This window comes from Hyperoodon ampullatus, assembly GCF_949752795.1.
Source record: "Hyperoodon ampullatus genome assembly, chromosome: 17".
Classification (NCBI taxonomy): domain Eukaryota; kingdom Metazoa; phylum Chordata; class Mammalia; order Artiodactyla; family Ziphiidae; genus Hyperoodon; species Hyperoodon ampullatus.
Window position 1 is genome coordinate 66,434,169 of NC_136930.1, and position 72,089 is coordinate 66,506,257.

Below are 72,089 nucleotides of genomic sequence, written 5' to 3' on the forward strand. Positions count from 1 at the left end.
TCTGGAATTACAATAATAATAATAATGTGCTCATTAAGAGAAAAATACAAAAGCAAAAACTGAGAGGCTGGAGATGGCAGGATCTCAAGGCTGGGAGGTCAATCCTGGAAGCATCCTACTGCCAGAAGTGCTTTAGGTAAGACAATGACATTTTCTTTTATTTATTTCATTGCTGATTGGTTCTTTTGTTACCTATGTCAAAAATATACTAACCAGGGCTTCCCTGGTGGCGCAGTGGTTGAGAGTCCGCCTGCTGATGCAGGGGACACAGGTTGGTGTCCCAGTCTGGGAAGATCCCACATGCCGCAGAGCGGCTGGGCCAGTGAGCCATGGCTGCTGATCCTGAGTGTCCGGAGCCTGTGCTCCGCAACGGGAGAGGCCAGGCCAGTAAGAGGCCCGCGTACCGCAAAAAAAAAAAAAAAAAAATATATATATATATATATATATATACACACACACTAACCAGTATTTTGCTTAGGACTAAATCAGTGAAGACATAAGGATTGCGGGCCATGTAGTAGGTGATCAAGAATCTTATCATCGTCATAACCACTATCATCATCATCGTTGGATCATGGATCTACTGACCTCAGACCAGTACTTCCTACTTCATTGCCTCCCTGATCTCAACAGAAAAATAAAATCTCCTTTCAGACTATGACATGATGTGTTCCGAGGAGTGGGATGATCGCCGGAGAAGGACAACAAGAGTCTTGCCCCTTTTGGAAATTGAGGCTGTGACAGAGATTTGATTATTGGTGGCACTGGGTTGTGTCTTTTAGATAATGAGATATTTGTAGGGTAAAGTGAAACCTTTGGATAACAGGTGCCCTATACAAATATGGGTGTTACTAAGTGGATAATATTTAACAAACACTCCCTCCTTATCACAAGTAATTCAAAGCAATAGCATAGGATATTACAGTCCCTGGCAAGCAGCAGGTGGGGAAAGTGTGGAATCCTTACATTATTTCTAGTAATTGATAAATAGGGAGAGATGCAGAGCCTCTCACCGTCCTGCTTCCTGCCTGCATTCAGGTTGTTCAGAAAGATGAATGTTGCTTTAAGAAAGATCATGTCAGTGTAAAGACTGTCTTCATCCTCCTAGAACCCAGTAAAGGGAATCAAATCAGGTACGTGTGATGAAGACCTAGATGAAATGAGAGGCTATTTACTTGCCATTGAATGACAACTAGAATGATAATAATAATAGCATCATGAAGAAGACGGAGTAAAAGAAGAACAGGAACTTTTCTTCCCCTGGTTTCCTCTTTATCTGTACCTTTCATATGTAATCTCTCTGTCTCTTTTAAATATATACTTTATTTATTTATTTATTTAGGCTGTGCTGCATGGCTTGTGGGATCTTAGTTCCCCGACCAGGGATCGAACCTGTGCCCCCTGCAGTGGAAGTGTGGAGCCCTAACCACTGGACCACCAGGGAATTCCCTATAATCTCTCTTTAAGTTTGATGTCCCAACAAGCCAGTGAAGTAGCCTCATTATCCACATTTAACAGATGAGGAAACTGATGCTCAGAGAAGTTGACTTATGTATCTGGGATCACAACCAAAAAGTACAGAGGAAGGACTTAAAATCAGGTCCCTGAGTCCAAACACCATGTTGCTTTTACTTAACCACATTGCCTTTCATTTCTTTCTCTCAAGGATGAGACTCTTGGGTGGTCAGAACTTAAGACTCGCAAATGACTTTCCTCCTACCCTTGGACACATAAGAAGGTGCCTCCATGAAGAGCTATGTTGTGTAGGGTCCCAGGAGACCTGGCTCAGAGTTCTGACTAAATACTGTAAATGCTTTGTGATCTATGGAAAGCGTCTCTCTCTTAGCTTCTCTTTCTTTATTTTTCAAAGCAAAGAGCCCTTACTAGATTGTCTCAGATTTATATTATAGTGTAATGATTTTTTTCTCTTCTGTTTTGTTTTATACCAATTGACCTCTATTTAAAAAAAAAAAAGAGACTAACATGGAAAAACACTCCTGCTCACCTGTGCTATTTATACTCACCCTATATAGGTGTTTTCTTAATGTGCATAAATAAACAAAGGTACTTATGAATGTCAATTTTGATACATGTGCTGCAAGTTCTAATTGTACAGAACTGAACATTTTAGTCATAAGGACTTCTCTGAGTCACAAAGTTAGCATCACATAAAAGCTGGCCCAACAAACGCTCACACAAATCAAACTCATTCCAGAACCAAGTTGTTGGCTGATTGGATGCACATCCCACTCATTGTGTTCCAAACCCTCCTGGCTGTATTGCTCTTCTGGACAATGAAAATGTGAGGATCATTCCTCTTGCCTCAGACTAGAAATCCAACTAGACTTCTGACATCATTCCTTAAGACGAACTGGATTTCCTCCTGGCTTTGTGGCCCCAGAGTCCCTTCTTCCAAAAACATTTAACCCCAAACACTCAAGATCAATGTAGAACTTCTTCCTCCTCCTTAAATGGAACTTTTTTTTTTTTGAATCTGGACAGCATCCATTCATGTTACAAACCACACCTACTACTTTGTAGGCACATGGGTTTCTCATTTATTCTTCAGATCAATCATGTCATGCAAGGAAGGATAGTCCCATTTCATAGAAAGGGAAATCGAGTGATTTGATCGCATGTCAAAGCTGATGGTACTCCTGAGAGGTTAACCTAATGTCCCAGCCTCCATGTCTTTCTGCTCTAATCCATCTCTATAAATTGTCTCAATGCACTGTTACCTTTGATGGCAATGTGATTTCTATGAAGGTTTGGATAAACTCACTTCTTTTCATGATCCATTAATTTTCTCTGCCTCAGTTTTCCCATCTATTAAAAAGACAAAAATTAATAAGGTTGAGTTACCTTTGTTTGGTCTGTTGAAGTACTTTGAATTCTTCTGAATCGGGATGAATGCAAATTGCTTTGTTATTTCACTGATTAATGGTATCTGCTTGGAAATGTAACTATTAGTACACAATAAATGATAAGGCTCATAATTACAGATGACAGTAATTGCTTTTTTTTGTTTTGTTTTGCCCTTACCACCTTCATCCCAGTTTACCTTCCTGAGTTATAGCTACCTCTGTAGGGGTTAGCAAAACATATTTTAAAAATCTAAACAATGGGTTCCTTTCCCAAGGGTTTGGATATTGATGAATCATCTTACTCTGCTTGCAGCATTCAAGCTGTGTGTTTGACACATGGGCGGAAACGTGGGCTCTTTGAAATTTGAGCTGAGTAGAGATCATGTCACCTGCCTGGCGTGTGATCTGTTCCACTCGCCACCTGACCCCCTGTGCCCAACGTCACCTGGAGTCTGAAATCTGGAAGCGGAAAGTCCTTGACTGGAGTCAGCGGAGAGAAAATCATCACCTGCTTGGGCACAAACATGCCTGGTGACTGCGTCACTGTTTGTTGAGTGGGATCAGCTAATAGTTGCACAGCGGGCCTTCAAAGCCCTATGGTGGGGCTGATGAAGTTTCTATAAATGCACCCCCTGTGGGAAGCCCTTGGACTTTGAATCTCAAGTACACTGGGAGCATTTTGAGCTTGCCGACAGGCTCTCTGATGCACTCTATTTGGTTAAACTGCACTGGAAAAGAACTGACTTCATTGCCACCGCCCATTACCTGGATCCAGCCACACTCCTGCCTGAGGGCTTTTGCATGTGCTGTTCTCTCTGCCTGGGCACCCTGCCCTCCTGGATACCAGCATGACTTGCTCCTGTGTTTCACTTAGTAATCTCCTTACAAATCACCTCCATAGAGACTTTCCAGTTGCTCTCTTTCTCCTTACCCTGCTTTGTACTTCTTCAGAACACCTGATTCTGTTTTACATATTTATTTGATTAGTAGTCTGTGGTGTGGTTTGTTTCGCTGCAGAAGCCACATGTCTTTGTCCACTGCTCTGTCCCCAGTGTCTATAGTACTACCTGATCCAGAGTAGACACTCAAGAAATATTTCTTGAATAAATGAATACATGAAGGAGTGAAGGAACTATTTTCCCTCATTTTGCAAGTGGAAAAACTGAAAAATAGAGAGAGGGAATAAACTAGTCGAGTTCGACAGCCACTTAGTGGCAGAGTTCGTATTAACACTTCGATAGCCTAACTCACAATCCTGTTTTTTTTCTTCTTCCATTTAACACTGTTCTCCAAATATTTGGCAACTAAGACATCCTTGACTCACCATTTGTTTACCAGTCTTTAACCATTTTATGTCTATGGAGATAACTAGAACTTTATGAGGAATAAGTGCTTATTAACTCGGTTCTTACTGAATTTATGTCTTATAACTTTTCAAAGGCAAAGCTGACTGAAAGTTGCTTAAGCTACCTGCTAAATTTTAAAAACTTTTTTTTAATATAAATGATTATGAGCACTTATCATGTAAATGTGGATACACATAAAGCATAAGTAAAATAAGTATTGTGATCCCATATGGAAGTCATCTTTTAGGTATCATGTGTATTTAATAACTGAAATCATGCTGTATGCAAAGTTTTCTAACCTGTGTTTTTACATGTCATATCTCAGACATGTTCTGATGTCACAAAATCTAATATTGGCTTAGGGACTGCATATATTCCTATATCTGGGTGCACCATAATTTTACTTAACCTTTGTCCTATTATGGATTGTTAAAGCTACTTCCATTTTTAACTTATTGGATTTGTAGGTTTTAGTCCTTTTTCTCGGCTGTTGTATGAACATCTCCATACTTGTCAAAACTCTGCAGAGAATAAGCTGCCCAAGGTCTTATTAAAAATGCCACAGATGATCTAAAACATCCTGGGTTGCAAGCTCAAAACTCCTCTTCGAATCAATAAACACTGAAGATTTCACTCACATGCGCTTCCGGGCTTTGAGGCTTGATGTGGACTGTGGGAGCATGGGGGTAGTGGGGCTGGACACACTGGCCAGTTTGAGAGCAAATAGAGGCGTGGGGAGTGTGTTTATGTTTCCGCCCTTTGTGTGCAACTCTGGCCTTTGTAGCAAAGGAGACAAAAAGCCAGATTCTGCACCTTAATGACCTGGAACAAGTTGTACTGGGTCCGAGTCAGCATGACTCAGCCCCAGAGTGAAACTCAGTAGTTCTGCAAGGCCTTGGTTTTGTCTTACCTCCCATGACAGTGGGGAAGGGAAAGGCCCCTAAGGGTCTCTCTATCTGAGAAAGCAGAGTGTGGCCAAAGCTGGTGGGTTATTTCAGCCATAATTCTGGTTGATGATGGCCTAGCTGCGTACCGCCCCCCATGCTTGGAAAGCTCCAGTCAATGCCACCTCTCCCTGTAGCCTTCCCTCAGTAATAACTGCCACCATTGACTGAGCATCTCCTATGTGCCAGCGTGTTATGCCAGGTGCTTTCAATAAGCTGTCTTTTTTAATCCTCAAAGAAATCCTGAAGGCAAGTATTATTGACTGTGCTTTCCAGATAAAGATACAGGTTCAGAGAGGTGAAGGGAGCTGCCCAAAATCACACAGAGCTGGGATTTACAGCTGGACTGTTTGACTTGAAGGCTCTTGCATTGTGCACACCTCTGGTTCTGCAGAGTAGAAATCTTTCTTTATACTCAATTCCCATGATTCTTAGGACAGGTGTCATGAGATATACTGCATTAGATGTATCCATTCAACAATAATCCCATTTAATGGCCACTTAGTGTGCATTTACTTTGTACCAGGATCTCTACTAGTTTCCACTGAGAGAGTTGAATAAAAGACTTTCTCTGTCCTAAAATGGAGGAAGATAAACACAAAGGACAAGATTTTGGGCTATTTAAGCCTCCATCCTTAGGACCTAGAATACTATATTCACCACAGGAACTAGCTCATCATGGAAACTCAATAAATATTTGTGGAAGAAAAGAAGGAATGAAGGATGGGTGATACATCATAAAGCACTTAACACCTGGTCTGAAGATTTTACTTTGTATTTGCTGTGCAGCCTTTGGGAGCTATGAGCCTGCCTCCTTATTTGTAAAAGTGGGGGTAATTACCCTTGCCTGATTCCACTCAGTATTACTGTGTATCCAGGGGATCAGAGGATCAACTGGGTGCTGGAGATACTAAAAACTGTAACCATCATCTCCAAAAGTATCAGGAACTATGATCCTGCAATCCCACTCCTGGTTATATATCCAGAGGAAACCCTAATTTGAAAGGATACATGCACTGCAATGTTCACTGCAGCCCTATTTACAATAGCCAAGACATGGGAGCAACCTACATGTCCATCAACAGATGAATGGATACAGATGTGGTATGTATATACAATGGAATATTACTCAGCCATAAAAAAGAATGAAATAATGCTATTTGCAGCAACATGGATGGACCTAGAAATTATTATACTAAGTGAAGTAAGTCAGACAGAGAAAGACAAATACCATATGATATCACTTATATGTGGAATCAAAAAAATGATACAACTGAACTTATATACAAAACAGAATAGACCCACAGCCATAGAAAACAAACTTATGGTTACCAAAGGGGAAATGGGGGGGAGAGAAAATTTGGAGCCTGAGATTAACATACACACACGACTATATATAAAATGGATAACCAACAAGAATCTGCTGTATAGCACAGGGAACTATACTCAATATTTTGTAATAACCTATAAGGGAAAAGAATCTGAAAAAAATAGATATATATGTATGTATAACTGAATCACCTTGCTGTACACCTGAAACTATCACAACACAGTAAATCAACTGTACTTCAATAAAAATAAATTTAAATAAACAACAAAGTATCAGGAACTATAATAATTGTTGGCCAATTAACCTACCAACATTTATTCTGTGCCATATGCCAGGTGTTGGACTAAGGGCTTTACAATCGCTGTACAGGTGTCCTTTCAATAACAACACTGGATTGATGTAAACAGTTTAGGTGGCATGTCTGAGATGGTACAGCGAGCCATGGCAGAAGTAGGAGTCAGACCCCCAGCTGCCTGATGCTAATGTCCCAGCTCTCATGGCTGCTCAATCATTGGTCACAGTGGCTTCGCGAGAAAGTTGTCCCACCAGAAACATTTCTCTAGGAAGAGAAAATAAGCACTGGTTCTGACAACTACCCACTGAGTTAGAATCAGCCACAGGAAGTGAATTCACTCACCAGAAGTCAACCCCAGGATGCACAGCTTTGCAGACCCAGGAGTCTTTGTTACACTCAGATCTTCATCTTCCAAATCCTCTCAGTTCAGAGTCCAAAGCCATCTTGCTTCAGCTCTGTCTGTTCTATCTATGCCTCTTCATATTTGCTGGGGAGTAGGCGAGGAGGGAAAGATTATGCATATCGTGTATGAAATTCAACTGAGGTGCCCAGGGCATTTGGGGAGAGTGGTGGAATCCTGAGGTTTTTGTATAGAAGAGACTTCCTGTCTCAGCTCTTTGCAGGAGCCCGTCCTCTCTTCTTTAACCTTTGCAGTTCCCTATTGTGTCTCTGCTCCTGTGTCTCTCTGCTTTGGCTCACTCTTCACATTGCTTCTCGAGTGGCCTTTGTTGGGCCAGTTGAGCCTCTTTACCTTTCTTGTGGCCTTTATAATACAAGGGAGGGTCTCAGAGCTCCCAGATTTCATCTCATGCTCTTAAACTCACCCTCACCCAGCTCATTCCTGCATGCCCAAGCCTCATGATGGTCCTTGAATTTTCCATGGCCTTTTGCAGGTCCCTCTGTGCATCCTGTTATCTGGGTCTGGACTCCACTTTTTTCCCCTATTTTTCTTGGCGATCTGCTATTTCTTCAGGGTCAAGCTCAGGCAACAGGCTTTTGTGTAGGGCATTCTAGGTGGTATTACCTTGTTTCCTCTTCTGTGCTCTTGTGGTACAAGGTACATAAGTCAATTCTGACATGTCTCCCATTTTGATATTGCTATTTCTATATGTCCCTGTTTTCCTGCTGGGCCATGAGCTCTGTAAGTGCAGGGATGATGTCACACTCATTTTTATATGCTTGTTACCTAGCACATAGCTTGGTACATAGCAGGTGCTCAATACACACCTACCAAGTTTAATTGAATGGAGAGCCTCAGGCATGAAGAGTAACTGACAATAATTGTATAAAACTTGGGAAAGAATTTGAATAGTCACCAGCACTTATTAAATAGTAAAGAATAACATTTTTTAAAATTATAGTCTTCATGTTGGCTTTTAAAATATAAAGTTTGGGGTATTGAAATACTCAAAACAAAACAAACAACCAAAAAAATGCACATGAAAATTTTTATTTTTAGGCTCCCTCTAGGACTTTCCGAGAAGTCAGGTTCTATTTATGTATTTAATTAACCTCTGTCCCCAGCTGTTTCTTATGATGACTTTCTGTTTGAAGAGTTTATAACAGTGAATAGTCCTGAAACTGTGACTGATGTTGGCTTAGTTAGATTGATTTCCCGGATCTCCAGGATTACCATTAAGGTTGTATTTCTTCATTAGGTTTCCTGCCATCACCTCCTCAGTTCCTCTGCTTCCAGGTCCAGCCACCTTCTTGGCTCCTTGTCACACCACCAAAAAGATAAGGAAAGGAAAGGGAAGAGGTAGTGGAAAAGAAGAAAAAAGAGAAGGAAGAAGAGTTGTGATACTTCTGAATCACCTTTACAATTCACAACAACCTGTTTTTTATTGTCGATATCAGTTGTTTGCTTGACCTAGCACTAGGTGACATAAATGAGGTAGGGGTACCTAGGTCATGCAAACGCTCATGCATGTGGAGATTTTGGAGGGATGAGATGAATAATGTATGCAACATTCTTCAGTTATGAAAGATCCATACTTAAGAATATACCCATTTTTTCCCTCTAAGGTCCATTTACCTGGTTATGGTAATGGACCTACACTGTTGGCAAACTTGGAGGATAATTTCCATCTTGGGCCACACAGCCCGTATAGAATTTTTAGGTTTTATTGGCTCTTTTATATTATTCCCTGCAGACTCACAGACTTAGAGAACGAACTTATGGTTACCGGGGGGACGGGTGGGGGGAAGGGATAGTTAGGGAGTTTGGGACCGACATCTACACACTGCTATATTTAAAAAGGATAACCAACAAGGACCTACTGTACAGCACAGGAACTCTGCCCAATGTTATGTGGCAGCCTGGATGGGAGGGGAGCCTGGGAGGAGAATGGATACATGTATATGTATGGCTGAGTCACTTTGCTGTGCACCTGAAACTATCACAACATTGTGAATTGGCTATACTCCAATATAAAATAAAGAGTTTAAAATTTTTTTCATTTTCAAGCTTTACTCAAGAGCTTAAAAAAATCTTCATTAGCAATCTATTAAACTTTTCATCTGTAATCATTTTTCCTGTTTTGCTTTTCCTCTTGCACTCCCCACATACATATTAAGTCTGATATGATGACCTGACCATTACTCCTTCTGGGAGCTGATGTATGATCACGAAGACTCTTCAGCCTGATGTCTTATCTCCTCAACTGCCTTCCTTTTCTCATAGGTTTGCTGTTCGTATCCCCCAAAGAAACAGAGGGACATTTTCTACACTTTGCTGTCATTTTTCTTCTTGCATCTTATCACGAGCTTATCATGGCCAACATGGCATCTTGGAAAAGTGGTCCTCTGTAGAAAGGGTGACACTTCATGATTGAATGGAATCTACCTTGAGAGATGGTGCTAATCAGACTAATCCTTTTGCAGTCTTTTTTTTTTTAATTTCATGCCATTCTCTTTCCATGTCCCTACTCACTCCACCCCTTGCCTCTTCTTGGTCATTTCAAAACAATCTTCTAAAAATCAACTCTGAGCCTCATTAAAGGAAGGGTCCCCTCTTATTCATCTCTGAACCTACAGATCAGAGATTGCTTCCCATTAACTGAACTTGCTTTGGTTTAGTCTATCTTCTCCTTTGTCACCTGGACCATAAATGTGCCACAGTTGGGCTAAAGTGAGTTCTTCAATAGTGTTCTGATGGGGCTGCCAGGGATCAGGTTTTGGAATCAGATCAGGGCATAAACAGTAGGTTCCTCCTTCTGAGGCAAGTTATTTGTAAATAGTGAAGTCAGAAAAATCAGTGCTTGAAGGATACGTAGAGATGCTTTTATCCAAGATCTATTGCTATAAAATGTACAGTTAGGTGTAGACAAGTATGGTAAATGTGATCAGGTAGGCATGAGACCCCAGAATCCGGCAGGATCAGATCTAAGGTGAGTACAAGCATAAGAAAAGTGGGACAGGAGGAAAAACAGACAGAAATCTCCTTATTCCATAATAATTGAGACACTTTCACAAGTGGCCCCAAAGCATATATCTCTCATCATCCATCCATCCATCCATCCATCCATCCATCTATTCCATTCATCCTTCCTTATTGAGACACTTTCACAAGTGGCCCCAAAGCGTATAGCTCTCATCATCCATCCATCCATCCATCCATCCATCTATTCCATTCATCCTTCCTTATTGAGACACTTTCACAAGTGGCCCCAAAGCGTATATCTCTCATCATCCATCCATCCATCCATCCATCCATCCATCTATTCCATTCATCCTTCCTTATTGAGACACTTTCACAAGCGGCCCCAAAGCATATATCTCTCATCATCCATCCATCCATCCATCCATCCATCCATCCATCCATCCATCCATCCATCTACTCCATCCATCCATCCATCCATCCATCTATTCCATTCATCCTTCCTTACACCTACCCATTCAATTAGTATTGATTGAGAGCCCATTATAAGCCATCAATGAAGCCATGTGCCATAGCTATCAAAATGTAGAATATAGACGTTGTTTTTGCCCTCGGTGAGTTTATAATTTGCTCAGAAGTGAAAGGATATAGACAAGTTCAGCAATACTCAATTCCAAAAAAGTCCATTAATTACGCCCCCCCCAAAAGACAAGTAGGTACATTTGGATATTCAATGAAGGCAGATATTTGGTAAAAACAACAAAAGAAACAAAAGAGGGGGGTTAGTGAACAATAAAAATTTCTGACTGATTCATTGGGATGGATTAAGGTATGGTGAAGTTCCCCGGATTTCTTTCTTTGTAAATCTGCCCCCTTGCTCTGATTTTTAGCAAAGAAAAACAAAAATTCCAGGATGAAGTTTAACAGCCAAATGGGTGGAATCAAGCGCTACTAGGAGTCTGACTTTTCCCAAAACCTAGAATTTTAAGCAGCTGAACAAGAAACCCCACCACGTTACAATATTTTCCCTTTCTCTGAAGGACATTCATGACTGTTGCTTGGTTCTGAAATCTTTGGATTAAACATTTCTGGATCTCACCATGGTTGTTGAATATAGGCAAACACATAGCTTAAGATTTTAAATTCCATTTCAAAGATTCCCCTGGCAGGCTTTTGACAACCCATAAAATTCAGTGTTGCAAATGTGTTACCTCTCTTTTAGACCCAAAACACTTGTATGGTACATTTTATCTAATGAGACATATTAAGGAGAAATATATGCCTTCTATAGGAGGGTGAAGGTAAAAAATGAAAGAAAAAAGAGGGAGTCTTAGAAGGAAGTTAGAAAACCTTAATCATTTTACAGCTGAAAGCTTGTACCGTATTGCCAACCTCTCCCTATCGCCCTATAATAGTGTATATATATATATATATAATATATATATATATATATATATATATATATATATATATATATATAATCCATTTGCTTTATCCATTCATCCATTGGCCCTTAGGTTGTTTTCATATCTTGGCTATTGGGAATAATGCTGCAATGAGCTTGGGAAGGCAGATACCTCTGTGTGAGCCTATTTTTGTTTCTTTAATAAACCTTCAAGGTGATTCTGATGGTTCAGACTAGCATCGTCAATAGAAATATAATGTGAGACATGTACATTTTTAATAGCTATATTTTAAAAAATAAAAACAGGTGAAATTAATTTTAATAGTATACTTCAACCCATATATCCAAAACATTATCATTTCAACATATAATTAATACAATTACTAATGAATATTTTACATTATGTATTCAATCTTTGAAATCTGGCATGCATTTAATGCTTACAGCACAGCTCAATTCAGATGCTCAATTTTAAAGTGAAATACAGTCCTACCAAAACAATAAAGTTTTGTATAGTGGCAAAAATATTTTACACTACTTCAGTTTTTAAATTTAAATGAGTTAAAAATAAACAAATTTTAGTTTTTCACTTACACTAACTGCATTGCAAGTGTTCAATGGTCACAGGTGGCACGTGGCTACCATACTGCCCGGCAGGTGCAGACACTCGTTGCCCACAAGTTCCAAACTCATTAGTTTTCAGGACTTCCCTGGCAGTCCAGTGGTTAGGACTCAGCCTTTTCATTGCTGTGGGCCTGGGTTCGACCCCTGGTGGGGGAACTAAGATCCTGCAAGTCTCAAGGTGCGGCCAAAAAAAAACCAAACTCATTCGTTTTTTACTTTTGATTGTTTCTCAGGCAACTAAGTCAGAAATTATCATAAGGTGCTGCCCTTTCAACCCCAGGCATTTACCTGGCAAACTATCATAATTCTGCACAACCCAGATCAGTGATGTTTTATTTCCTTGACCACCATCCCAGAATCTGCACCCTTCTCTCCATAATAGGTATGAATACTTTGCTTGGGGCTACCTCTCCACCTGATTTACACTGATATGATTATAACAGATGCTAATATATGTCAACTAGTTATGAGCCCCTTTGAAGCTGCCAGGATGGAACCTCATTCATCTTTGCACCTTAGTGCTCAATAATTTTGTATCAAATTGAATGAAATCAGTCATTTTTCAGTATTCTGAAAGATATCTTTGAATAATGGTTTTAGATAGAATGTCCTTGTGTTGCCTTCACGCTTGTATCCTGACCCCATTAGAGATTTCATTCATTCATTTCTTTCATCCAAAAATTATATGCTGGGTGTGTGTCAAGCACTAAGCTCACATGCCATGGCAGTAAGGGCAGGCTAGGTTATAACACATGTAACCTAAAAACAAAGTGGATTAAAATGATGGGACTTATTTATTGCATACTGTATAGATCCACTGGGGCTTAGCTGGGACCCTGATCTATGTTATGTGCCCACCTGGACCCAGGCTAATGAAGCCACCATTGGGAGAACTGCCAATCACTGGCAAAAGGAAAGGAAACAGTAAGATATGCATTGTCCATGTGACATGAAATGGTGCCTGTCAGTTCCATTTTCCTGTCATTAACTAAAGCAAGTCACATAGCCTCGTCTAACTTATAGAGGGTAGGAAGTGCAACCCTATCTTGTGCCTGGAAGGTGGAGAGTCCTAATATCAGTGAGTAGCTTTAATACCTACCATGATGAGCAGACACAGAGAGTTCCCACCTTCATAGATTACATTGTCTAATGGGAGAGCCATTAATCAAAGCACTGTCCTTAAGTATTGAGTGATGATCATGAGAAGTATTGCAAAGCAGAGGTATGTGTTGCCTGTGAGAACATAGAAGAAACAGATTTGGGAACTGAGAGATTATAGGAATTGACTAGGTGAAGATGGAAAGAGTGTAGGCAACAGAACAGCATGTGCAACAGAACAAGCAACAGAACAGCAACAGAAACAGCATGTGCAAAGGCCCTGAGGTTGGAGGGAATCTGGTATATTTCAGTATGGGAAAGCACACTGTGGCTGAAGGGCTAAAAGAAGAGACAGATAATGCTGCAAGTGTAAGTTATGAATTTCTTATAAATTCAGTGGGAAACCCTTAAAGTGTTTTAGGCTTGAAATGGCAGCCTTGTTTTTCAAAGTTGAAGAGAGTTATTTCAGTAGAGTGGAGGGGCTGGAAGATATTGGTTGAGCACTTAATCAAGGGGATAGCTGTTAGCTGGAGAGAAAAGGTAAAGCTAGGAAGAGAATAGCAGTGGCCTTTTGTGGAAAGACTTTCTTTAGATGTGATCTGTGACTAGAAGAAAATGTAAATTTTAGATGGCAAAGAGACAAGAGGGTGTTTCTATAGGGGTCTTAGTTCATTCACCCATTGTGATCAAGGAATTAACACAACCAAGATGTTTTATGTATATCTTTTATATCCCACATAATCCTTACATGACCAGGAGGCTCAGGGAAATTATTTATACAAGCTCCATGGTAGCCCATGGTAGAGCTGAGATTCCAGTGTGAGACCCTTCAGTGCCTCTTGAATCTTGGATAAAAAAAAGGATGTGGGGTTGTTGGAGTAGATGGTCTTTAAGGTGTATTTCAGTCTTTCTAAAAGATACATACTCCCCAGAGATAGGTCTGGCGGCAGAAATTGCATCAGTTCTTTTCTTTATTTCTGTAATTCACTAAATCTCTGTCACGCTTCTTTCATTATGCTGACTTTTTACCAAGGAAATTTCAAGACTTTTTTTTCCTCAATGGACCTATTAAAGTCCACAGGGTGTGTGCGTTATCAAAGTCAAGAACCTTACCTACTTTTTGCGTTTTTATGCTTCTATTCATCTTCTTTTGTCTTTGACCTCTTACTTTAATTAATTTCCAAAGTGCATTACCAGAAATTACCTACCCACCGTATCATTTGCTTACTACCATTCAGATGTTAGAAGGTGATTCATTAGCTGGTCCCACCCAATCAGCAAAAGGCTAGAATACAGCTGCTTCTCCAGTAAATGAACGGGTGTAGGAAGATTTGCGGTTAGCTTTGTCTGTCTCCTTTGCTAATCAATGTCAGAGCAGTTTCACGTGTCTAACCAAAAAGATGACAGAATGATATTTTGGAGAAATTTTCTTCTTTTCTTGGAGCTTGCTAATGGAGTTTAATTCACTGGTTATTTTTTAGAGAATGATTAAGAGCAATGATTAATTTCCTTTGACACAGAAAAGGTCCTTAATAAACTTTGTTGAATTGAAAAAATAATAATAATAAAATACATTTTAATTATAGCTTTTAAAATAACTTGTTCTGTAAGAGATATGGGCTAAAAGATCTTTCCAGTAGTTTTCTTAGTAACATTAATAGACATTTCCAGCTTTCTTTAGTAGCCATTCCCTGTGATAAAACTAGTACATATACTTGTTTGTACAGAGTAATAGTTAAATCACAGGCTTCAGAGTTGCACTGCCTTGGTTTAATTCCTCACTGCAGTACTTAATGATTATTTTAAAATTAACCAAATTACTTAAGCCCTCTGAGCCTCAGTTTTCTCATCTGTAAAATGCAGATTATGATAATTCGTATCTTATTGAGTTCTGTAATACTTAAATGAAATAAGTACATAAAGTTTCCCTAATAATGCTAGCTATTGTTGCTATTTATATCACATGAGCACATACATGCACACACACACACACATACACACACAGATAGGTAAGGACAAAGGAATATGTATCTGGAGTCTACTTTCCAAGTCAATGTATTATCCAGGATACATGTAGGAAAATGGAAGTCAGCCTAGAAAAAGCTTCTTGTTTCAGTAATTGATGATTTAATGAAGACATAATGAAGACCTACTGTGTGACAGTCTGTGATCTTACTATTGAATAAATCATAACTCATACCCTCAAGGAGTTTAAATTCTAGCAGAAAAGACAAGCCACGACACTCTGCAATAAGAAGTAGGAGGAGGAGAAATAAAGGAAGAGCGGGATTGGGGGGATGGCTCCCCTGGTGGCTCAGTGGTTGACTTTGCAAGGGACACGGGTTCATGCCCCGGTCTGGGAAGATCCCACATGCTGCGGAGAGGCTGGGCTCATGAGCCATGGCTCCTGAGCCTGCGCATCCGGAGCCTGTGCTCCACAATGGGAGAGGCCACAACAGTGAGAGGCCCACGTACCGCAAAAAAAAAAAAAAAAAAAAAAAAAAAAAAAAGAAGCAAGAGCAGGGGGATGGGAAAAAATAAGGGGGAAGGAGAAAAGGGATAAAAAGATGGGGAAGGTGGTTGAGGAAAGGAAGGAAGAGGAAAAGAATCAGCCTCTGGAGTGTGCTTTGTATTAGGAGAAAACACATTTTCTGCTTATATAAAAAGTCGTGATTCTAGACTAAAATTTTGACCTGAGTTGAACTGAATAAACTATGATTTTAAAACTTCTGCCTGTTCATTATGTCAATAATAACAAAAACACAAATGACAACCTACATTTATTGAGTTTTGCTAAGTACCAGGCACTGTGCTAAGATCTTTATATGTAGTAACTCATTTAGATTTCATGACACCAAGAGAAAGGTCCCATTTTGATCCTTTTACAGATGAGAATACTGAGACTTTAATATATTAAGCATCTCTGTGAAGGAAAGCAGTTTGGTGAGGACAGCAAATATGTAAGGTTGTATGATGTTTGGGAATTGAGAATCCAAAGGAATAGATGTTCAGGGTGAGCTGAGACAAGTAGATGTAATACCCTCCCCCGACCTTCTCAGTATCGTTGAAAATATTGGGAAGGCCTGGAATTTCTCTAGAAATTGGAACAGTTATTCATGGCATTTTAGTTCTATGTTAATGGAGTCATTCAGGTTGTGCAAACCATTATAACACAGAGCAACATATGTAATGACAGTGGCAGGCCCAGGGACCTGGACAGACACAAATGAGGGGGGCTCAGCCCAGCCTGAACAGTTCAAGAAGACCTCCTTGGAGAAAATGACCTTGGATGAGATTTAAAGGATGTGTGGGAAAGAGAATTAGTGATGGCAGTGAGGAGATTACAGGTGGAGCAAACAGCATAAGCAAAGGCATGATGAGAAGTAGCTTGCTGTGCTAGAAACCATAATTAGGCAGGTTAAAATGAATACTATTCAATTAATTGTTTAAAGCTGTACTATACATCCATGGGAGAACCCAGAAAGCCTCATTCACATTCTAATTACTTGTTCTTTTCTAGAAAATTCAGGCAACTGAATTATCTGCTTTCCTATGTCTCAGCAAATGGTAGGTGAAGAAGAGAAAGTGATGTTAGAGACAGGTACTCTCAAAAGCAGTGGAAAGAAGGTAACAATTATAAAGTCAGACATAAACATTTTAAATAATAGCACACTGTAGCCATGTATTGATAGTACATGGACTGACTCACAAAGTTTGACAGAACCACAATTTCAGCTAACTATATCATCATAGTATGCTCTAGCCCAGGGTCAGGGACTGAATGCTTAGGCAGAGATTAGATCAGGAAGGAAAGGCCCCCCATGATGGGATGAATGTCCTTCAGGAAGAGAAAGAGAGGTGAATCGTCCTGTGAAGATTCAGCAGGAAAGCAGCCATCTGCAAACCAGGAAGAGGGCTCTCCCCAGCCCTGATCTTAGACTTCCCAACTGCCAGAACCATGAGAAACTGATGTCTGTTGTTTGAGCAACTCATTTAGTGATATTTTGTTATAGCAGCTGCAGCTGACTAAGACACTTAATCCCCCATCCAGTACATGAATGGTTTCTGGACTATTCCTGGAGAACAGTGGAACATTCACATCTTGATGTGTGTCCACGATGGGTAATATCACTTCAGCATGTTTGGAAACTGAGGTAGAAGAGGTTAAGATAACTCTTAGGTTTCTGATTTGGGGGTGGCTGGAGGGCGCTGCTATAAATGGAACATTGCATTAGATTAGGGAGAGCTTCTGGTTTAAGTTTGGATACCTACAATATAACCAGAGTGAGATATCCAGCAGACATTGGAACACCTGAAGCTCAGGGAGAGGTCTGGGAGAGCAATTTAGGCTTGGGAAATCAGTGGTTGAGTGTAAGTCATTGGGACAATGAGAGTGGAGAATTTTGCATATGAGGCTATGGTTATCCAATGACAAGGGGCAAGACTCCCAAAGAATGCCAACATCAGAAGGTTGAGAAAACCCACAAGGACAATAAAATGGCCTCTCAGCGGTTAGCCCTTTCCTCTGATACCCTGCAGCTTTTGTAGGTGCCTCTCCAATGCTGGTGTCCTGAAATAGATAGAAATTTTAGGTCTAGAACAGAGCTGAACTTTCACTGGTCTTATTTAATATCTTTAGTTCTACAAATGTAGTGTCTGTATTAATATATTGTCAGCCATATTCCACTGTTGGCTCTTTTTGAATTTTTAGTCAAACTAAAGCCTCTGTTATGTTCTCATTAACTGTTACAAAGCCAAGTTTCTATAACTTGGGCAGTTGATTTCTGACCTTAAATATGTCTCGTCTACATTAATTTTTTCAATCCTTTTTTCATTGGTTACCTAAGTAATCAAGAGAGTAATGAGATTATGTTTCATTACTTCAATGAAAGAAGCCAGGTAAATGATTAATAAAAATTATTAGCAAAAATATTTCAATTAAAAACTGTGGTTTACTGGGTCAGGCTTCAATACCCTGGGTGGTCATAAAATATTTATCATTCTTTTTTAAATTAATTCTATAAATATGCCCTAAAAGCCTGCTAGTTACCAGGCACTGAACTAGGGGCTGGGTGTTCAGGAATGTAAACAGTCCAGTTTCTTCCCTCATGGATTTGATTCTCAAGTGAGGGAAAGAAACATTAAGCAAATAAATAGAAATATAAAATCATTATATACCATGAAGGTAAAATACAGGTTCCCATGGGATAGGATAACAGAGGGGTCTATGTTAAATGTTGAGTCAGAGCAGTCTTTTCTGAAGAAGTGGCCTCAAGCTAAATTTGGAAGTGTGAGCCAGCCTCAGCTAAGTGAAGATGAAGTGGATGGGGCGACGCTTCAAGACAGATCGGGGCAAATAAAAGATCCTGAGGACCCAAAAGAAGGTTGACGTGATTAGATGTCAGCACAGAGGTGACCTCTGAGGGGACTAGTAAGCGAGGAAGAAGCCAAGTCATCCGAGCCTGGTGCACTATGCTAAAGATTTGAGTGTGTGTGTGTGTGTGTGTGTGTATGCCTGCGTGTGTGTGTTTGCCAAATAAAACGGGAAGCTATTGAAAGATTTTCAGCAAGAAAGCACATTTTTGTTTGAGAAAGATAATTCTGGGAAATTAGTTAGAAGGTCAGTTCTAAAGTTCAGGCGAGTGATGTTGGCGGCTTGCGCTAGGATGGGGAGATTCATGACAGGCTTTGGAATGATGTGTGGAGGGAAGTATAACTAATGATGGCCAGGTCTTTGGCCAGTTCAGCTGGATGAATGGAGGTTAACATTTACCAACATAAGAGGAACAAGGGTAGTAAGAGATTTACAAGGGCAGGTCAAGATTTCCAACATGGACATGTTTAGTCTGAAGGCCTGTTGGTTGTTATAACAATTGTGAATACAAGAAATCACACTTCTGGCTAAAGATATAAATCTTAGAGGCCTTGACATAGAGATGAAATTTAAAGCCAATAGATAAAGTTGTGTAGGAGAGATTATAGATCAAGCACTGGCTTGAGATCAATTCCTTAAAAACTCTAACATTTAGAAATTGTGTAAAAGGACTTAGTTGGCCAAAGCAATTGAGAAGGAAGAGGGGAAAAAGAGAAGGAATTCCTGTACTGTAGTTTCTTGGAACATAAGAGAAATGAGTTCCAATAAGGAGGGTGTGATTAAATGTTACTAAAAGGTCAAGTAAATATTGTTGCATTAAGCACTTCTATCATAGATAGGAAATCCTTGTGGGTAGACATGACTTTATTTACTTTTGGGCCCCTAGACATTGCCTAGTGTTCTCTCATAGTAGATTCATAATATATTTTTATAAAATCAGTGAATGAATAAGATAGTAAAATTATATTGTTTGCCACTATTTGCATAATATTTTAATGCATAATTAAAACTATTACAATCACATAGTAAGGTAGTTTTTATCAGCCCCACTGTCCAAATGAAGAATTTGCCTCCTGGAGAAGTTTAAGTGTCTTGCCAAAGCTCAAATGTCTAGCTGTAAAATAGGGCCAGGACAATTCTATTGTTCTATACCAACATCCCAGTTCACTCAGGATGATGGATAAATGGCATCATACAGCTAGGTATCAACACAGATGAACATGTGTCATGTTAACACATGTTAAGACATACATCTTGGAATGTATTTGCATATGGCTCTCTGTGTGTGTATGTGTATCTATATTTCCCAAAACTTGAAATACGATCAAAGACAAAAACCTTGGGTTTGGCAGTCAGCTCATAGAAGTGGTGGCCACATTCCCTAGTGTAAAGGGGGGACGTGATCCTAAATAGAGCGCGCTGGGTGTTGAGGGGATTGACAGAAGGAAAGAGGCTGAGAATGTGAGATACCAAGAATTCAAGCCACATTCACACACAGCAAACAAGTGCAGCTGCAGTGACATCTTCAGAGAGTACAATAACCTAGAGGGAGGGAATTAGTCATTCCTCCCCTGCTTTGTCTCACATTGTCATTTGCTGTTAACAACGGTTAACGGATGAAAGGATTACCCCTCCCCCATCACTTCCAGTTCCCATCATCCCTGCAAATACACATTAACCAGCCCAAAATGTGGGATGTGGGATGTAGTATGTGCAGGACATCTAGGATTCGGGGAGTTCAATGGATTTTATCCTGATTTCAACTTTGGAAACTGCATCTTCTACAATCTCCCTTCTTTTGATTCCTTCTTAGCTGGTTTGGGAGCAAATGAGCTCATAAAGAATTTATTCTTCAGACACACATTTTAAAAGAGAAGATCCTCGTGATCTTTTGTCCTCATGAGGACAGGAGCTTATTATTTCCCAGAATTTTGATTCCTATAAAGTTCTAGCAGAGAATCACAAAATGGAACATAAAAAGTCCCTTTGTGGCTCTTGGAACCAATGGTCTTAGAAGATATAGTCTGTAGCTCACTACATTAGGTATTTCCAAATTCATGATTTTAGGTAAAGGATTCTAATAATGCTTTTGGATAAGCAGCAATGCTTGAAGTAAACTCAGCAGGATCTATACTCTGGGGGCTCTTAATGGCTTCATGTTATGGGTCATGTTTTCCCAGCTATACCTTTAATGACTTGAACAGCAGTTCAAGTGATGAACCAAAAGGAGTCTGCCATTCTTGGAGATATTATTAAAAGCTCAGAAATTAGGGCTTCCCTGGTGGCGCAGTGGTTGAGGGTCTGCCTGCTGATGCAGGGGACAGAGGTTCGTGCCCCGGTCTGGGAGGATCCCACATGCCGCGGAGCGGCTGGGCCCGTGAACCATGGCCGCTGAGCCTGCACGTCCGGAGCCTGTGCTCCGCAACGGGAGAGGCCACAAAAGCTCAGAAATTAGCACACAATGCTAGGCTCATAAAGCTGTCATACAACATTTTCCAACAAGCGTTGAGTCCTATGAGTGGCTCTTTCTAGAAAGGGTTAGACTGGTAAAATGTTTAGGTCATAATTCAACCATAGGCTCTTCTTGGCTAATACAAAAATCTTGTTCTTGGTACTAAGAAAATTTTGTATCTAAGAAACCAGTTAACTTTGCTTTATCCTATGCTCTTCAAATTTCCTTAATTATAGAACTTTTGGGTTGTTTTTGGTTTCTTTCTACAATAAGAGTGTGTTTTATTGAACAGAGATTTGGCAAAGTATAACTAATGCCAAGCTTGGGAAGACTTGGGTTCAAATCCTGGCTTTGTCATTTTCTAGGTTATTGCTCTAGCCACTTAGAGTGGAGTGAGCTTGGACAAATCCTTTGAACTTCTGAAACTCATGGGAATAGTAACACTTGCCTCAACAATCGTCGCAAGGATTAAATGAGGTAACAGGTAAAGTACCAATCAGTGTTTTGCACGCAGTAAAAGCCTACAAACATTAGCTAAATCTGAAGCTGAATCACTGCACAGAGGGAATCAAAATAAAAAAGAAAGAAACAAAAGGCACTTCCCATCACAATGAAGACTCCTGTGGCAGGCTTTGCAATGCATGCAATAGCACACACACTGAGATCGCATACCACTCTTTACTGTCTAATTCTTTGCAGCAGGTGTATGCAGGAGAAATGCTTAAGTAACTCAGTACATGTCCTTGGATGCTTTCAGCCTTATTGTAAAGCTAGATTAGTAAAGTAGACTGAAAGCCAGACTTTTGCATTGAACTTCCTTGAGGAAAATCATCCCGGAACTGGAGTACTAGAAAAGCTATTCAAATACTTTCCTGGGAGATGCAAATTACTTTCTGAATACTGAATAGAAACATTATGACACTCCATTACAACATTAATGTTAGGTCTGGTCAGGATGCTGAGCATTTATTTTATGCTGTGCAATTGAAAAAAAAACATCTTGTTAAGGAAGCTCTTGTGGGCTCACAGGTTCAAGTTTAAAAGGAAGTTTGACTTCCGGCTCTCTTTCACTTTTTAAAATAAGTGAATGCGCTATTTTTTCAGCCAACAAGGAATTGGTTGCATCCATTGACTTCTTTCTATACAGAATCTCCTTATACTAGGGAAGTCCAAGTCAACTCTGTATTTGAAAATTAGCATACGTTTACCAGAATGGAAATCCCTAACTGATCTTTCAACTGCACAGTACAATTCTGTCTTTGCAAAAAAGTGAACCAGCTTTCTGGGAAGGTTTATCTTGTCCTAGCCTGAAACTGGAACACATTAGTCACCACCATAACTTATTAAAATCTAGCAAAACAGTGGGTAAAATAAAATCTCTGGTTGGTATGCTTAATTTGACTAGAAATTGTCAGTTAGCTTCCTGAGAACAGTTTGAATCAGGAGGAGAAGCTGGATCCAATGGGTGAGAAACTTAATAACAACTTACACCTTCAGGCATTTCCAATAAAAAGGGGGCGATATTTTTCCAGACAGGTCTGGAGTCCGGAGGAGATGACTCAGATTCACAAACTATCTCAGACGCTTTATTTTCAGGCCATGAATGTGAAATGTGAGATTCGGTGTCATTCCAATCAACAAAGAGCCATGTTAGATTTATGAAATGCACCTGACCATGAAGCTGAACCAAGTCTGAAAGACAGTTTCCTCCACTGATGCAGGGTGAAGCTACTTTGTGACGAAAATCTGTCCAATCTACGCAAAAGCCTAAGCATGTAACATAGGGGCTCATGAATTGTTTTTAGGGACAAATGGTCTTCACCTAAAACATCACTGAAAAATGTCATTGCTCAAGTCTCCAATTTATACGAATTATGAAGTATGACATCAAAGTCTGAGGAAGGGAAAAGAAGGTGGGGAGAAAATTGATATTTACTTAGCACCTTCTTTGTTCCTTAGAGGCACCGTGTGAGTTACTGTGCATACATGTTTTCATTGGTCTCTATTACAATGGTCTGAGGTGGGCATCCTCATTGCTGTTTTGGAGAGGCAGAGAGAGAATAGACAACTTGCTCAAGACCACACAGGGAAAAATTCCAATTCAGGTCTTCTGATTATAAAACTAGGGCTTTTTCCTTCTCCTCTCAATTCTCTCCAGCATGTGTCTTATACATCAGCAGTTTGGGTGTTATTCAGTAGGATAGCATTCTTGCCAATTTTCTCGAGTCACTTTAGCATGTAGATCTTCATTCCTCTAAGTTAAACTGGCTAATATTCTTGAATGACAGAAACCGAGCCAGGAACTTTACATGTAGAATCTTCTTTAATCACTGTAAAAAGCCTATGACAAGTTCTGGCTCTCATTTTACAGATGGGACAACAAAATCTTTCAGCACACTTTGCCCAGCATCACTCAGTTTAGAAGTGGCAAGACCAGTTTTGTGCCCAGGTAGTCTGATTCTAGACTTGTTCCTTCAGCTATTACGCTAGGTTAAATATACATGCGTACACTGTGCATTTGCTTTACAAAACTGTGATGACCTGGTTTATTCTCTTCAGAAATACAATCGTACCATCAATGGAACCAATACGGAAACCCATTCTGTGTCCACACACATGCTATGGCTATCTACTTCCCAAATAATGAGGGTTGATCCTGGGAATGTTGTTGCTTTGCAGCTGAGTATCTCATTTTGGTTGATGGACTGTCATTAAGATGATAAACCTACCAGTCAAAGCTAGTGGCTTGCAATTGATGTATTTATATTGGCAGATCAATTATCAAAAATTTTTGAGAATTGCTTGCCATAAAAGTAAGAAGCCAGTGGACTGCAGTGGGTGGCTTGAACACACATTCTGATATACTAGACCCTAACCACAGGTGTGATTACCTACAGTAAGGGTGAAGAGTGTGCCCTTTTTAGGACTTTCTTTACAACAAAAACTTTATCAACATAACATGAAGTGTATAAGCTTCATATTCAATTTAAAAGAAAACGAACTCTCATTATACATTTGGATTTATCATCTCTCTTAAATATTGTCAAAAACAGTTCAAGTGTTACTACAATCTTACTAAAATATGTCGACTCAATTCATTTGGAGACATCGTGTAGACTTTGTCCCTAGAGTTTGTATAAGATCAAGGGAGGGCTACTCTTTCTTCAAGAGATGTTGCCACTAATCCTCCACCAAGGGACAAAGAGAACATACAGTTTCTCAAGTCACACTGATTTGTGTCCTCACACTGATAGTAAAACCTATGTCTTAGTCATATGTGGAGTGATTTTTCAATGCTTTAGTTGAACAGAGAGGAAATATTCTTTCCAAAATGACTCTAGTTAATAGAAGTTCTGTTAGATGTTTCTTACAGTTTAATTTAAAGTGTTTCATCTTTTAATATCTGGGTTTGCCTCCAGAAGAAGCCTGTAGCTCTTCTAACTCCTTTTCTTTTTTCAAAGATTCTCAGACTTTCTCCAAATGACCACAGTGTTTTCATCCAAATTTCCCTTCGTGGCCAGCGAAGATCCCACAGTCTTGGCCTGGGTCGGGCACTCAGAAGGCAGGGCTAAGCATGCAGGGCAGGGCTGACCTCTGTTTATGAGATGCAGAGCTAAGGAGAACCTGATATCTGGGTTTGGAGGGAAGGTAGGCCCAGGAAGCTTGGGGTTGCAGAGGGCGGTTCTAAATATCTGTTCCATAGGGACAATCATGAAGAAAGAAGTAAATGCACATCGAGGGATCTACAGCAAGGACTAGGTAAGACTTGGATCTCAGAGCCTGATCAGATGCCGTGAGCAATGGTAAGTGGCAAAATTAAAGCCGTTCCAATTAGGCCAACATATTTAATAAGACTTGCAGTTTGGCTACAAGCTTGTTTAGATGTACTCGAATGTGAACCCTTCCAAACATAACTGAACAGAAATTAGACAAGATTTTTTGCTGACGTAAGCAACCTCTGTCACAAGTTGAATCTTCACACAGCGATTCTCCATTTAACCAGTGCCCTCTCCACATTTTCAGTGTTAAGATGCATGGCCCTTCCTTCAGAAGCTCAACTTCATGTTTCTGGTCCCCAGCAGAACACCAACACAAAGAGCTCAATAGCGAACAGGGTGACTTAGTCAATCATTATGTGGCATTATAAACGTACTAGAGATTGTGAGGGAGTTTTTTTTCTTAAATATAACAGTTTATTTTTGTGAAATTATTATAATTTTAAATCTCTTTTATTGCATTCCAAAATCTGAGCAATTCTTTTAATTAACGTAATTATTTTTGTTTTTCAGTTACATGTATGTGTTTCATAAGTAACATGGCCATTTTCTCTGCATAGGTCCAAGCCCCAAGTAGACATGAATGAGTATGCAGCTAATTCTAATCCACTTCTCCTGCATGTAGCATTAGTCACTGTGTGGGAACAACTCACTGACTCAACCTAATAGAACACAAAGATTCTCAGAGAAATGAAAGCCATAGATTAGAGCAGAACTCCTTTGCAGCTCACATTTTAGCTCTTTTTCCAAGACCTCATACTTTTAATTCTTGTCCAGGGGCTTTAGGGATTCAGAAAAAAAAAAAAAGATCAGCCTTAAGTTTCTCTACTGAAATAATATGGGGAAATAGTTGTAACTGGCATCAGAAATTCTAGGCTCAGAATTCATTTTTCCTATTTACTGACTGCATAAACATGGAGAGGTCACATTATCTCTCTGAATCTTCACTTCCTAACTAATCAAATCCTTTCTTTGTCTTCACTGTCTCACAAGATTACCCCTTAGATCAACTAAAATATTATAAAATAGCTCAGCACATTGGAAAGCATAAAGAAAATATAAGTAATGCTTATTGTATTTTCTCCTCTTGCTACTTTGTCAAAAAAGATAAACTCAACCATGTCCTCAAATAACCAAAAAGTAGTTGGTGGGTTGGTATAAGGGCTGCCACATATAGTTGTGCAGTCTGTACACTGCAAAACTAGGGCTGTCAGGATCGGGTGGAGAGGGGTTGCAATATAACTTGAGGTCTACTGATAGAGCCATGTGCCCTGGCATGGGTCTGTTTTATTAGTTATTTTTGCCAATTAGCACAAAAAGACTATTTGTGTTAACAGAAGCCTGAATAGTACAAGAGAAATCAGGACTCTGTGGAATCAGTCTTGAATATTAAATTAAATATATTTATAGTATCATTCAATTATGTACATCTCAAAAGAAGGGATTTACAATTAGGAAACCTAGATTCTAGCCCTGGCTTTGCTGGAAATCAACAATTTTAAACAATTTCCCTATAGCTACCTGGGGCTTCTCATTGCTCACATGTAGAATAAAGTGGTTATATCTTCCATCTAATCTTGGTTACAGTAAATGCAAATGTGTTTCTGTAGTACTCTGAAAATGTAGATACATTCCTCATTCAGTGGACTGACTGCATCTTATCCAATTATCTGCCTTATTTAAAAATTCCTGACAATCTATTATTTGGTTCCTAAGAACAATAAGCTCAATATTTAAAATGTAGAAAACTCACATAGTCAGCCACCGCCTGGTGCAAATGAGGGCTGATGTTCTTCCCCCGTGGCAAAAGACCCACACCCTCTCTCTATCTCCTTTCTCCATCATGTTTGGTCTCCAAATTCCCTTACTCATCTCACTCAAAAATCGCTTGGTGGCTGTTATGTAAAAGATAATTGATTTAATTACTTTACGGACAAGTCCAAACATCGCATGATGGGACTTGCCACTGGCATCTCCAAGGCCTTAAGTTCTAAGGCACCCAGTTTAAACAGTAGGGTCACAGAGTCATGAAGAGTGTGGGGGGAAAAGGACCTTATGGAGCATCAAGTTCAGCTTCCTTGTTTTGTAGAGAAGATGTTGAGGCTCTGTGTAGAGCAGGCACTGGCCCCGAATCACACCATCATGAGTGGCGGCACCCCACTTAGAAACCAGGACACCTGACTTTAGGTGCATTACTTTTCTGATGACATCATGGTTTGGCTATGCCAGCTACATCTCCTGCCATTCTCCCTCTTGCTCATTAAACTCAAGGCCCTCCTACGGCTGCATCTGGTGTCTTTGGGTAGCTTGGGAACAGGTAACCCTTCCTCTGGGAGACCATGCACCAGGGCACATAGCTTTGTGACTAGACCATGAGCTGGTTTGCCAGAATCTCCTCATTTAGACCAAATTGCTTTCCACCTCAGGGCCTTTTGACTGGCTGTTTCCTCTTCTTGGATGATGCTTCTCCCTGTAGATTCCCCTAGAAGGCTCCCTCTTTTCCTTCAAATTGTTCCTCAAATGACACCTCTTATGAGAAGCACTATCTCCTACTCTATCTGCAATCCTTGAGCTTGTCATTATTCTCTATACTACGACTGTGCTTTAATATTTTTCATAACCCTCATCAGTCTTCAGTATTATATTTATATTATTTATTTATTCTTATACTTGATAATTATCTTTTGTCTCCACTTGAATATGAGTTAAAAAGAAAACCTTTTTCTTGTATGTACCACCTTATCCTCCGTCTGGCACCTAGTAGGTGCTCAATACATTTCGTTGAATGGACGAATGAATGATTGAGCTTATGAGTGAACTATTCTTTTTAGTTTCCAGAGTGCTTTTTCTTTTTTACTCTCTTTTAGTAATGAAGCTGTTGATTTGGGTGCTTCTAAGAAATTAGATTAGTATAATTCAACCTCAGTTTGATACTCTTTAAATGTCATCTCCATCTTTTTATCACTGAGTCATTCTTACTCTTTTTTCTCTCATCCTACAGAGAAGTACAGTGTAAGTAACAGTGGACTCCCACAGATTTCCTCTTGAAACACGATAGATTCAGAGGTCAACATGCTGTTTGTGCTTTATATCTGCTTCAAACTGACTGACTTTAAAAAGGAACCTCAGAGAAACCTCACACCTTGTCTTTATTAAGATACTAGTTGTTGACACTTGGTTCATATTGCTCTCCTGACCAGGATGCTCTGAAGCCAGAACTGTGCTTTTTCATGGGCATAGATGTCTCAGCAAATGGTGTCATGCTAATTACATTGTCTACTTTAAGCCCAAAATAATGATGGATTGTGGGCTAAGGGTCCCAGTGTTAAAATACTGGCAGTACTTCTTACCTATTATGACATTTTTATTTAGCTCAGTCTTTATTTTCCAATCTACTTGTTTTAGAATCACTTCATTTAAGGGGTTATTACTGATAGTAAGAACATTTTTTTTCCTGTGCCAGAGAAAAGAGTGTAGAGATTACAGTTGATGCAAGGGCAAATTCAGAAGCAATCCAAGCCAGACTTTGGCCTCTGTGCAGAGCCAAATCCATCAAACAGAGGAGATGAGACAGACTAGTACACCCTTTAATTAGCTCTTACCCACAAAGTGGTTTTCAACAGGGAAGGGAATACTTGAGTCCTCCATACTAGTGTCTTCTTGTCTCTGAGGGACTTCCTGTAGGCTTGAGGGAAAAATTCTTTACAGATTAGGTATGTCCTTGTTTTAATTTAAGTCTATATATATAATTTACTTAGCCATTCACAAGGTTGGACTGTAAAGTTCTCAAAGGGCACAAAGTACATTTAATCAAAATTCAGAGTTTATACACACACAACCTAGAGTCATTTCAGGTACATAATAGAGTTTGTGAGTGAATGAATGAATCAATCAATGCATGAATGAGCAAATAAAGTAGATCAGTGAATTCATTCTTCTTACCTGATTATGTATAATGAGGAATAAACAAAAGAATTCTATTTGTGTAGTTATTTGGATATATCCCAGCCTCTTGCCTCAATCTGGGACAATTTCAGAGCTCCTTGTAGAATCAATTGAGGCCTCTATTGTGACTGCATCAATTTCTTCTGTCGAGTCCCACTCCATTAAATCTCTTCCTTATATGTGTGGTTCCCATATGTACTTCCTAATAAACCTCTTGCTTGCAAATCTCTGCTGCTGAGTCTGTCTCCAGGAAAGCCAACCTAAAATCCTAACCTAAGGAATAGGAAAGAAATGTCATAGTTGGCTGTCAGTGAATGTTAATTTCTTTTCCTTTTTTCCTTACAACCTGGGCCATGATTTAAGTGTTTTGCTGCCACAAAATTAGTGATAGGCACATACCTGTAGCATGAATGAAAAGTGCAAATGTCCCCACATGTCCTTTTTTTAGTCTGTAGAGTGATAACACAGGTAAAGGCCAAGATGCTGAAATACCAGCCCATCTCATGTGGACTCTGTAAATGAAATTTCAAAGTTCAACTTTGGTAAAGTTTGCTTCCAATAACTTTGAGTTCCTCCCTTTATTAAAAGTAAAGAAAAGCCCAACGATTTACACTAGGCTATTTTTATCTCATAGAGAGAATTGTTTTCCTCCCTTTTCTGGACACAGAACAGCTTCCATTAACAAAGAAATGAAGTTAGTTACCTGCCTCAGTAGTAGTTATGAAGGTTCTCCTAAGAATTACTTGGTTCTCTTTTTTTTTTTTTTTTTTTTTTGCGGTACGCGGGCCTCTCACTGTCGTGGCCTCTCCCGTTGCGGAGCACAGGCTCCAGACACGCAGGCTCAGCGGCCATGGCTCACGGGCCCAGCCGCTCCGCGGTATGTGGGATCCTCCCGGACCGGGGCACGAACCCGTGTCCCCTGCATCGGCAGGCAGACACTCAACCACTGCACCACCAGGGAAGCCGTATTTGGTTCTCTTTTTACCTACATTCTCAAGCCTGGCATTTAGACCTGCCTCAAAGGATAGATCACTTGGGTCTAAGCAGGAGCCCAGCCACCCCTTTCCATCTTCTCACTTCTGATTCTCCTTTGAGGTAAAACTGCAATGTTAATTGAGCCACCATTGCATGTTAGGCAGGTTTTGACAGATGGCATTTGACCCTGTATGTCTTGTATATTTAAGTGGATTTTAGGCCCCATGGTGAATCTGTTTGCCTAGGTTTCCTCTCCTGTAATGTGGAGGAAGACACCCTCTGGTAATGGAATATTTTGTTTAATATGGTGTAGACACAGACTCACTTAAATGTATATTCAATTTTTTTTTTTTTTTTTTTTTTTTGTGGTACGCGGGCCTCTCACTGTTGTGGCCTCTCCCGTTGCGGAGCACAGGCTCCGGATGCGCAGGCTCAGCAGCCATGGCTCACGGGCCCAGCCGCTCCGCGGCATATGGGATCCTCCCAGACCGGGGCACGAACCCGTATCCCCTGCATCGGCAGGCGGACTCTCAACCACTGCGCCACCAGGGAGGCCCTATATTCAATTTTTAATGGATTCTTGATGTTAGGAGATGAATCAGAACAGTTCAATCTACATTTATTGAGCATCTTTCATGTGCTAGGACCACATATTTGTTGACTATTGTTGCAATGATGTTACACAAAAGAAAACCAACTCAAACAAAAGGCTTCTGAACAAGAATTTGTTTTCACAGTCAGTCATGGGATTTGGCTACCATTTGGCTGATGGAGGTTGGGCTTGGTAGAGTGGGTCTGCTTTAGGCTATTGGATCTACTGGGCTTGGCTCCAATTGGTGAATTCAGTTCATATCTGCTTTCTGTGTATTTGTTCTGGAGCCTGGGATAAAGGGACCATGCTTCCTGAAGAAACCCACTCCCAAGAGTGAAATACAACCCCCATAACTCTTATTGTGTATTGTTATCTGCTATTCTCCATCATAATCTATAATTATATAACAGTTGCCTATTTACCTGAGCTTCTGAGGGGCAATAGGTCTTAGTCATTTCTAGATCTTGGAAACTGGCACACAAAAGGCACTCAATAAGTGTTTTTGAGTTAACAGATGCATAAATGAATAAAATCTGCATAAATCTATACCAATTCATTCTAAAAGGATTGTGCTAAAATGATGAATGGTTGAGTTACAATCTATAATTGGAACAAACTTGACCTGCTTGGGTACTTGCTGAGTCCTTTGAAGTTCACATTATGGAACACAAACGACAAATGACCCTCTCCTCTCAGCATTAGTGCCATATACTGGGTGGAATGGACCACTGACCTGACCCACTATGCTTTGTATTCATTCATGAGAACATGATTAAGTAACTGAGAGATTTCAGCAAATGTCCACACATAGCTCTGAGTTCTTCAAAACATTGCCTTTGGAATTATTAGGAGAAAATTATTTATTATCTACAAAGTATTAAACAAGAACTAGTCCAGTAACACACTTGATTACCTACTGGAGAGCAGTTCAAAAACAATTCCATCAAGGCAAACAGAAAGCATTCATGGAGAGTCTTCAACATCAGAGATCCAACAGCCACTTTTCAGAAACTCAGCTTCAATGGGAGGTGTTTAGAAATGGCCACAGGAGCTATGAGGACTTAGGATTGACCTGCTCCTTCAACTTTTAGAAATGCATGATGCTGAGGATGTCATTTAACTTCTTTGAGTTTCAATTTTCTCATTTGCAAAGGGGACATCATAATACCTACAGGTAGGTTAATTGTGAAGATTAAATGGGACAAGGTATGCTCAGTACCTGGTAATTGCTTCTTCTATGTTTTTGATGCAAAGCCCTTTTCTCTTTATGTTTTGAAAGTAGCTTTTCTTGTGGAATATTGATGGAACTGTCATTCTTTTCATTTAACTTTTCTTTTGCCTTTATCTTGCTTTGCTATAGAAGTATAAAATTATTTTAGCATTTATCTATCTAAAATCTATTATCAGTATTACATAGGTAAGTGCCATTAAATTGTCTATTAGGTGATTGGAATTCTGATTCATTTATGAACATTTTCTGTGGCTCAGTTATTTAGCCTTTCTGAGCCTCTGTATAAATTTTTCATCTCTCTATCTATCTACTCATCACTATTTTCTTATTTATGTGTGCATCCATCCATAAGTCCATCAAAAACACTTTTCATGGAAGAATATGAAAAAGAATATATATATTTGTATAACTGAGTCACTTTGTTGTACCGCAGAAATTAACACATTGTAAATCAACTGTACTTCAATAAAATTAAACAAAACATTTTTCATGCCATTCACAAAATGACATTTTTATAGTAAATGAATCTTCATATTGACTTGAGGTTATAGGTAAACAACTAAAATTAACCAAAACATTGCTGAAACTGATGCAGTGAGGATAAATATTATTATTGTGGGTGAGAAATATCTATACATTATTATATACTAAAGTATATCATTTGACCAAATAAAATTGAATTGGTGGGTGGCAAAAGTGTACAAAACATGCTTTGAGCTAACCCAAAATATGGAAATTCAAGTTAAGTAAGCACATATGTTAGAGGGTTATTATCTATAATCAGTCAGAATAGGAGTATTTTAAATAACAAGCTCTTCTGACATATTCAAATGTGATTTACTTTATGAAAATCTAATTTACATAGAGTATTGTTTTCAGAACACATACATCCCATGTATTAAGCCAAGGTGACTTTTTTTTTTTTTTTTTTACCATTTCCACTAAATATGAGCCTCTATTTGGTCTTAAATTTCAGTCTTAGATCTTAGTTAATCCTACTCTGAATTCAGCCTCTACGAAAGATTTTTCTCCAGCTCCCTCTTCCATTTCCACTGTTCCTGCCATTACCTTAGTCCGAACCCTTAGGAATTCTCTACTGGTGGTTACAGCAGCTTCCTAGCTGATCTCCCTGCTTTCAGAGTCATCCTTTTCCAATTCAGTTCATCAGCCAATCTGGTGATCTTTAAAGATATAAAGTTGATTCTAAAAATCCACTCAACTATTTTGCATTTCTCTTAGGCTCAAGAGCAAACCCCTCTGCAGAACACACATCACTGTTCTGGCCCCATTTATCCTCATTTCTCACAACCCTATACCACCTACCCCAAGATGGTGGTGAATTGATCTTCATACTGTTCCCTGAGCTTTCTTATGCTTCTGTGCCCTTTCCATAGATCTTTGCCCTGGAGAAAACAGCTTTTCCCTATTAACACATCTGAATCCTATTTAATCCTCTGATCAAACGCCTCCTCCTCCAGGAAGCCACCTCTGACCTCATTGTGCATCGACCCTTCCCCCAACAAGTCTATTATAATGCTTCCCTTTCTTGCTTCAAAGGTACTCTTGCTTACTTTTCTTGATGACTAACCCACTGTAATTATCTGAAAAAAATGTTTCCATCTCCCCCAGTACATGGTGACCAGTTGAGTGCAAAGGTCCATGAATCTAACATAGTGCTTGGCATGTGTTAGGCATTTAGTAAACATTTGTAAAATGAACAAAGTGAACAAACTTTTTAAAGCAGCGGCAATTTGGTCGTCACACCCAAAATTTCAAATGAGAAAGAAAATTACCATACAAGATGATTTGTCTGAGTGCTTTGTTTCCTTGTCATATTATGTCAGGGATCAAAGGATAGCATTTTTTCCTCTTCAAATTGAAAATAGCTTTGTTTTTACTGCTTTTTCGTCCCTCATATTAAAGGGAGCTTTCATCATAGACTTTAATATGACTTGATTGTCTGTATTCATATCCCTTGATACCCTGCTTTTCACTGTAAATCAGCAAGATCAAAATCTTCTCCTAATTATCTTCACTACCTGCTGAAATATCTGCTGCTGGGAATGCATCAGTTGCTCCAACAATTATGCTGGTGGTAACGGCACACGTTCCCATGAGGCAGGGTGGTGATGCCTGGACTTCAAAAGGCCTATGTCAAGTGGTGATGTATATGGTACTTCAATTAAAGCATGATTAAGGTGGCATGCTATATTCTGACTTCTGCTTGTGTCAAAGAGAATCCATTCCAATAGTGCATACCGCCACTTTTATGGAGGCTCCAGAGTTACACAAGAGATGGCAGAGCATTGCTCTCTCACTCCTCCAGTGCCCTTGCACAGGAAGATGGCACTGGATGGTCAGTGGGATCAGGTTTATTTCAGCATCCGTGTAATGAGCTGAAGCTTTGTGCCAGGCCCAAAGGTAGTCTGATGTACAATATTTCACCAACTCCTGGTGACAAATGTTATTATTCTCATTTTTCCAGAGGGGTTAGCTAAAGCTCAGAAAGGTTCTATGCCATGCCCAAAGTCATGAGATTTGTCATTCACTAAGTCCATAACCTTAAACAAGTTTCCTAACATCTGAGATCCAGCATGCTCATCTGAAAAGGAATCAACGGCTTCATTACTGGTCTGTATGTAATTTGCCATAAAACATGCATACACACAGCTGTGCTTGTATATCTACATCTATCATCCTCTATCTATCTATCTGTATCTATCTATCACCTATCATCCATCTATGTCAAGTTGTGACCAACAAAATAGGTACTCCATAATTTTTTTTTTAATTTTTGCCTTTTTGTTTGTTTTCAAAGACCTCCAAAGCAGGTGACTCATCCAGCCTCCCAGTTTTCTTACACCTAATAGCACTCTGACTGTCATGAACTCTCTACTTATTCTATCAAGGAGCAAGTGGAAACAATGCTAATATTTAGTAGGTCTCTAAGTTGACTGAAAAATACTACATAGATAGTTCCTCATATTTGTCTTATTGTCGAAGCAATAGCCCAGAGGACCATAGATTTTGGTGGGGGTGGTACTTAGAAGAGGTTGTTGATGCTATTTTGGGCAGCTGATTTTTGGTGTCCCACTGGTGGTTTGGTAAAAGACACGGAGCTGGTTTATTGCAGTTAAGAATATAGAATCAGGAGCTAATAAAGTATGAGTTTATTTTCAGGCTCTGTGAGTTAATAGTTGTGTAAATATAAGCAAGCTACATAACTTACCTAAGCCTCAGTTTTATCATCTATAAAATGGAAATGACAATAGCACTTGCCTCATAGGGCTGTTGAAAGGATTAAATAGATAATGCATATAGAACTCTTGGCATTATGTCTGTCAGATTCTCAGAATCCAGTAAATAAACATTAGTAGTAGTAGTAGTAGTATTACTACTACTGCTACTGCTCTTCCTCTGTCTCCTTGTAATTTCATCTCTTGTCACACATGCACAATCTCATTCAACCTCAAGCTCACCTCAGATTTTCAAATATTCTTGAAGGTACTATCATGAAGTGAAACAAGTGAGTGAAAGTACAGGCTTATGCAAATTACCTCTGGAATTCATTCCAACCTCCATCTTTGCATTTCAAACAGATTCGCATCTCAAAGGCCTGAGCCTTGTCTGACAATTCTCCTGGCAATAGCCACAATGAAAACTAGAACATAGTCTCTGAGCTATCTTAAGAGCTAGTTCTCGTAATTAACTGGACTTCAGGGTAGACAATATCAGTGAGCTGTATCAAACCTTCAGAATCATCCAATCATGGGTTGGATGGGACAGTGCTCTGAATATGGCTCTATCATTTCCTGTCTCAGAGCTAATCAGTGATACCAGAGTGGTTCCTGTCTCAGTGTTCCAGTGTAACAGTATGACAACAGACTCACAGTGTAGAATTCTACTAATGTTTCAACTTGCAAGACAAGATTTAGCAGAGTATAAACTTGCTTAAATCTTGACATGCAAATGTAAACACAGTTAGGAGGCAGAAGACCAAGTAATGTAGGATAAAAGGGAAATAAGGAGGAAGTGAGGGAGGAGAAACAGACTGAGATGGATTGTTGTCGTGTAAATACCTGGTACTGCAAGACTATTTTCTAAGTATTTGCTACCTGCTAAGAACTTTCATTTTCCCCTGATATCCACTATACCCTTTCAGCAAAGGATATATTTTTTTGTAATTCCATACACTCAATGAATTCTCATAAGTATTAAAGTTGAGAAACAAAGATTCTTAGTTTTTAAAGAATTATAGTAGGTAGTTAGAAATTTGAATAGTTGGCAAGTTTTCAAATATCCAAATTTACAGTAAAACCCCCAGTTTTCTGGAAATAAGTGATTCTATGGGGTGAAAACTAGTTAATAGTTTTTATTCATTTTTTCAAGTGCTAAAGTTATATTTTATTATTAGATGTACATTCCCCCCTAATATATCTTGCATAGTTCCTGGCCTTATGAAGCTATGATGTAGAACTCCATCAAGTAAATTGATTCTTGTCTTCACATATGAACATGCTTGTAAACACCATCAATTACACCATAGACTGACTTCAGGGTCAACATAGTTAGTTAATTTGCCCTACACTGACTGGCCTCAGACTGCTGTATGTTAGGAATTCTTATGCTTGTTTTTTATGGATTACTGTCCCATTTGTCTTTGCAGTTACACATTGTTTTGGACAATGCATCTGCCTGGAAAAGAGCATTCTACTGAATCCCATCTGCAATAGCAAAAAACAAACAAAAACAACAAAAAAGCAAACAACAACAGCAACAATAAGATCATCAAATCTTAATTTATTTTCTTTCGAAAAAAGAAGTAAATATCTACTCCCGGCCAAGTATGTGCTAAGGGTTGGGGCTACAGACATGCTAAACCCAAATAGCTCATAGGTTAGTGAAGAGGACAGACATTTGTAAAATTATCCACATGGCAAGAAAAGCAAAGTACTCTGACAGGGACCCTAAACTGCTAACAAAAACTGACTAGATAAGATGAATTAGGCACATTGGCTGCTGAAAAACTAGAGGGAACAGTCCAATGGGAGAGTCTATGGCCATTTAAGCTGGTACTTATTTCTAATCCATTTTTGTCACACCAAATGGGGAGCAAGAGGTGGAGAAAGGGGGAATCGCATTCTATAGACTTAGCGCCATCTGACGTACAATATATCTTATTCATTCATGTGTCTGTTTCTTTTCTCCTTCCTCCAGGGTGAGGACTTGAGACACTCAATACGTAAGTACTGACTACATTTGAAAAATCTCAGAGAAAGGTAAGAGCATTTCATATATAATACAGATGTAAAAATGTATCATATGTTTGACCTTGCTTCTTTCCTCCCTTTTCTCTAAGTATTGAGAATAATTTGAATACTTATTCAAACTATTATTTGAATATGTATTTCAATACTTATTGAAATAAGTATTGAGAGTCTATTTTGTGCCAGACACTGACCTAGGTGCAGGGAATATAGCAGTGAAACAAGTAGGCAAAATCCTTGTTCTCATGACACAATGTAGTTGGGAAGATGTGGACAATAAACAAAAAAGTATATTTATTATGGGTATATAATTGTTCAATATATATTTATGTATATACTTTATTGTTTGCATCATTCCAACTAGAATGTAAGCATTCTATACATATGTAAATGTGTTTATATATACATGCATATATGTATACATATACAGATGCTTACATATACAGATGTATATTCATATACATATGCTTTGTAAGGGTATACACATTACTCTTTATTATTATATTTAAATATATATACATAGATATATAATAATTGCTATGGCTAAAAATAGAGAAAGGATAGATTGTGCTGGGACAGCTGTGGGAGATATTATTCTTTTTTTAATCGTTTTTTGTTTTTCTTAATTAATGGAATATAGTTGATTTACAATGTTGTGTTAGTTTCTGCTGTACAGCAAAGTGAATCTGTTATATATAAATATATATCCACTCTTTTTTAGATTCTTTTCCAATATAGGTCATTACAGAGTATTGAGTAGAGTTCCCTGTGCTATACAGTAGGTTCTTATTAGTTACCTATTTTATATATAGTAGTGTGTATATGTCAGTCCCAATCTTCCATTTTATCCATCCCTCCCCCACTTCCCCTTTGGTAACCATAAATTTGTTTTCTACATCTGTGACTCTATTTCTGTTTTGTAAATAAGTTCATTTGTACCATATTTTTAGATTCCACATATAAGCGATATCATATGGAAGACAGTATTCTTAAAGATGTGAGGACAGGGAGAGTCTCAGTGAGGATCCACAATATGAAGGGCATATGTATTTCTAAGTATGTCTGATAATAAAACATATCTTTAGCACTTGAAAAGCTAAATACAAAGTTATTAGCTAGATTTGGCCCCATAGAATCACTTTTGAAGTGAGATGCACTAATATAGTGTGTATTTTTTACAAGCCATTTCAGCAGCCCAGAGTACGGGTATAGAATTGACAGTCTGATATAATGAAGTTTTGGGCTTTTGCCAGGTGAGTACAAGAGAGGTGTAAAGGATTTGAGATGTACATGAGAGTATGATCTCGATGATATACCTTGGAATCTAAGCTTTCCTCTTTTCTTACACAGGTAATGCTTTGTGCTGAATTTGGGGTAATGAGGAGATGAAAAGACATGGTCCTTGCTGTAAGAGAAGGAACTTATAGTGTAGTGAAATTTCCCAAATTTCAGTCATTCAAATGGCCCATTGTGTTTTTGTCATATCGTTGTGCTCCCCACATTATTTAATGTTTTCTTTAATTATATATACTTCTAGACCTTAAAAAATTTTATTGGAAAAAAACAGTTTGTGTCTCAACTTAATGGAAAATCCGTTTCATTTGTCCTAAATAGAAGGTAATTGTTAAACCAAATGCAATGAAAACAGTCTTATGATTGAATTTTCAAACCAGTAACTTTGTGTGCTGAGGTCTCCAAGCCTGGGTTTGCTTGTCTCTTTGCTAAATAAAGGAGATTATCAAGTATAAAAGTTGTTAAGAGCACACTAGCACAAAACTTAGTTTCTTCTTAAAGCCATTGGAAGGGCTGAAGAGAATGAAAAGAACTGTCTCCACTTATCCTTCACTGTTATATACTGTATTGTAAACTACAACGTAAAAGCAACTGTTATCCTCTAATAATTCACACCCCATATTTAAAGAAATACATATCTAGTAAGAAGACACTCATACTAACAAGCAAGTACAATATGTGTGTCAAGGGATGAGCGACAGACCTAGTTAGGACCACTAAATGAGTTTGTCATTCTTTAAAAAAACAAGTTTTGGAATCAGTAGGTGGCTTTAGTATGAGTGCTCATAGAAGGATGTCATAATTGAGTTAGTAGCTAAATTTGCAAGAGGTAGGCTCTATAGGAAACGAACCACAGGGTGATGGAGTTATCCATTCCATTTGGCCACAGATGGTCATAGAAGTCTCCACTACCAGGCTGGGTTTAATATCTTTCTCTTACACGAAGCCTTGCTTTGGGCATCTACTTTGTCTATTCTATTTATTTTGATTTCCAGTCCTGTGTTAGAGAAAAGGAAAGTGGAGATAGTGAGACCAGTTAAGAATGAGCAACCGAAGTGGAAGCCCTAATGTCTAAACTAGGTCAGTGGAATCAGGGATGGAGAGGAACAGTTGGAATTAAAAGATATTTGACTATAGAATTTATAGAGATTAGTGATAGATAAACTGGGACAAGTACTTTAAAGAGGGACACTCCTGAGATGACAGGTGGTTCTGTGATATTTAAAAGTAGATGGAATGTGCAGCATGATTTAAGAAACTTTTATGTTGTCAAACTCGGTAACCTCTTTTAACTGGAAAGAGGCTTTCCTGGCTTACTTTCTGCCTTTTACCTGCATTCCAGACAGGTGAAGTTGCCAGATATTTAAGTTTCTTATTTATGAGTTAAATATTAAAACATAAGTGAAATTGCTTTTTATTTAAATGTTGGATTTGCAGCAAAGACCTAGTTTGAGATTTAGTATGAGAAGAGCCCACTTGGTAGTAAGCCCCACTGAAGGCAGAAGTAATGTCTATTGCTTAATAAGTAGTTACTGAATACACAAAAAGGGTTCCAAGTCTTTGCTATGTCACATTTCCACTCTTTGAATTCTATCACACAGCTGTATCTCTTTATTCCATTAGAAAATACTTGTTGAGAACTACTTTCTGCCAGGCATCATTCTAAGCACTGGGATATGCTTCATGATCACCCTGAAATGTTCTTTTTTCATAGATCTAGAAAGTGATATAGAGCTTAATCAAATCACCACATAAATAAATGTAAAATTGCAGCTGTCATCGCATGTTTCTAAGAGAGCTCTGAGCTGTCATGAGAATGTGAATGCATTCATTCATTCATTTAACAATTATTGGTTGATTCCTATTTTCAGTCCTGTGTTAAGGAAAATAAATGTGGAGCCAGAAAGATCTGTGAAGAGGAAGTAACCCAAGTTGGAACCCATAATGTCTAAACTCAGTAAGTGAAAGTTGAGATGGGGAGGAAGAGTTGGGATTAAAAGTAAATATAACATTGCAACTGTAATTGCCTGCTACTAAGAGAACTCGGAGCTGTCAGGGGAACATGAATACATTCATTAAATAATTTTTGGTTGACTCCTATTATGTACTGGCTCTCTTCTAGGCACTAGGGGTGCAGCAATGAGCAAATTAGGCAAAGCTTCCTGCCATCAAGGAGATGACATTCTAAAGGAAGGCGAGAAATAATAAACAAGATAATTAACTGGTAATTAATTAATTGGTAAGCAGGGAAAAGGACAAGAGTGGAAAGGGGGCCATGGTTTTGGATAAGGTGGCCTGGAAGAGAAGGACTCAGTGGGAAGAGGACTTTTAAATAAGGACATAAAAAAAGTGTTCTATTCAGCTTTTCTGACTCCTCCATCTCAAAAATTGAGTTAATGGGGTTCTTTTTTTCTTTTTTGGTTTTTTTGGTTGCACCGTGCGACATGCAGGATCTTAGTTCCCTAACCAGGGATCCAACCTGTGCCCCCTACAGGGAGATCGCAGAGTCCTAACCACTGGACAGCCAGGGAATTCCTAAACTCGTGCCTAGAGCTCAGTAAATGTCAGTTCCTAAGTAGATTAATCTAACTGTTCCCTGTATTCGGATGAGGTTCTGAAATCTTGTTCACGTGTGTGTACATTTTCCCTACACTACTCCACCTAACTTTTAAAACAAATAGGTCAACCTCTCCCACCCACTTTTAATATGATAAGTATTATTTGCTTGCAACAAATATATTTTACACTTAGGCTTACTCCTTTTTGTTCACCTCTTAGCTCCATGGTCCTGAAGAAGCCAGGATGCAATACATTCTTGTTTTGTTTGTTCGAGGCACAGCTTGAGAGGTATAGAAAAGGAACACAAATGACATTTGGTGGCAGTTCCGGGGCAGGAGGAAAAACATCCTGCACACATTTCCCTATGTGGGTTCCAGGAGTATCTTCAGCAGGGACCAGGGGATTAGATAGCTTATTGGCTTGCTGGATGACCTTGGTAGGATACATAACCTTCTTAGATCTGTTTTTTCACCTATGAAACAAAGGGAGTGCTAACCTTCTCTGACCCCTTAGAAGCATTAAGAGGGAGAAATAAGTTAATGTTTGGAAAGGGCTGTGTGACCCTGTGAGCCAAGACATTATCAAAGTACAAAGTAAATTACAGGCACTGTTTGCTATCCCATTAGTAACTCAAATAGTACAAGGGGCTCCTCCTGTGAGATCCTTGTAAGTCAAGCTTGTAATACACACTTGTTTTTTCACCAGGACAAAAATGGAAATAAAAGAGTTGGATACTCTTTCTCTTTGGACTCATTTTTTAAAAGGTTTTGCAGTAGAAATTCTTATGGGCACAGAAATGTTCCTTTGCATAAGATCACCCTGCCCCAATTCCTTCATTTAGCCCTAGGAGCCAGGAAACAAGATAGAGTTTGGAGCTTGGAACCTGAACCCAAGATTTCAAGACATATGTGACTTTAGTCAACTTGCTTAGCATTCCTGACACTGTTTCTGGACACGCAAAATGAGAATCATCATCACCATCATCATCATCATCCCTTCTTGGTTATGATGTCTCTTCAAAATAATTAAATAGCTAATATATTAGACTGTTACCTCTTATTATGTTAAGCACTCTGTTAAAACTATCTCCCTAAATCCTCCCCAAAACTCTGTGAAGTATTGTCTATTATTATCCTTGATCTTCATATTAAATAAATGAGGCTCTGAAAGGCTAACTTACCTATAGTTACAAAGCTCAAACACAGGAAGGTTAGAATTCGCTGCAGATCTACCTGATTTCAGGTTGGAAAGTTGAACCTTAGCTTACTATGTTCTTTTCATCTTTGTATTCACTCAACCTGGCACAAAGTAGGTTGACACTCCCCAGTGTTATGCACCTGAGAAGTAGAAATGCTTTGCAATTTTCAAAGCATTATTCAAATGATGGTATTTGGATCAATACTCACATTTTCACAGACCAAATATGTCCATCAGCCCTTTGTGCAAGACAGCAAACTGAGACATCTGACACATCTGCCTATTTATCACTGGGAATTTGTAATAATAAATCCTTTCTAAGCTAAGACGAGCCAGTGCTTGAATCTCCCAAAGGTTTCTTCAGGCTCTTTTTAACCTATTAGCCTAGGTGTTAAACCAAATTACAGCTCTCATAATCTTCAATTTATCCCCAGTATAACTGCAAACAAGTAACTGATAGAGGCGTGGATGTTGCATAGTGAGAAGTGAAGTGACAGTAAAAAGCCAGTGAAAGTAGAAAACACTTCACTCCCTAGAGGCCATTTACAGAAGCCTTCAAAAGTCTTTTACTATTTAAAACAGCCAGGACACGGAAGTAACCAGAGTGTCCATCAACAGATGCATGGATAAAGAAGATGTGACACATATATACAATGGAATGTTACTCGGCCATAGAAAGTAACGAAACTGAGTTATTTGTAGTGAGGTGGATAGACCTAGAGTCTGTCATATAGAGTGAAGTAAGTCAGAAAGAGAAAAACAAATACCGTATGCTAACACATATATATGGAATCTAAAAAAAAAAAAAATGGTTCTGATGACCTAGGGGCAGGACGGGAATAAAAACACAGACATAGAGAATGCACTTGAGGACACGGGGAGGTGGAAGGGTAAGCTGGCATGAAGAGAGAGAGTGGCATGGACATATATACACTACCAAATGTAAAGTAGATAGCTAGTGGGAAGCAGCCACATAGCACAGGGAGATCAGCTTGGTGTTTTGTGACCACCTAGAGGGGTGGGATAGGGAGGGTGGGAGGGAGATGCAAGAGGGAGGAGATATGGGGATATATGTATATGTATAGCTGATTCACTTTGTTATAAAGCAGAAACTAACACACCATTATACTCCAATAAAGATGTTTAAAAAATTAAAGTCTTTTAGACATTAACCCTCATTTAGCATAGAAATGTATCTCACACCCCAGGCTATTCAATGTTTGGAAAATTTGTTGGAATGAAGATCTAAAATGGTCCCTTTCCTAGTTGCTTAAAAAGGAAAGACCAAAGTTGACTATGCGTTTATGAGGTCGGTGAAGACACCAGTATTTGACACTAGTATTTCAATGGATTACTTAATTTTTTCTCAACTTTAATAAGACAAATTGTTGAATCCTCACTAACCCTTGTTCATGTTGCCTCTAAAAATTGTCTTCTTTATTGGGGTTGGAAGGGACAAGACAAGAGGAGTTATGAAGTGGAAGCTCTGAACACCCAGATCATTATAAGTAGTAAGTCCACTGGAGATCATGTTGGTCTTTTAATTTCAAGGCACCTTCTACAATGATATTTAAGCTGTGCCTGGGATAAAGAAAGTGGATTCAAACCCAATGAAAATAGGTTTCAGTTTGCTGCAGAAGCATCTCAAACGCATAAAGTTAGGTATCATAGGATTGAAAGAGACAGAAGATGTTTTTTTTTTTTTCATTTCAAGGGAGAACAAAATGCCATTTTAAAATGGGCTCTCAGCCTCCAAACTTAGACCTTGCACGTCCACCTTCCATGAAGTGGTGTTTTATATGAGCATTAAGCTCATATAAATTCAGCAATATTCATTTTCACAGGAGAAAAAATAAATAAGGAGTTCAGGTTATTTCTCCTACCACTCCTCTAAATGTAGCAATGTACTGGAATAATCCTCTAGATTGCTGAATAGGGTGCCAAGGACAGAGAGGGACATGTCCTTTCTGGAAAAAAAAAAACACCCTAGAGATACTGGATCTATTATCCTTGAATGACGAATTTAAGTCTTCAAAAGGCCTTGAACCTTTTTAATCCATTGTCAAGGTAATTTTGATTGTACATTTTTTTAAATCTCACATACTCACGTTAGAACTTTATCTTTCAGAAAGATGCAGTCCTACCATACTGCACACAAAATGATATTCTAAAGGGCAAGTTGGATGATACCTCTCCCTAATCAATGATTCCTCACTTATTCATTTCACAAATATTATATGGGCTCCTACTATTCTGGTACAGGTGCTGGAAATACAGCAGTAAATAAAAGAAATTCCATCTCTTGTTGAGCTTTTATCTCAGTGGAGGAAGGCAGAAGATAAATAAACATGTACATAGCCAAGACGATTCCATGTAGTAGAAAGCACTAAGGAAAAAAATAAAACAGCGTGATCAGAAAGTACAGGTGAATCAATTTCAGATTGAGCCCGGAGAGGTGTTGGTTCTGAGAAGGTGATATTTGAGCTGAGATTTAATCGATGGTTGGTGGGAAGGAGTCAGCTGTGTGAATGTCCAGGAAAGAGGGTACTGGAGATATAAATTATTGCAAAAGCCCTGGGGCAAGGAGAATTTTGTCACATTTGAGGAACAGACAGAAGATCAGCAACGCTGGGGGTTCAGAAGCATTAGCTACTGGTAAACACTACTTGACCTGATACTACCTGACTTTCCAATCCCCGCTTTCAACGTTGCCCTTCTACTCTGTTCTCTAGTTTTGCTGGACCGCTTGGAGACTTTGGCACACATGTACCAGGCTGTTCACGTCTCCATTTATTAGTACCTGCTGTTCTCCCTGCCTGAAATGTGCTTCTCTACTTTGTCATCTGGCGGATCTTACTCATCTTCCAAGATAAATCTTCCCTTCCATCCCTGTGGAATCAAAGGGAAGGAATGACTAACTGCCTGAATTATCCAGACCTCTACCGATATCAAAATGCTCTGTCACTTCTTTTAGAGCCTGTATTCTAATGGAGTATTTCTCTCTTCTGTGCTACTTTGACCCGTCATCAAATTCAGCATAACATTCTAGGTTGCAGACTCCAGAAAAACATGCACCTTTCCTGTGTCTAGTGCAGAAATGTAGGTCAGCACTCAGATGAATCAATCATTTCGCTTCCTTCTTTCTCCTTTCTTCCTTCGTTCCTTTCAGTTCATTTTAACTAAATTTAAGCATAAGCCTTGATACCTCCCTTTTCCTCTTTCTTTACAGCCATGTTATTAGAAAATCACACTGACTCGGCCTGACAACACATGCATCATCTATCCACCTCTACAAGCACACCTTGCACCATCCTCCCCCTTCAACAGAGATGACCCTGGCCATCTGCTCTCCTGGCTCCCTCTTGTGCAACAAGAAATTTTTCACCAGGGCCTTTACGTTGTTCCCACTTCAGATCTCACACAGAGACCATCCTAGACCACCCTATATGACGCACATAATTTCCCATTCTCTTTATCACATCACCATTTATTTCTTTCATAAGATGTATCAAAATATTTGATTCCCTGCTTATTTACTAGTTTATCATCTACCCTTTCTCATTTTAATATAAGCTCATTAACCGTGCATGTTTTATTCACAATTGTGTCCCAGAGCACAGCATATGTGACATGTACAGCTTTAACAAGTGAATAAATGAATGAACATGTACATGAGCACCGGTAATATGCCAGGCTCTGTGTTAGACAACAGGAATACAAAAAAGTTAATTCATCAACTTTGGCACGGATACCCTCTTTCCTTCTTTGTAAGTCGAGCTTTTCTTTCTTTTTCCTGTTCTCATGCCTTTTGGAGAGAATATCTGTTTAGTGCAGTGAGTTAGAACCTTGTAATAATGCCCTAGAGCAGAGGTCGTGGATCTCATCTGGAAGGGAACCAGTTATCAGTGTCCTTAAAAGCGTCCCTAACTTTGAGGGCTTATTTTGCCATCATCTGGGTTTGATAATAAGGTGGTGTGAATGGGTTAGATCAAATATATCCCTTAATTAGCACTCACCACAGATTCTGGGGTTAACGGTTTAAATATCCACCTTCCTTACCAGGTTCCAAGACACTCAGTGGCAAAGCCCTTGCATCTTATTTATTTTTCCTACTCTTCATCTAGCACCACCATAGGTGTGCTAATTTTTTTCCCCTAAAACAGCAACCACCACAGTTAAGGCACCTATTTAACTGGTTTTCAGAGCACATAGGAAACTTTAGAGATGATGTTGGCTACCTTTGACTATTTCAGATGAGAAAAATGATGGGGGCGGATTACGTTCCAAAGTAAATGACAGAGACAAAACTGTGATTTGGGTCCATGACTCTGAGGCTTGACTGTTTTTCTGGTTCAAAGTCACACATTTATCGGAGAGAAAAAGCACCATTCTTGGGAATCGTGCTGGGTTGATGAAACCTTTGCTCTCACATGGCAAGGCAGCAAACAAATGATTTGGAAATGAGTGCTGAGCTGGCATAGAGAGCTGATGTTTCATCTACAGAAGACTCAAGGCATATGCCAATCTGACAGCAAGGAAATTCTGCATACTCTGAGACTGTCACTGGCGAGAAGGAACTGAGGGCTGTCCCTGAATTAATCTATCAGGTGATGCTTGAGAAAAGCACTCCCTTCTGGAGGCTGGTCTACTTGCAGTGACCATAAGGAATTAGACCTAGAGAGACTTGGAGACAGCCACATGCCATCCTTTCCCATACTTAGGTCCATAGGGTTAATCATTTTCAAAGAATTAGCATATAGTATGTGATGGTTAATTTTATGTGTCAACATAACTGGGCCAAAGGGTGCCTATATATGGCTAAACATTATTTCTAGGTGTGTCTGTGATGGTGTTCCCAGAAGAGATTAGCATTTGAATTGGTAGACTGGATAAATCAGATGGCCCTCCCCAATGTGGTTGGACGACATTCAATCTGCTGAGAGCCTAAATAGAGCAAAAAGGAAAACAAGTAAGGGAGAATTCTCTCTCTGACTGCTGAACTGAAACACTGGTCTTCTCTTTCCCTTCAACTGGAATTTATGCTATAGATTCTACTGGTTCTCAGGTTTTTGGATTCAGACTTCAACTTATGGCATCAGTTCTCCTAATTCTCAGGCCTTCAGACGTGCACTGGAACTACACCACTGGCTTTCCTGGGTCTCCAGTTTGCGGATGGCAGATTGTGGGACTTCTGAGACTCCATCACTGTGTGAGCCAATTCCTTATAATAAATCTCTTTATTGGTTCTGTTTCTCTGGAGAACCCTGACTAATACAGAGCATCTTTAATTCTTGGATAACCAATAAGCCTTACAGGTGATATATGTTCACTGGAACACTCAATTAACCAAAACATTCCTATTTTGCAGATTCTTGAGAAAATCCTTGTTTACTTGTCTTGATTTCCTCAAGCTATTTGGGAAGCAAAGATAAAAAGAGAGGCCATAAATAGTCAGGACCCTAACATTTATTGAATACCTCTGTTGGGGAGGACTGATTTCCAACAGCAGCTGATTGTCAAGGTGGTCTTAATTGTTTATATAGCATCTTGGGTAATCAATTCCTCACCCAAATTTTAATGTCAGTTCCCTATAGGTCTTATTGTATTACAGTAGGGTTTTGTCAGATTTCATTGATATCTCAACAGTCCATACTCTAGACTTTTTATTGTCTGTGCTGTTAATGTATTCCTGGGTCCTTCATGAAGCTTTTTTGACTGTTCAACTGTGGTTTTCACACAAAGGTTAGAGAGCAGGGCTGTAGAGACTTCCCATCTGGTCTGGACAATCCTTCCTTCTCAAAAACTGTTGTGTACAGTGCAGCCAACATTCAAACTTACATAAAATGTAAAAATAAATTAAAAAGCCACTTTATTCTCTAAAACACGTTCTGTCTTATTCTGGGTCCCCATTTCTGTGGATGACAGAAAGAAACTTACCATTCCCTTCTCATTTAAAACAGTCTTTCCTGTTCTGTTGCTTTACTCTTATTTGTACAAATACTCTGTCAATTTAAAGCTCAAATCTACTATTAAGATTATTTTTCTCTTTTCTCAAGAGGTCTCTTCTTGGCCATATGTTGAGTTCTTTCTACCCATAGTTTATGGTAATATTTCATGTACAAACCTCCTAGATTTATTTTGCTATATAAAGGGAGATACTTGAATTTGGAAATCTTTTTCTCATACGAGAAAAACTGTTTGCAAGACTTTTGTAGTCCTTTGGGCTTTAAAGTTGACTATTGACTACTTTTCTTTCTCCCTTCTATTACTCTAATCTTTCTGGAGACAATGAAAGATTGTTTCCTTCCTCTCTTATGCTGAGAGGAAGGAAACACCAGGAAGAGAAAACTTCCAATAATAAAAAATTCTCTTAAAATGGTAAAAATCATCTTTAAAACCTCCTAAAGTAAAAGTTAACTATATACCTTTTGTAATTCACCCATTTCAATTGGCTATATCAATTATACTATAAACCTTTCAAAGTGAGATGAATTTCCTTTATGAATCTGAAGTCAATTCAATTCAAATCAGTTCAATGCCGTTGCAATCAACAAATATTGCCTGTTATGTGCCAGGCTCTGTGCTACGTTGTGAGAAGGCCGATTAAAGAGGCACTTTCATTTTCTTGAGCAGCTCTCACCTTACGAGCAAGCAAGAGTTGTAAATACATTCTTTAAAAGTAAAAAATTCAGTATGATCCTTTCAAAGAATATAGACAAGGCCCTAGAAGAAATCTTTGACTTCTGTAAGAAAGTATACTTTTGTGGTGCAGAGAAAGGAAGGTATGAGGGGCTCGGGGACAGCACTTCAGAGGAAGCAATGTCTGAGCTGGATTGTAAAGTATGACTCCTTAAGTGCACAGGAAGGGGGAGTCATTCCAGGCAGAGGCAGCAATATGTAAAAAAGGACCAGATCATAGCTTGAGTGAAGAGGCATGTGACTTGACTCACCATATGTACTGAAAAAAGGCAAACACTTTTTAATGCACTGGTTAAATACTGAGTACTGACCATTTAAAGATCTCCAAACCCAGTCCTTTCTGTCAGAACAACCAGTCTGGGCACAGAAGAGGAGGGACAGATTAAGTTAATAATTAAAATTAGGACAGCTACAGGGTCTATGGGAAAATAAAGGAAGCGAAGTTGGAGGATGCATTGCATTTTCTAGATAGACTGCAAGACCGTGCATGCCTTTCCTACACCACCAGGTCATATTACTTGGAAGGCAGGTTGGAGTGAAATAACCTCTTTAGAGGGAGCTTAATGGAGAAGAGTCCAGTCAGAGACACTAAGAAAGGTTTAAGTAGCAAAATCAGAGGGTGGGTTAGCACAGTCCTCCTCTAGCCAGCTTTTCTAATATCCTGATCATTGTCACCATTTAGTGACATGCTGTATGGATTTTTTTTTTAAGAGTAAAAACAACTCAGAAAAAGGAATGTGTGCAACTGAGCTAAAGAATTAATCAACTTTAAGGATCAGAATCATTCATGGGCATCTCATTCATTAGAAAACCACTGATTTGGCTTCTGCGATCACTTGGACTTTTATATCGTCACTCTCTGTAAAGATGGCATTCAAAAATCTATAGTAGGCATGGACCTAAGAAAATGTTTAACCTCCATAAGAAAATTCACTGTATTCAATAACAATTTAGTGGCAGAGTAAGAACTAGATTCTAGACCTCCTTTTTCCCAATCTAGTATTTTTTCTCCTAGTTGATAATCTAAGATGTTCTAGAAAACAAACAAATAAAAAACTCCTGCATTTCTGGTATAAGTGTTGCATGTGGGCTACTTGTATACAGAGGAAATAAAATAGTGGTTATTATTTTTATACAACTTATATGTTACAAGTACTTAAGTACTTAATATGCATAAAGTCATTTAATCTTCTGAACAGCTTTATAAGATATGAACTATTATGTCTGTTTTAAATTTTTGTTTATTTATTTATTTATTTATGGCTGTGTTGGGTCTTCGTTTCTGTGCGAGGGCTTTCTCCAGTTGCGGCAAGCAGGGGCCACTCCTCATCACGGTGCACGGGCCTCTCACCATTGCAGCCTCTCTTGCTGTGGAGCACAAGCTCCAGACACGCAGGCTCAGTAGTTGTGGCTCACGGGCCCAGCCGCTCCATGGCATGTGGGATCTTCCCAGACCAGGGCTCGAACCCGTGTCCCCCTCATTGGCAGGCAGATTCTCAACCACTGCGCCACCAGGGAAGTCCCATATGCCTGTTTTAAAGATGAACAAACTGAAGCCCAGAGAAGTTAAGACTCTTAGCTGAGGTCATACAGTTCCTAAATAGTCTGGCCTGGGCTACAAATCCTGGACATTCACCTCCAAAACACTGCACTATACTGTCATTTTCATGTTCTTGTGGTTATTGAGCACAGAACTTTCAAACTTAAGAAATAATCCCTGACTAGTGATGTACTCTAAGGAAGCACCTTGGCTTATTAAAGGGTGCTGAGATCTCAAGGTCTCTAGAATTTGGATGCAAGGAGGCAGATTGCAGTCCTGAAGTTCCTGAAGGGATTATATAGATGGAAGGTCTTCATAGTTAGAAAGTAGAATCCATTCCAGAGTATTCCTGCAAAGTTCTAAAGGTATAAACTGGGCCCTGGGTGGATACTGAACTGGGGGACAGAGGATGAGGTTGGTGCTCTGGGACTTTAGGAAGATAGGCTGTTTGAGTGGGTAGACTTGAAACCCAATGAGAGCTACAATAGAATGGATATTGTGGGTTCACTGTAATGGAGAAAGAACTGAAGGAAGTAAGAAAGCTTGTCAGTCTGTAAAGGAGGTAGAATGATTTCATGGGACAAGAGGGTGAGATCACTACATGCTCTGAGGTCACGGGCGAGTATTCCAGGCGAAGTGCGTTTCCACCAAAGGACACATCAATATTGTACAAATATCAACCGAGGAGGCCTTGGTGTAGGAGCCAGGTGGTGACTTTGAGGGGTGGGTGGAAATTCAGAGAACATGGGCAGGCTAATACTCTGGCACTCCTTCAAAAATACATTTGTTACATATTTGTTCAAAGTTTAATTTTTGGGAGGGACTCAACCTCAATCTTTTTTTTTTTTTTTTTTTTTTTTTTTTTTTTTTTTTTTTTTGCGGTACGCGGGCCTCTCACTGCTGTGGCTCAACCTCAATCTTATATAGCCACTCAACAACACAAATGTCTTGTGCTTCACCAAATCCATACTTATAGGGAGGTTTAGACACCAACTTTTGTGATTTGAACATCTTATAAAGTAAGTTCACAATGCCTCTTATACCCCATGAAGCTTACCAAAGTTTTTATTTGTTTGTTTTGTTTCCCCAACCTTGTATAGTATTCTTAGAAAATAGTTATAATAAATACAATTATATTTGGTGACATTTCCAATGAGGTTGAAAGCCCCCTTGATATTGGAGCTCCCAGCAAGTACTTAACTATTATTCTGCTAAATAGAGGCCTCATAACATCCTAGTTCTGGATATATCCAGAAAAATCCATGTGATTTGGGCAATTTGTTTCCCCAGCATAGGCCCAGCTACCTCCTCCAAAAAGTGAGGCTACTGAAGGAAGCCAGACACAAAAAGACACATAATGTGTGACACCATTTCTATGAAATATCCAGAAAGGCCAATTCATATAGACAGAAAATAGATCCTTGCAGCGGTCTGGAGGGAGGAGAGAATGAGAAGTGACTATAATGAGTATGGACTTGCTTTTTAGGGCGATAAAAATGTTCTGAATATACTAAAAGGAACTGGATTGCATACATTAAAAGTGTGAATGTTACAGTATGTGAATTATATTTACATTAAAAAAGGAGATAAGACTCTAGTGCTGACATTTTACAAATTTTCACAAATGAGGTGTCTTTTTTTTTTAAACTGAATTCAACTTGGAATATATTAGAAAGTAGAAAAAAGTTGATGGCACTGTCTTCTCTTTGCTCCTGGACCTCAGACCCCAATTTTTGATGCTTCATCCAATTGCTGGCTTTCCTAGCAGTGAGAATTTGATAATTCTTGGCAAACTTGCCAGTTGGGCAAGTTCAGGAAGAAGGGAGGACGTTCACCTGGGTTGGGGCCTTAAGAAATGGAAGATGGGGCTTCCCTGGTGGTGCAGTGGTTGAGAGTCCGCCTGCCGATGCAGGGGACACGGGTTCATGCCCCGGTCCAGGAAGATCCCACATGCCGCGGAGCGGCTGGGCCCGTGAGCCATGGCCGCTGAGCCTGCGCGTCCGGAGCCTGTGCCCCACAACGGGAGAGGCCACAAGAGTGAGAGGGCCACGTACCGCAGGAAAAAAAAAAAAGAAATGGAAGATGAGTACATTTATCTTAGTGGGCTTCAGTCCCATTTCAGTGAGCAGTTTGCACTTGAATTCCAGTGATTTGGCTAAGATACAAATAGCACACATTATATGCAAATTTCCCAAGCACATGAACACAATCATATTCACAGCTGGAAGAGAGCGAAACAAAATCTACGTATAACTGTACGATCACTTATTATGCTAACAATACCCTCTTTCAAGACACGTCTTTTTTCCAGTGGTTGGAAAATAGCTTTGTGCTATACCCTCTGCGGCACTAACGATCAATTGTAAAATTATAGCATAAAATTTTAATCTGCTATTTTTCCCCCTCTGAGCAATTGATTCTTGAAAGCCAGTCTCCTGTTTCCAGGACTTTGAGCAAAAGTGATCATTTCGAGCGCCTGTGTTGGTTTTAAAGGCTGTAACATTTGAGAATATGTATGGTGATGCATGGCACCTAGCTGTGCTGTTCTTACTCCACTTGTGTCTTGGGGGTATCGCCACTTAGATGGAGGCTGGGAAGCTTTTATTTATTGTTTCTGATCATCATCCATAACTGGAATTGCTGCAGTTCAGGGAAGAGGCAGTGTTTTCCCCTTAGAGCATGCCTCAAAGCCCCCACTGATAATAAAGTGCAGTACTGAGAGAAGAAGAAGGCAGAATGAATGTCAGGCTTTTTATCTTCATAACACTCCTCATACCTATTCAGCTTTATCTTCCTTCTCTGGTAATGGAGGCAATCAAAACAATTTTATGGCCTATAAAGATGCTTTCCATGCTGTTTTTCAAGGAATGCTAGTGTATATGAGATTCTGGAAATGTATATATACTTGGAAAAGGATATTTTCCTTGTCCAAAACAAAAGCCTAACTTCACTTAGTATGATAATCTCTAGTTGCATCCATGTTGCTGCAAATGGCATTATTTTGTTCTTTTTTTATGGCTGAGTAGTATTCCATCATACTAAGTGAAGTAAGTCCGAAAGAGAAAGACAAATACCATATGATATCACTTATGTGTAGAATGTAAAATATGGCAAAAATGAACCTATCTACAAGACAGAAACAGACTCACAGACATAGAGAACTGACTTGTGGTTGCCAAGGGGGAGGGGGAGAGGGAGAGGGATGGACTGGGAGTTTGGGGTTGGTAGACGCAAGCTATTACATTTAGAATGGGTAAACAAAAAGATCCTATTGTAGAGCACAGGGCACTATACTCAATATCCTGTGATAAACCATAATGGAAAAGAGTACAAAGAAAAGAATGTCTACATATGTATAACTGAGTCACTCTGCTGTACAGCAAAGATGGGCACAACATGGTAAATCAACTAGACTTCGATTAAAAAAAAAAAGAAAGAAAGCCTTATATGACTTTCTGTGAACCTAGAAGCCTGTGAGGGTGTAGGGTAGTGGTGGGTATTTGGGTGTTGGTGATGGGCTGTGGATTAATGATTTACATTAGTGTATTAAAGACCCTGAGAAGCCTACACTCAGCTGCATTCACATGGAACTATGTTTCACTGGTCGTCCAAGAAATCCTGTTTGGGAAAGTGACTTATAGGTTAAAAACCTTAACTCTTATCCTGGCATTTAATGCCTATGAAGATGCTAAAACTCATGTTTCTTACCTTAACACACACTTATACACAAGAATCATTTTCAGATGCTATATTGCCTTCCTCATTTTCAACTGAATACTTCCACTGAAGTGGATAAATGTCTGTTTTGTGTGTCTCTTCTGGGTATTCTTATCACTCTCCTAACTTCAGGATCACATATAAAGCCATGTTTCCTGCATAACTCAGGTTAATTATTCCTACTTACAGCTAACACTGTAAGTGTTTGGCCAACCTCAGTGATTTAACACAACAGAAGTTTATTTCTTCACCACATCACAATCCAGTGTGGGCTGGGTTCCTTTTATCAAAAGAGTAATTTAGGGATTCAAGCTCCTTCTATCATATGGCTGCACCAACTTGAGGCTCTTTCACTTCCAACATTATAGATTATGGGAGATTTTCAGGACAGATATTGTGAAGTCTTCTTAGCCTGCGTAGGTGAAGAAGGTTCCATTTTAGGCTCTGATTTTACTCTTTGGTGAAGGAACTCCTTTGTCCTTTGTAGTCCATTGTTTGTGGCTTCACCCTTGGAGGTGTTACGTTGGATGTTTGTGCAGCCGTCTCTCCGGGGACTCTGAAGTGGGTGTTGGAGAACAGACCATTGCTAGGGGCTTTGAGACTTGTCTCCTGCCTGTGATTGGTTAGGGTCCCAAAGGTTGCCTCAAGTCTTAGAGTCAGAAGCCTTTTTGAATGAGTTTGTGATTTCTTTGGCAACACAATTCTTTCAACAGTTTCATAGCTTCTAATTTCTATGCTTCCCAGTCATTTCCATGTCCAGTAACTACAATGTAAATCTTTTCCTAGACATAGTTCTCAGGTCTGTTTTATTGCTTTGTTTTTTAACCTTCTCACTTCTTTCTCTTAAGAGGTAACTTAAAACTATCAGGTTTGAATTGGGTTGATTGAATCAGGATTGATCATTGCCCCAAGTCATTTCATCCAACTGAAGAATTTTTCTGAGACTTTGCATTTCAAAGTATTTAAAATTTTCCTATATTAATTTTGGAGGTCTAGAATCTGTAAGCTTTTTCAACTCTGAAAAGACTTCGAATTTCTGGACTTTCTCTATTCTCTCTCATTTCTGTCTGCAAAGTATTTAATTCTCCTGTGAGCTTGTAGCTTATACTATCTTGCCAAAGGCAGCCGAGGGTAGCCAATATACACTACTAATGTTCTGCTTTCCAAGCTTTTCTCTTAGAGCTGCTGGTTGACTAGGCATGTGATCTGTCCCTCAAATAACTACAGGCAAGAATTAAACCAAATTCTTTGCAACTGCATAATCTGGAGTGCTATTCCTCCAGCCTTCTGCGTTAGCTTCCTTGATGCCTATGTCTTAGTGCCTAACCAATGCCAATTATTTTTCAGCTTTTTATTGAGGCAGCACCCTGCTTGAAACTACTGAGTTCTGCATGAAGTCACATAATGAACGATCCTCAAATCTCAGTGATTTTGCTCACAAAAGTGTTGAATTCTTGCTCATGCCAGGGTTTATTACAGATTGGATGGCTTTCCTAGCTTTTTCTCAAAGAGAAGGATCCAAGATTCTTTCATGTGACTGCCACCTCTGGGTCCTTTGGCTTTTGCCATGTGGCCAGGTAGAATGCATGAGTTGAATACCTTGAGAACAATTTAAGAACTAAGTTTGGAAGCTGTGCATATTACTTCTGTCATATCCCTTTGGCCAGAAGTAGTCACAGGACCAAAAAGAATTCTAGTAAACGTAATTATCCTCTATTCTTGGGAAAAGGAAGAGAGATCAGATAACATCTTTTTTCTTTCCTTCATGCTCCCAAATCTATGTATCTTTTTTTTTTTAAATCCAAATTTGGAACTTTAAAATAAACTCAGTTTCCAATAATATATACATAGATTCTATCATGAAAATGTCATGTCACTGAAAATACTAACAAAAGAGGTTTCCCTTGTGTTCTTTTTCCAGAAAGGTCATTAGAAAGCCTTTTATATAAATGGAGCATTCTCAGAATATTAAAAAGTGCCATTTTATTAACAAAACATTCTTTTTGAGGCTAGAATTTAAGACTCTCTGAAGGTAGAACAATGCTATATAAAAATGTGAAGTAAGGCTAAGAGTTGGATTTTTATATTTGTTGTCAGTCCTTTTGTACTTAGGGAAATACAGATAAAAACACCACACTGAAACTATTATTTAAGTATCTCCACAGCAAGAATCTATCCATGTTTCATGGCAGATTGAATTCTGTGAATTAAGCAGAGAATTGCTGTGCTTAGCTCTGTTCAGTTATGTGGATACATTTTTTTTTTAATTTATTTTTTTAAATTAGTTTCTGCTTTATAACAAAGTGAATCAGTCATACATATACATCTGTTCCCACATCCCTTCCCTCATGCATCTCCCTCCCTCCCGCCCTCCCCATCCCACCCCTCCAGGCAGTCACAAAGCACCCAGCTGATCTCCCTGTGCTCTGCGGCTGCTTCCCACTAGCTATCTACCTTACGTTTGGTAGTGTATATATATCCATGCCTCTCTTTCGCTTTGTCACAGCTTACCCTTCCCCCTCCCCATATCCTCAAGTCCATTCTCTAGTAGGTCTGTGTCTTTATTTCTTACCCCTATGTTCTTCATGACATTTTTTTTCTTAAATTCCATACATATGTGTCAGCATACAGTATTTGTCTTTCTCTTTCTGACTTACTTCACTCTGTATGACAGACTCTAGGTCCATCCACCTCATTACAAATAGCTCAATTTCATTTCTTTTTATGGCTGAGTAATATTCCATTGTATATATGTGCCACATCTTCTTTACCCATTCATCCGATGATGGACACTTAGGTTGTTTCCATCTCTGGGCTATTGTAAATAGGGCTGCTATGAACATTTTGGTACATGTCTCTTTTTGAATTATGGTTTTCTCAGGGTATATGCCCAGTAGTGGGATTGCTGGGTCATATGGTAGTTCTATTTGTAGTTTTTTAAGGAACCTCCATACCGTTCTCCATAGTGGCTGTACCAATTCACATTCCCACCAGCAGTGCAAGAGGGTTCCCTTTTTTCCACACCCTCTCCAGCATTTATTGTTTCTAGATTTTTTGATGATGGCCATTCTGACTGGTGTGAGATGATATCTCATTGTAGTTTTGATTTGCATTTCTCTAATGAGTAAAGATGTTGAGCATCCTTTCATGTGTTTGTTGGCAGTCTGTATATCTTCTGTGGAGAAATGTCTATTTAGGTCTTCTGCCCATTTTTGGATTGGGTTGTTTGTTTTTTTGTTATTGAGCTGCATGAGCTGCTTATAAATTTTGGAGATTAATCCTTTGTCAGTTGCTCCATTTGCAAATATTTTCTCCCATTCTGAGGGTTGTCTTTTGGTCTTGTTTATGGTTTCCTTTGCTGTGCAAAAGCTTTGAAGTTTCATTAGGTCCCATGTGTTTATTTTTGTCTTTATTTCCATTTCTCTAGGAGGTGGGTCAAAAAGGATCTTGCTGTGATTTATGTCATAGAGTGTTCTGCCTATGTTTTCCTCTAAGAGTTTGATAGTTTCTGGCCTTACATTTAGGTCTTTAATCCATTTTGAGCTTATTTTTGTGTATGGTGTTAGGGAGTGATCTAATCTCATACTTTTACATGTCCCTATCCAGTTTTCCCAGCACCACTTATTGAAGAGACTGTCCTTTCTCCACTGTACATTCCTGCCTCCTTTATCAAAGATAAGGTGACCATATGTCCGTGGGTTTATCTCTGGGCTTTCTATCCTGTTCCATTGATCTATCTTTCTGTTTTTGTGCCAGTACCACACTGTCTTGATTACTGTAGCTTTGTAGTATAGTCTGAAGTCAGGGAGCCTGATTCCTCCAGCTCCATTTTTCGTTCTCAAGATTGCTTTGGCTATTCGGGGTCTTTTGTGTTTCCATACAAATTGTGAAATTTTTTGTTCTAGTTCTGTGAAAAATGCCAGTGGTAGTTTGATAGGGATTGCATTGAATCTGTAGATTGCTTTGGGTAGTAGAGTCATTTTCACAATGTTGATTCTTCCAATCCAAGAACATGGTACATCTCTCCATCTATTTGTATCATCTTTAATTTCTTTCATCAGTGTCTTATAATTTTCTGCATACAGGTCTTTTGTCTCCTTAGGTAGGTTTATTCCTAGATATTTTATTCTTTTTGTTGCAATGGTAAATGGGAGTGTTTCCTTGATTTCACTTTCAGATTTTTCATCATTAGTATATAGGAACGCCACAGATTTCTGTGCATTAATTTTGTATCCTGCCACTTTACCAAATTCATTGATTAGCTCTAGTAGTTTTCTGGTAGCATCTTTAGGATTCTCTATGTATAGTATCATGTCATCTGCAAACAGTGACAGCTTTACTTCTTCTTTTCCGATTTGGATTCCTTTTATTTCCTTTTCTTCTCTGATTGCTGTGGCTAAAACTTCCAAAACTATGTTGAATAAGAGTGGTGAGAGTGGGCAACCTTGTCTTGTTCCTGATTTCAGTGGAAATGGTTTCAGTTTTTCACCATTGAGGACGATGCTGGCTGTGGGTTTGTCATATATGGCCTTTATTATGTTGAGGAAAGTTCCCTCTATGCCTACTTTCTGCAGGGTTTTTATCATAAATGGGTGTTGAATTTTGTCGAAAGCTTTCTCTGCATCTATTGAGATGATCATATGGTTTTTCTCCTTCAATTTGTTAATATGGTGTATCACGTTGATTGATTTGCGTATATTGAAGAATCCCTGCATTCCTGGAATAAACCCCACTTGATCATGGTGTATGATCGTTTTAATGTGCTGTTGGATTCTGTTTGCTAGTATTTTGGTGAGGATTTTTGCATCTATGTTCATCAGTGATATTGGCCTGTAGTTTTCTTTCTTTGTGACATCCTTGTCTGGTTTTGGTATCAGGGTGATGGTGGCCTCGTAGAATGAGTTTGGGAGTGTTCCTCCCTCTGCTATATTTTGGAAGAGTTTGAGAAGGATAGGTGTTAGCTCTTCTCTAAATGCTTGATAGAATTCGCCTGTGAAGCCATCTGGACCTGGGCTTTTGTTTGTTGGAAGATTTTTTATCACAGTTTCAATTTCAGTGCTTGTGATTGGTCTGTTCATATTTTCTATTTCTTCCTGATTCAGTCTTGGCAGGTTGTGCATTTCTAAGAATTTGTCCATTTCTTCCAGGTTGTCCATTTTATTGGCATAGAGTTGCTTGTAATAATCTCTCATGATCTTTTGTATTTCTGCAGTGTCAGTTGTTACTTCTCCTTTTTCATTTCTAATTCTATTGATTTGAGTCTTCTCCCTTTTTTTCTTGATGAGTCTGGCTAATGGTTTATCAATTTTGTTTATCTTCTCAAAGAACCAGCTTTTAGTTTTATGGATCTTTGTTATCGTTTCCTTCATTTCTTTTTCATTTATTTCTGATCTGATTTTTATGATTTCTTTCCTTCTGCTAACTTTGGGATGTTTTTGTTCTTCTTTCTCTAATTGCTTTAGGTGCAAGGTTAGGTTGTTTATTCGAGATGTTTCCTGTTTCTTAAGGTGGGATTGTATTGCTATAAACTTCCCTCTTAGAACTGCTTTTGCTGCATCCCATAGGTTTTGGGTCGTCGTGTCTCCATTGTCATTTGTTTCTAGGTATTTTTTAATTTCCTCTTTGATTTCTTCAGTGATCACTTCGTTATTAAGTAGTGTATTTTTTAGCCTCCATGTGTTTGTATTTTTTACAGCTCTTTTCCTGTAATTGATATCTAGTCTCATAGCATTGTGGTCGGAAAAGATACTTGATACAATTTCAGTTTTCTTAAATTTACCAAGGCTTGATTTGTGACCCAAGATATGATCTATCCTGGAGAATGTTCCATGAGCACTTGAGAAAAATGTGTATTCTGTTGTTTTTGGATGGAATGTCCTATAAGTATCAATTAAGTCCATCTTGTTTAATGTATCATTTAAAGCTTGTGTTTCCTTATTTATTTTCATTTTGGATGATCTGTCCATTGGTGAAAGTGGGGTGTTAAAGTCCCCTACTATGATTGTGTTATTGTCGATTTCCCCTTTTATGGCTGTTAGTATTTGCCTTATGTATTGAGGTGCTCCTACGTTTGGTGCATAAATATTTACAATTGTTATATCTTCTTCTTGGATCGATCCCTTGATCATTATGTAGTGTCCTTCTTTGTCTCTTCTAGTAGTCTTTATTTTAAAGTCTATTTTGTCTGATATGAGAATTGCTACTCCAGCTTTCTTTTGGTTTCCATTTGCATGGAATATCTTTTTCCATCCCCTTACTTTCAGTCTGTATGTGTCTCTAGGTCTGAAGTGGGTCTCTTGTAGACAGCATATATATGGGTCTTGTTTTTGTATCCATTCAGCCAATCTGTGTCTTTTGGTGGGAGCATTTAGTCCATTTACATTTAAGGTAATTATTGATATGTATGTTCCTATTCCCATTTTCTTAATTGTTTTGGGTTCGTTATTGTAGGTCTTTTCCTTCTGTTGTGTTTCTTGCCTAGAGAAGTTCCTTTAGCATTTGTTGTAAAGCTGGTTTGGTGGTGCTGAACTCTCTCAGCTTTTGCTTGTCTGTAAACGTTTTAAATTCTCCATCAAATCTGAATGAGATCCTTGCTGGGTAGAGTAATCTTGGTTGCAGGTTTTTCTCCTTCATCACTTTAATTATGTCCTGCCACTCCCTTCTGGCTTGTAGAGTTTCTGCTGAGAGATCAGCTGTTAACCTGATGGGGATTCCCTTGTGTGTTATTTGTTGTTTTTGCCTTGCTGCTTTTAATATGATTTCTTTGTGTTTAATTTTTGACAGTTTGATTAATATGTGTCTTGGCGTATTTCTCCTTGGATTTATTCTGTATGGGACTCTCTGTGCCTCCTGGACTTGATTAACTATTTCCTTTCCCATATTAGGGAAGTTTTCAACTATAATCTCTTCAAATATTTTCTCAGTCCCTTTCTTTTTCTCTTCTTCTTCTGGAACCCCTATGATTCGAATGTTGGTGTACTTAATGTTGTCCCAGAGGTCTCTGAGACTGTCCTCAATTCTTTTCATTCTTTTTTCTTTATTTTGCTCTGCATTAGTTATTTCCACTATTTTATCTTCCACCTCACTTATCCGTTCTTCTGCCTCAGTTATTCTGCTATTGATCCCATCTAGAGTATTTTTTATTTCATTTACTGTGTTTTTAATCGATGCTTGATTCATCTTTAGTTCTTCTAGGTCCTTGTTAACTGTTTCTTGCATTTTGTCTATTCTATTTCCAAGATTTTGGATCAGGGAAATAGAATCTTGCATCATCTTTACCATCATTATTCTGAATTCTTTTTCAGGTAGACTGCCTATTACCTCTTCATTTGTTAGGTCTGGTGGGTTTTTATCTTGCTCCTTCTCCTGCTGTGTGTTTTTCTGTCTTCTCATTTTGCTTATGTTACTGTGTTTGGGGTCTCCTTTTTGCAGGCTGCAGGTTCGTAGTTCCCGTTGTTTTTGGTGTCTGTCTCCAGTGGCTAAGGTTGGTTTAGTGGGTTGTGTAGGCCTCCTGGTGGTGGGGACTAGTGCCTGTGTTCTGGTGGATGAGGCTGGATCTTGTCTTTCTGATGGGCAGGTCCACGTCTGGTGGTGTGTTTTGGGGTGTCTGCGGACTTTTTATGATTTTAGGCCACCTTTCTGCTAATGGGTGGCGTTGTGTTCCTGTCTTGCTAGTTGTTTGGCATAGGGTGTCCAGCACTGTAGCTTGCTGGTCGTTGAGTGAAGCTGGGTGCTGGTGTTGAGATGGAGATCTCTGGAAGATTTTCGCCGTTTGATATTATGTGGAGCTGGGAGGTCTCTTGTGGACCAGTGTCCTGAAGTTGGCTCTCCCACCTCAGAGGCACAGCACTGACTCCTGGCTCCTCAATTTGGGATGATTTGTTGTCTATTCATGTATTCCACAGATGCAGAGTACATCAAGTTGATTGTGGAGCTTTAATCCGCTGCTTCTGAGGCTGCTGGGAGAGGTTTCCCTTTCTCTTCTTTGTTCTCACAGCTCCTGGGTCTCAGCTTTGGATTTGGCCCCGCCTCTGCGTGTAGGTCGCCGGAGGGCGTCTGTTCTTCGCTCAGACAGGACAGGGTTAAAGGAGCAGCCTCTTCGGGGACTCTGGCTCACTCAGGCCGGGCGGGAGGGAGGGGCACGGAGTGCGGGGCGAGCCTGCAGTGGCAGATGTCGGCGTGACGTTGCACTAGCCCGAGGCGCGCCGTGCGTTCTCCCAGGGAAGCCGCCCCTGGATCCCGGGACCCCGGCAGTGGCGGGCTGAACAGGCTCCCGGAAGGGCGGTGTGGACAGTGACTTGCGCTCGCACACAGGCTTCTTGGCGGCGGCAGCAGCAGCCCCAGCGTCCCACGCCCGTCTCTGGGCTCCGCGCTTTCAGCCGCGACTCGCGCCCGTCTGTGGAGCCCCTTTAAGCAGCGCTCTTAATCCCCTCTCCTCGCGCACCAGGAAACCAAGAGGGAAGAAAAAGTCTCTTGCTTCTTCGGCAGCTCCAGGGTTTTCCCGGACTCCCTCCCGGCTAGCTGTGGCGCATTAGCCCCCTTCAGGCTGAGTTCTCGCCGCCAGCCCCAGTCCTCTCCCTGCGCTCTGACCGAAGCCCGAGCCTCAGCTTCCAGCGCCGCCCGCCCCGTCGGGCGAGCAGACAAGCCTCTCGGGCTGGTGAGTGCCGCTCGGCACCGCTCCTCTGTGCGGGAATCTCTCCGCTTTGCCCTACCCAGGTATGTGGGGAGTTTCTTGCCTTTTGGGAGGTCTGGGGTCTTCTGCCGGCGTTCAGTATGTGTTCTGTAGGAGTTGTTCCACGTGTAGCTGTATTTCTGGTGTATCCATGGGGAGGAAGGTGATCTCCGCGTCTTACTCCTCCGCCATCTTACCCGGAAGTGTGGACAAATCTATGTATCTTTAACCTAGATTTTTCTCTGAATTAAAAATAGATACTAAGTAATAGCTAAGATTTACATGAAATTTCAGTTTACTAGGAGCTCTCACATGCATTATATTATTTTATCCTCAAAGTCTCCTTGCATGATATGCTTTTTTTAAATCCCTCCTTACAGATGATAATACTGAAGTTCATGAATCTAATTTTTGGAAATTTGTTATCAAGTTTCTACTATATGCTAAATACTCTGCTAGGTATTAGTGACACAAAGTTGACCCAGAAACCAGCCCTGTTCTACTGCTTATGCTCTAATGTACAGATACTAACTGAACAATAACATTAATAAATAAGTATTTACAAATGAGATCAGTGCTCTGTAAGAAACATACATGATTATGCAAGAAAAAATACTTAAAAATATATAGCCCACAAGGGTTCTTTTTGGAGTGGTGAAAACATTACATATTAGATTATGGTGATGGTTACACAACTCTCTAAGTATACTAAAAACCATTAAATTGTACACTTTAAATGAGTGAATCTTATAGTATGTAAATTACGTCTCAGTAAAGTTGTCAAAAAAAGAAATATATACAGGAAAAAATACCTGACCAGTTTACCAATGCCAAATGACTCATATAGACTGTAAATACTTCAGACAACCAAAAGAGTGAAAAAGTACTAGACTTTACAATCAGGTCTTCAGGTACTTTCTCTAGACCTTTTTTCCTTTGATGAATCAGGAAATGTAAAGAGATGATATTTAAAAGGAAAATCCACGCTAACTCATTGATTTTTTATCTTTAAATTTTGTCCTATTCTTGGGGAAAATTATGTTAATGATACATTAGAAGCCACATTTTCCCTTGATGACTTCTTGTGAAACAGAAGTATAGTATAATGTCTATTATGTTTTTCAGTGATACAACAGACATTGAAAGTAAAAGCAAAAGAAAACATATAAAAGCATAGTCTAAACTGAGGGGTACAAGGAAAGCTTCCTAGGAGAACTCTATCCCTAATATCTGAAAATGAATTGGAGTTAATAAGGAAAGAAGGAAGGAAAAAGAGCATTCTGCATAGAGGTGACATGTGTATGCAAAGGAGTATTTAAGATACCAAGAGGTCGCTTGTTCGGCAGGAGAACAGAGCATAAGCAGAAATCAGGTTAGAGGGGCCAGGAAGGCCTAGATTGTGTCAAGTTAAGATTTTTTATTCTCCCATCCCCTAAAACAGTGGGAAACTCTTGAGGACTTCTGAAGGGGAGAGACAAGGTTAATTTTAGGAAGAACATTCTTTTTTCTATGAAGGTCACCTCTATAAATTAAATTACTTGCCTAATTTCAGCTGCAAGTAGTTGAGTTGGGATCTTGAACTCAAGTAGTCTGACTGTGGAAGCCACCTGATAAAACAAAGTGCAGCTGGGACAAACCAGGTCAGCCACGCTGGTACTTATGCAAGGTCTTGGTCAGGCCTGACCTACCAGGAAGTTGAGTATTCCTAGAGATGCAAGAAATATATTCAAAAGTATATAACCATAAAGCAAGTCAAATTTCTTTTCCTTAAGTTTAATTTTACTTTTTTTAATTGGAGTATAGTTGATTTACAATGTTGTGTTAGTTTCAGGTGTACATCATAGTGATTCAGTTATACATATACATATATTCATTCTTTTTAAAATTCTTTTCTCATATAAGTAATCACAGAATATTGAGTAGAGTTCCCTGTGCTATACAGTAGGTCAGTTTTGGTTATCTATTTTATATATAGTAGTGTGTGTATGTTCATCCCAAACTCTTGATTTATTCCTCCCATCTACGTTTCCCCTTTGGTAACAGTAAGTTTGTTTTCCATACCTGTAAGTCTGTTTCTTTTTTGTGAATACATTCATCTGTATCATTTTTTAAAAAATTAAATGCCACATATGAGTGATATCATATGATATTTGTCTTTCTCTAACTTACTTCGCTTAGCATGATAATCTCTAGTTCCATCCATGTTGCTGCAAGTGACATTATTGCATTCTTTTTTATGGCAGAGTAATATTCCATTGTATATATATACCACATCTGTCAATGGACATTTAGGTTGCTTCCTCTGTCAACGGACATTCCTCTGTCAATGGACATTTAGGTTGTTTCCATGTTCAAATGTCTTTATTGTGCCAACAACTTGGATCTTTGAGATCTGAGCCTACTTCCACCAAAGTGTGGAGAGTGGAAGGTTCTGAGGTTTACTGATGATTGATATATCACCCAGTGTGGACTGCTCAATCATGAACTCAGAGCACGTCTCTGAGGAACCAGGGTGGCATTGAAAGCTGTGTGTCTACCTTCTGGTGTCTTCATTTCCTGTATATCCTTTTCACTGCCTTGTTTGCCAGATCAGTATTAAACCAAAGCAAAGGCAAAGTTCCCAAATCTACATCTCTATTCTAGCCATGACTGATAGGTAACCTGTTCAAAGTGGCAGGACCATATTTGTCATTTTCAGCTGGCGCCAATTCTGATTAATCAGTGCCCATGCTGTGTCACTGGACTCTCACCCCTGATCTTGACGGGTCTTCAACCTGGGAATAGCCTTTGTGAATTAGCCTAGCTCAGCCTGGCTGTGAAGGTGGAGCAAAGATTTGTTATTTGATAAAAGATTCTGCTTCCTTTCCCTCCAAAAACCCAAGTGTGGACTGGCAGAGGTGTCTGACATAGTTGGTAGGATGGGTAGAGCAATTTAAGATGAGTGCAGGGGAAACAATGTAAATAATGTATTAGTCAAAAGCCTTGCAGAACTTCTCTGAATTAAGGTCTTGTAGTTAAGTATGCAGTAGAGGGGGTTTCCCACTTCTACCCCAACAATCCTGGGAAATTCTCCAAAGACGCCCAGTCACTATATATCTGTTTCATGAATGAGGTCTGTAAACGTGGGAACCATTTTTCCTTCATAGGCAGTTCAATGAAGAAGAAAAGTCAAGTTGCCTTCTACCTATAAAGATTCCATGGTAGATACCGAGGTTGGAACAATCCACATGTGATCGTATATAATTTTAATAACAAAGTCGTGTGAATATATGCTTGTCCTCATTTTATAAATGAGAAACTTGAGTGTGGGGTAGTTAATTACTACAGTAAAGATTATGCAAGTGGAAAGTGGCAGAGTGTGGTTTCGAACCCAGATCTTTCTAATATCGCAGCACATGCTTCTTACTTAAATGTTCAACACTGACTGTCCTTAAATATATTTTGATAAATGAAAAACAAACTATATGTGCCTTGCCAAGATCATAGGTCTAATTAGAAACAGAGCTGGGCTTCAGTAAATATCCATCGAGTTGTCTCTTCTTGCATAAGCCCTTTCAAGTACTTTAGGAACAGGAGAAAGAAATTCAAAGTGAAGGTGACTATCTCATTCAAACTGTTGAAATTTAAGCACAAAAAAGCAGGGTTAATTTTTAAGCAAACATATCAGAAGTTACCAATATTAATAGGAGCCAAGTCCTCACCAAAGTAGTTTTCTTGGAAATATGCCCACTTATCCCAGTGGTATTGAGTGGCAACAGAGAATAAGCATGGACTTTGAAATCAAAGGACCTATGTGGAACCTCAACTCCACCACTTTCCAACTGTTCAACCTTGGGCATACATTTTTCTCTCTGAATCTGGGTCCAGAGACACATGATTGCCATACTCACAGATGTACTTTGTAATACTGCTTCTGACGATTTTTTTCCCTTCCTCTTACACTCCACTCTTTCTCTCTCTTCCCTTCCTGTCCTCTTTTTATTTTTCTTTCAATCATGAGTATTAAAAGCCCTTTCCTGTCACATCTCCCCTCGTATGTTTTATCATGACAGTACTGATTGCTTCCTAGCAGGATGGTGGTTCTCACTTCTGTGCCTCCTTGAATTCCTCTGGCTGGAATGGCTTTCATTTCTCACTGTCTTCATGAGATTTTACTTATCCTTCAAGATCTAACAGAAGTATCACTTTTTCATTGCCATCTTTTCTATTTCTCCCTTTCCTCTTCCCCAAATAGAGTTGGTATCTTCTCGCTGGTCAAAGATTCCATCTTCAAACATTTTCTATTTCACATCTCATCATGTCTGGCTCATTGAGGGAGCAGAACTGCTGTGAGACATCTTATAGGAAAGATTGAGATACCTCATGGAAGATAATACAGCCTAGTAAAAAGGCCAGAGAAATAAGTCTGTTTTAGCCTTTGGAAACAAGGAAAACAGTGTGTTGCCTACCAGTAGGATTGATCCCGCCCTCTTCCCATACCCCTGTACCACTCACTCATTCTTTGGATTGGGTTTAATCAAAGACAGATTTCATCTTATTTGCAAGATCATATTGACTGGTTGTACCTGCCTGGTATAATAGGTTAAGGGGAGTTTTGCATCTGTAGCTAGGTTCAGTGAACAGTAGTCTCATGATTGATTAATGATGTCTGCCAGGATCTTAGAAAATGAGAGTGGTCACACGCATATGCACATTTACTCTCCCTGAACTAGACAATTTCTAAGTCCACATCTAGTGCTGAAAGTTTATGAATAAGATTTAATCAAATCTGACCTCTATTTAATGCTTCACAAATTATTCTGAGGTCTACATTATGAAGATCAGTGTCAATGAAGTATTGATTAATAGAGATTTCAGTGTGATGGACTGTTGTATAAACTAATTTTGTCTGTTCTTGTTCTTAGGCTGCATCCACATTTAGCACTTCACAGAACAGGTTTGTTAACTAAGTTACCTAATGTCAGTATTTTCTACTATGCACGATGAAATTCTATCTGCTTCATTTTGGTTTAATTTGAGAGACACTAGGTTCTGTTCAGTATGCAGACTCCCAGGGACACACTGATGAATAACACTGGTGTCTTTACTAATGTGTTCCCCAGCAATTACAGTAACACAGATGTGGAAACAAATGAGTAAAATATACGGTGAGGTGCACAATCTCAGAAGTTTCCACCACTGCTTTTCAAGCTTTTCCACCAAAATTGAAGAGATGAATTGCCTACATCAAAGAGTCTGAAGCCAGAATACACAATAGGCAGTCATAAGAGTAAATATTTTCTAAGGACTCTCTTTTGGTATATATATATATATATATTTAATTTAAAATTCTACACAACAGTATATCTGTTTGTTCTAATTTATAGTATTTTTTTCCTCTTAAAATCTTTATGTATAATTGGTAAACAAAAAAGTGTGCCAGGTGTCCTACATGGATTCCTGGGACCTTCACATACCTATAGGGGTACATAGGCCCCCACTCAAGAAGCAAGGATTATTCCAGTAGTGAAGGATTATAAAGTACACAAAGAAGAAGTTATTCTTTTTGCAAAGGTTAATAAGGAAATCTTCATCACTGAGATCAGACTAGTGTGGAGAGAAGGAAAGGTAATTCATTCAGGAAAAAAAGTTTGTGTAAAGGCGTGGAGGTATTAAATGGCACAGCTTACCCAGGAAACTGCAAATAATTTTATATTGTTGAATATGAAGTCTCCAAATTGAGCTAGGTATAAATAAGGCTAGAGAGTGAAAGGGAGGAGCCAGTATGTACAATAAGCAATTCTGTTAGAAACATTACATTCTTTCTAAATATGTATTTTTCATTAAATTTATAATTGCTCTTTTCCTTCTTGCTTAACTTCCCACTCACAGACCGAAATGCTTCCAGATCAGGTGGAAGCATTTTTTTTTCTTCATTCATAAACTGTACTTCAAAACCAAATCATCCGTGGCAAACCTCTGCTTGGCCTTGGCCACCTATCAAAGGCCTCCTCTCATGGGGGATCAATGGTTCTTTTGGCGCTGGAACTGAGCCAAAAGGAAACAGCCGCTGATGAAAGAGTGAGCTAGCAATGCAGTGAGACCAAAATGTTCTGACCAGAGAGCAGGCTGAGTGTTTCTTCTTAATAAAAAGCATTCTGCTGGTATAGCATTCACGGAATGACCCGCAAAGGGGTGGCAACGTCCTCAGAAAGTCATTAATAACCCACCTTCTGTGTTTAACTTCCTGATTCTTTTGAAGAAATATTTACAATAGAAAGCTAGATGGTGCTACAGAACACCAGCTCTATTTTGAGGATCTGCAGAACCAAAACCTTTGAAGATGACCTTCCAGCATCATTTGGCAATTTGCCATAATGGTACCCTTCTTACGCACTGGCACTGGTTCTCACCAGAGAGAACTTTAAGAGATCTTCACATCACATGCCCAGGATTAGAAGCAACAATATTTATTTTCCTGAGAAACAAAAGGACTTTTTTTTTTTGGCTGCACCCCACAGCACGTGGGATCTTAGTTCCCCAACCAGGGATCAAACCTGTGCCCCCTGCAGTGGAAGCACAGAGTTTTAAACACTGGACCGCCAGGGAAGTCCAAGGACTTTAGATAATATTCATAATGTGATTACCTTTGAAGCCTCCATTAAACCTCGGTTGGAATAATGGACAATATTTCCAAATTCTTTTGGATTATGCTTGTATCTTATGCTATCTTGAGATTGTTCCAGGAAAGATGGTGTTAGGAGTAAGGGAAATTGTTAGTAAGAGTATTTCCACAGTACTGGTATATCAAAATACATCATACCAGCAAGAGCTGCTAGTTACCTCACCTTGGTCGCCAACTTCCAGCCTCCAGAACTGTAAGGAAATAAATTTATGTTCTTTAAGTCATTTTGTTATGTATTTTGTTATGGTAGCCCTAACAAACTAATACACTTCTCCTTTACTAATCTTCAAATACATAATTAATTATGTCATTTATACCCCTTAAGAACCTCAGGAATTCACCCACTTCTTTTGGTGTGTAAGGCCACTATCATTTCCAAGATTGTTACAATTTTTTCTTACCTGGACAAGAGAGACAGTATCTTAATTAGGTCAGCAAACTTCCCATCTCATGTACCTACAATCTCCTCTTTTTAGTAATAATAATATTATTCAAAATCCATTGACTAAAACCCTACAGGGTTTAAAAAGTTTCCTTAGGATGTGATCTTGACTGATTGACATAACTTACGGTTCTTGCCTCCGTGCTGTATCTTCAGGGCTCTTATCTCAGGCCCTCCAAGGAGCCATGTTCTTTCACTCTTACAATCAACATTTTGTCCATTTTCTCTACCATTTTCCCACCCTCTGAACACCACAAGAAGGTTAGTCTATTGTATTACACACATCCTTGGCACCTTTTATCTACCCTATAATAACGTTCATGATACATTGTTGTAAGCTTAGCCTGGCTGGCATCCCAGAAGACCAGGAAATTATCTGTCTTACTCACAGTTGCATTTCCATTATTTAGAGTATAGTGCCTAAGCCATAGAAAGTATTTAATAAATACGACTGCATGCTGTTGGTTGAATCATTTAACTTGGATTTTAAACCCCACTAACTAGACCCCTCCACTATACATAGTTCTTTTCTTTGTTTCACTTGCACGAAAAAGAGGCCAGATCTTTAAAAAGTCAATAGAAGTAGACACAGAGATATAGGTATAACAGATATATAGACACGGATCTATATAGAGACATACACACACATTTCATTTGAGAATAAATATAAATTAAGCTAAATCCACTTTATCTACCATTTGAGAGTTGCAGAATCATCACCAACAATTCAAATGGTGAATCTGAGACAGATACAGAGAGATTCCCTGTAGCTCGTTCAAGTCCCAGATGGAGGTTTGGTCAGATGCAAGGTGACCAAAGGGTGAAGCCTGGGAAAAGTGAAGAATACTCTAGCTGAGGATTTCCTGGGAAAGTGACATAAACCATAAGAGTCAAAAGGAGTCTGTGTTCTCTTTATGGAGAAGTCGGCTGGAGAACACTTCCCTTGGCCAAAGGAGTAATAACCCATGCTTTTTTTTTTCCAGCAATACATCATACTATGATTGTTTATAATTCTGCCTTCCTGGGTCTAGAACTTTTCTCCCTGTGCCTTTAGATTAAAATGGCAATAGGCCATTCAATTATTCAAATAAGCAAAAATTCTGATGATCTGTTTGTATGTCAGGAACTTTAGAGGGGATAGAGCAATAAATGAAAGAGATACTATCCTTGAACTCTGGAGATTTTACTGTTTATAAAACATTTTATAAAGGTATTTTTTAAATGTATTCTCCAAACTACCCCAGTAAGCAGATGTTGAAACTGAAGCTAAGACAATTCAAATGAATTGCTCAGGCTCATAAAATATGTAATTAAAGGAGATAGCATCTGCATCAAGTTCTCTGACCCAAGGCCCATGTTCTTTCCACTGCCCGCTGCCACTTTATAAGTGAATCTCATCCTTCCCAAGGATACAGTGAGTTCTACCTGTGCTGACAATAAGAGGGGAGGAATAATCTGTCAAAAGATGATTGAGAATGGATTTAAGTGGAGCATTCTGAAGAATCAGAGCCAGGTCTGGCTCTAACTCTCTTGCCATTCAAAAAAAGAGCTCTAATTAATAAAATGTGATGAGGTAGAGATAACTAGAGCTGAGTGTGTAAATTTTCTCGTAATTCCTGGAAACTTGAGAAAGATTTCCAGCAGTTAGGCTGGGACCAGGAGACTAGCTCTGTCTAATGGGCTGTAAGAGAGAGTGACAAAAGATGCATCCTGCTGTAGTAGTGTCCTTAAGAAGAATCTTTCACTAAGAAAGAATTAATTAGAAAATAGAATAACCATAGCATCACCTATTCTCAGACAACAGAATTGACAGGGGTCACTAAATCTGTGAAGAACTTTAAAAAATATACATATAACTGAGTACAGGATCCAAGTGCTTAAAATGTTCTATTCAAATAGTCATGCTGGGCTGGACTTAGCAAAGTGAGGTTGTGAAAGTGAGGTTGTGACTATAGTGGAAATATTTCCAATTTTCTGAAACTTGCTTATTTAAAATCTATGTTTAACTTATAATTCCATCAAGTGTAGAATCAAAACATTTAATATTTGTAAGTAGTCGTGTTACACAGAATAGGGAAACACAGGCTTTTACAAACAAAGTAGCAAGTAAGTACTTTTACCAATAGGATACTCATGTTGTGAGTACACAATAAAATTTTTTAAATTAAGCTTTAATTTTGAGATAATTGTAGACTTATATGCAGTTGGAAGAAACAGACTCACAAATATAGAAAACAAACTGGTTACCAAAGGGGAGAGAGATGGGATGAGGGGCAAATCAGGGGTATGGGTTTAAGAAATACAAACTATTATGTATAAAACAGATAAGCAACAAGGATGCGTTGTATAGCAAGGGAATTATAGCCATTATCTTGTAATAACTTTTAATTGAGTAGAATCTGTAAAAATA